Genomic DNA, 66198 nt, shown 5'->3' with positions numbered 1-66198 from the left:
TGAGACTGGATGGGCATACCAGGTCTGTGGAGGAAGAATGATGAAGAGATGTGCTTCTTATACGGTTATCTGGGTTTCTTTCTCACCGTCAGTAACAGACTGTTACTGACCACTCTTACTGGTGTCATCTTACCACCAGACACTTGAAACACTACGAATACCAACTGCACAGCAGTTGGAGAATCTCGCTGCTCCTTCACGGCAGCTAGAACCACTTACTTACTTACTTCTGGTAACTGGAATAGCTGCTACAGCTCCTCTTTGCTGTAGGTTGGATGGTACCTCCTGACTGCTTACTATGGATCAGCAATGCTGGGTAGTGGGCAGAGCGTTGAAACAGAGACGCTTTGTTATATACCGGGCAGCTGTGGAACGGATTAGAGTGTAAGCTCTTATCTGTTGGTTACAGGATACAGCAGGTAATAGGTATCAGGCAGAATATTCAACAGTCATGTTTATTGCTCAAGGGTCCTAGCAAGGACCTTTACACACTATTTTGAGGTACTAGTGATCTCCAGAAGTTCAGATGGTATAATACAGTTAAAATACAGAATACAGCTTTATATACTGTTTCTGACAGACATGTTGGCAGGAAGTAAACCAACCCCCTTTTCCCACCACAAAGTCTGAGATATTACATTAAATTTATAGCTTCAGGTTGTAATATGTTCTCTAAACTTATATTTAACACAATTTAAACTTAACAACATTCACATCAATCTGTGATTTCCTAAATTACTTGCTGTTACATTATTTAGATACAGGTTTCCTATCTCTCTAAGACACAGGATTAAAGGCTAACTACCCCCTCCTGTGCATTCAAGCTAAAATGATGTGCTGGTCACGCAGATAAAGAGGTCTAATTAGCATGGGACTTTCTTTACAAAAGTTACAAAAACAAATCTTCTACAACATGCCATTTTGTCTCAGAAATCAATACATCTCCAATACAAAAATTCAGTACATCTGCAATGACATATAATGACGCACTGCGCCACTATTTGAAATAAATTTATACAATAAGTTGTTTCTAAGTGATATAACCACAGTAAAGAATTTCTGCTTCAAAATTTTACTGCTGCCCAACAATGGACACAAATTGAGGCATAGAAAGCGGAGTAGTAATATTTGGATGAGGCAACAAAATTAACATTGGTCTCCAATTACGTATATGAGGTGTCTACTGGTTCAACTCACAGATTGGATCATTAGGAGAACAATGTATTCAATCTCCTGAGATCCAGACAGTAGAACAGTACCTCTGTTTTTGGTGTTCACTCACTACAGCTACTACACAACTGCCATATTATGCAGAATAATTGGCTGATTTTAACGTAATTAAGTTTTTCTTTGTTCTCTATACTTTTTAAATAGCAGCACACCTCACTGAGCTTGCTCACGTGTATTTGCTTTCTAGCTGAAGTTGCTTAAAGCAGCAATCCCACATAGGCTTTTTTCCCTTTATATAGCAAGTTAGGTACATTTTAAGCACGCATCCGATTTTTCTTAGCTGTCATTCAACAAATCCCATGATGGGGCATTTGTATGAGTGGTGCTCTACTTTTACTCATATAATGGTTATGCAGTAACATATCCCTCAAATTGGGTGAACAGTTCCAGCTCATATGGGGGTTCAGTCCTAAGGGTAGATATTTGTCCAATAGGAGTATCTCCCAAGTTTTTAAATGATGTATTTTAACTCATTCCATTCACTGCAAAAATAAATTTCCAATGAATATTATCTTTTTACTTCTGTCTTCATTTTTGGAGGATAAGTGAGGGATGCCTACCTTTTCTTCTGCTTTCAATAGCCTGTTTGAACATTCAGATGCTCTTGTCAACTCCCTTTTTGATATATCTTTTATTATGAAGGGAAAGTGGAACTTTCTTTGTGTAGTATACTGTTAGTGACCGTATATCTTATAAAAATCAAACAGTTTCTAGGTTAACATTATATCAAATATTATTTAAAATTACTCACCCTTACCTACAAAGCCCTCAACAACAGTACCCCTGCATACATCTCAAATCTCATATCAAAATACTCTCTCCCACCCTCTTAGATCTATCTCTGATCTGCGCCTTGTCTCATCTCTGGTAAACATCTCTCATTCACACCTACAAGACTTCTCCAGACATCCAGACTCTCTCCCAGTTCTGTCAACTCCACCTTAAGAACATTGCCAGAATACACCCTTTTCTTACTCAACATGCTACCAAAACTCTTATCCATTCTGTCATCATCTCCTGTCTTGACTATTGCAACCTCCTGCTATCTGGCATTCCTGACACCCATATATCCAACTTTAATCCATCCTAAATGCTGCTGCAAGACTGATCTTTTTCTCTTATGGCTCCATATCCCCTGCACTACTTTGCAAATCAATACACTGACTCCTTGTGTCCTCCAGAATCAAATTCAAATTACTCACCCTTACGTACAAAGCCCTCAACATCAACACCCCCTGCATACATCTCAAAATACTCTCCCTCCTGTCCTCTTAGATCTACCTGACCTGCGCCTTCTCTTGTCTCTGATAACCATCTCTCACTCCCGCCTACAAGACTTCTCCTGTGCTGCTCCCCACTTATGGCATTCCCTACCATGCTCAATCAGACTTTTCCACAGCCTTAAAATCTTTAGACGATCTTTGAAAACCCATCCGTTTTTTAGAGGTGACCTAACCCCCGATTACACTATTCACACTGATGCGCCCTCACAACTATCCCAATGTCCACTCTGAGCGACACTCACTCCTCTTGTATCAGCTGTGCCCTTTTCCACTTAGGATGTAAACTCTCTAATGAGCAGAGACCTTCATACCCTTTGTTTCCATGTCTGTGTTTATTTTGTCTACCTTGTATGTCCCTGTTTTATGTATGTACTGTTTTTCCTACTGTATGGTGCTGCGGAGCACTGTGGCACCTTACAAATCTACATTACTATTATTATTAATAATAATAATAATAATAATAATAATAATAATAATAATCCCGTATAGAGATTTTAAGGTCAAGAAAATTTGCCTTATTCTGGCTCATTCAATGTTAATTTTAAATTTAAATAAGCGATGAATGAATTTTTCAAAGACTACCATCATTTCCTCCCATAAAATAGTGATGTCATCTATGAAACAAAGACAAAGTGCAAGGTATTTTGAAAACTCCTCATTGTCTTCTCATTAGAGCTTATTTCGCTCCCATCAACCCAAGTAGATAACTGCATGTGCTGGGGCACAATTAGCATCCATGGCTGTGCCCCTTATTTGCAGGAAGAATTTTTCGTATAAAAAAAAAAAAAATCTTTGTCGGCACAAATTCAAAAAGTTCCAAGAGGAAGTTGCCACGTTTGTGGTTAATCCCAAATCCAATGGGACTTCACAATGATTTCATTCAATCTTTGTAAGATATCTGTATTGTCCTTTATAGAGTATGGTAAACAGGTTATAAATGTACTCATGTAGGTAACTAGGAAGATGCTAGCTTTTCTTGGGGGTAATTTGTCATTTTTCCAGCTGTTTTTGTAATAATTCTCAAGTCATGTATTTTACCCATCCTCCCTCCTCGCTTCTCACTGAATGTGACGTCATCACGCCCGACATATTCAGTGAGAAGCGGCAGAACAGAGGAGGATGCTGGATCCCAGGTGCCGCCGGATAGATAAGAAAACAGAAGAAAAGATAGAAGAAAGAAGTCCAAGTATTGTAAGTAAAGGGGAGGGGAAATAGTGATAGGAAACAGCAATGGAGGGGCAAAAGAATGAAGGAGGGAGCAGAGTGAGGATGAAGGAGGGGGCAGAGTGAGGATGAAGGAGGGGGCAGAGTGAGGATGAAGGAGGGGGCAGTGTGAGGATGAAGGAGGGGGGCAGAGTGAGGATGAAGGAGGGGGGCAGAGTGAGGATGAAGGAGGGGGGCAGATTGAGGATGAAGAGTCTATTCAGGTGTCAAAACTCCATCCCAGGCTAGGCTATATCTCACAGCAGGGGCTCTTTAAAGCTGCCACAGGTGACACTCCTATCTTCTCACACTGGAATGGGCAGAGTCTTCAAATACAACAGACTTTCTGTCTTCACATTTTACACTTCAGTAGTTCAATTTATCAATGGATTCAATTAATATTCCATATTTACACTGCAGTTATGATTTAGGCCTTATCCCCCACAATTCTGATGGGTTAACACTTGTAAATTACTGTACGTTCTCTATGTTCACGACAGTATCCATTTATTTTTTTGTAACAAAGACATTCACTATTAGACATCAATAATGCTTTAATAAAGCTCTCTAATACAACAGAAACAACTCCCCATCTTTTGTACCAATAAAACCCCTATTGCTTAAACACACATACAACAGCATAATATATGCATGACCAATGAAGAAAGCACCAATCAGTGTTAGCTGAGCATTCGGGAACAGCAAATAACCAACGGTTCACTAAGTATGAAGGCCATCATCATCATCATCATCCGTTATTTGCAACTGTCCTGCATTTACACGCACCCTCTTTTCTGGGCATGCCCAGAGCGATTTCAAACTGGCATAGTACTCACTCTGCATCAACCCCATAGTATACCAATCCTGTTGGATTGAGCATGCTAAATTGTGACATTTCTAGAAGAGGCTTTCTGGTTATGCACAAGTGTATTGTGGAAAATTTTCATATGTTTTGCGAAATGTGCTCAGTAGTCTCTGCGAGCATGCTCCCTGCTTCTCTCTGAACTCACAGCTGTTAACTAGCTTGCTTGGGACCACAGTGAACTCCCTGCACCTTCATCTTGGCCTGCTCCTTATTGTGTTTTCCCTGCCTCCCTCTGGATTTGGTATATTTGGACTTAACTCCTGCATTACCTGCTGCTATCTTATGCCTGCCTGAGAAAGTTTGCAGCTATATATGTTCCCTGCCCAATAGACTTTATAACCTTGTTTCAGTTACTGTCTTCCGCCATACAAACTTGGCATTTACATTGTTTATTTGCATATCATGTCTCTAGTTCCATGGAAGTGGTTTAAATAGAGCTTCTGTGGAAATTGAGATTAGACATACTTTGATGGCTCATATCTGAAAATGTAAATTTTGGGGTTTAGTGGTCCATTAAAGAACAATACTCAAAACCTAAAATTTAATACCGAATGGTGTTAAACATGTAGGGCTCGATTCATTAAGGAAGGTAAGGCAAAAATGAGTACATTTTCTCCTGGACAAACCATGTTACAATGCAAGGGGTGCAAATTAGTTTATTATTTTGACATAAGGAAAATACTGGCTGCTTTTTCATGTAGCACACAAATACTTGATAGCTTTATTTTAACACTGAAATTTGAAGTTGATCTAGGACATGCCCTACCCCAACTATAAACCTGTCCCCACATTTTAAATTTACCTCCCCATCCAATGCAACATGGTTTTGCCAAAGTGTACAGTTACTCCTTTATTTTTTGCTTTACTCTCCCTAATGATGCAGGCCCTGTGACGCTTTTGAAGTATATCTAATGACTGATTGTTATTTTCTGTTGAATTCATGCATGACAATATATATTGTATGTAACCTTGTAATGTAATCTCAACGTGTGCTTTGCTAGATGACATGAGTTTGAACATATGCAAGTGTCATTAATCTGTTGAAAATAGCCAGACCACGGAGAGATAGGATCTTGGAGGAGTTTGAAGCCCCAAAGTTGTAAACCATCTAGCCACTCAAGCAGAAAGAGCTGAGGTGAGAATTCAGGTGCTGTGAGCATTCCCGATCTCAGGACATCTTTAGCTCACTTCAAAAAGCCCTGTGACATTCGGGAGATTAATCTGTCCTTATTGACAGATAAACTCCAAAGATGGGGGGTGAGAGCTCTGTGGAAAAAAGGTTTAAAATCTTTTGCCTTAGACAATAACGTGTGCATTTTCATGAGGGGTTCTATCAAGACTGAAATGTTCCATTTTCCTCAATTGTGATCTCTCACACACCAGATCTTAACAAGTAAGTAGTGATTTTATTTTCTGAAACTTATTTGTACAAACATATTGTATGTCTTGTTACTCATTTTTGTAACTAAGCCTTGAAACCATTTTTCAGATTAAATAAATTTAATCTAGTGTGTTCTCCTTGATTCTTTGTGAACTTACGAAGCCCAGGTAGACTCATGCTACATGTGTATGTGATTTAAGTGTGAAACATTAACAAGTGGTTTTGGTGAACATAAGGACACCATAATAAATAATTTGTGGTGGCAGAAAAGGTGTATTCATTGCTAAGTGACTAAGGTGATGCCAGTTACGGCCAGCTGTACAGGCTGGGCTTTCGTGACAAGCCCATTAATATAATATTTGAAGTGTAATATTAGGCTGAGCTGTTCTTCCTATCGGCTTGGGTCTGTGATGCCTTTAATTTTCCAGCTGTGTCTGTAACAGTGCTTGCAGGGCCCTCTTAAGAACATCTTGGGCCCGTCGGAGGCAGCAAAAAAAAACAAACAAAAAAAACCTGGAAAAAAAAAAAAGACAATACTTACCTTGCGGTCAGCTGGCGATCCGGCTCCCGACATGCCCGACGTGCACTGCGAGCGCCGTACGGAGTAGGAGACCATGGAGGGAGCCAGATCGCCAGCTGACCGCAAGGTAAGTATTGTCTTTTTTTTTTTTCCAGGTTTTTTTTTTGCCACCTCCGACGGGCCCCCCTGGGCTGCAGGGCCCCCGGGCACCTGCCCATTATGCCCAATGGGAAAGACGGCCCTGAGTGCTTGCCAGTTTCAGCCAGCAATGTTGGCAATGGACTACTCCTTTTTGTGTAAAATTTGCATGAATGGAAAACTTATGGTAGAGATCAACAACACAGCTGCCTGTTTGGAACAGAAACGTGGTATTAAGACTATTGCTGGACCGTTGAAAGCTTCAAAGGCCTTGTTGCATCAGGACTTGGGAAACATGGTGAACCACAGTAATGTTTTGGTCATAGGTTTCAAATGTTCTGATTTAGGCAGCCCCCGATTTAAGGGGATTTTCCAGTCAGTCGGTCCTATGGGATGTATGTCCCCACTCATCATGGTAATAAGGTATTGCACACACCTGCCACTGGTAAGTCAAGAGTGTTTTCAGGGAAGAGGTGGATGGGTTAGGGGCATCTTAGCTGGGATCTGTAGTGCACAAAGGTCCACGTGGACTTAGTAGATGGACACACAGTTTGTTCTCAGTAATGTCCTGGGAAATTACTTTCAAATGCTGAAAGTGATAGTTTATGATGTTGACAACCATTTTATGATATAGTTATAACAATCTAAGTTGATAAAATAAATGTTTCATTGTATGTTAAAGTTGAAACTAATCATTATTAATACTCTTAACTAATTTCATAACATCAGCATTACTTACAGTGTTTCTGCAGCTAGCATGTCTAGTTTAGCAGTGGCAACATTACAATACGATGCACCATAAAGTTATTACTGCGGCTGGAATACAGTCGCGCTAAAATTCCTATACGTAGCGGTAGGCTCAGTGCTAACCTCAACATGGTTATTATAATAAGCTCTGCTCACATGTAACGGAATTAGGACACAATAGTAAAGAGTTCTGTGATTTGCCCCACACCGGGGAATTTCCACAACAATCTACAATTCCCATTGTGTTGATTATACCACAAAGTTATGAGAGTTTCATTTTTTTTTTATTTTTTTTAAAAAGTCCGGGGGTTGCCGAATAGCACTATGGTTAATGTAGTTTTCAACCTTCATTCTCCGCTTGAATACTAGTTAGTTTTACGCACAACATGACTACATTTCCCATACATCCCTGTTATCTGCTCTAGGTTCACACGATAGTGCTTGAAGGTTGTTTTTGGAAAACGGAAGTAAGTAACATACAGCAATGTACACATTTAATTCGCTTAAAGCATTTGCTATAAATGAGTATACGTGAATAATTGTTTGTGGGTTAATACACTGACCATATATTTTTGTCATGGCACATAATTGTGTAAACATTTTAATGCATTTATAATTTTTGTTTACCATATCTGTTTATTTTGTACACTTTTCAATACCATCGTTGTTATTATTTGGTTATAAATTATTGTTCACTTTTATTAATTTAGATAACTAAACTAGTGTATTGTAGTTTTTCCAAAGCTTGTAATAAATATATAAAAAAATTATGTATACAGTTATGGGTTTAATGGTTGCACTTCATTTGGTGTTTTTATTGACAAATATTATATAGTGTGGGTGTCCTTTTGAACTTGTGTGTATAAAACATGCAACAACAAAAACAGAAGCCAGTAGGACCTTTCGGGCTATGAAATTATGGGTGTTACTGTTAGCAGAACAGTTAACACATATTAAAAGCAAGTAGAAACATATATAGACTGTATTGTGTATAGTATGCTTTTGATATGCATTCTCAAATACATACAGTCAGGTTTTTTTAAACATGCGTCTGTAGCAGAATAGGAAGTTGTCACCTTGTTTAAACCAAACACATACACTATAATATAGTGTATAGTGACTATATGGACAAAAGTATTCAAAAGCTTGACCCAGACTCACCCATTTGACTGCCAAACAGAGAAGCGTGATTCGTCACTCCACAGAACACGTCTCCACTGCTCCACGGTCCAGTGTCGTGCTTTACACCACTCCATCTGACGCTTGACATTAGTCTTGGTGATGTGAGGCTTCCATGCAGCTGCTCAGTCATGGAAACCCATTTCATTAAGCTCCAGTTGCACAAATTTTTTGCTTATTTTAATGCCAGTGAAGTTCGGAACTCTTCAGCTATGGAATCAGCAGAGCATTGGCGACTTTTGCATACCATGCGCCTTAGCAGACATTGCCCCGCTCTGTGATTTTATGTGGTCTTTCACTTCGTGGCTGAGTTGCTGTTGTTACTAAACATTTCCATTTTCTAATAATATCACTTACAGTTGACCGTGGAATATCCAGCAGGGATGAAATTTCACGAGTTGTCTTATTGCAAAGCTGGCATCCTATCACAGTACCACACTTGAAGTCACAGAGCTCTTAATGAACCATTTTGTATCACAAATATTTGCAAATGGAGACTGCATGGTTAGGTGCTTGATTTTACACACAAACGGGTCTGATTGAAACACCTCAATTGAATAATTAACAGGTGTGGCCAAATACTTTTGTCAATAAAGTGTATGTAAGCGCTTCTTGCTTTCAACTGCTTTGCCATGTCAGATGCACTGAAATGGTTCAAGAAGTGGTCAAAATACACTGTGCACTCTCTCCTTCCTCTGTGTGGCCTCGTTGAAGGAGCGACCCTGTAGCTACTTCATGTTGCCTAATTATTGGTCTGGATTCCATTTCTATGTTTTTTAGATTTCACTTTTATGGACCTTAGTTCTTCTTAGGAATGGGTAAACACTACTGTGTTTTCAGCCGATTATTGGGCCAATCAGAGGATAAACGACTGATTGACCCAATATCACAGTAGTGTGTACCCTGGAACGATGAAGGGTTATCATTCCAAAGCACATCATATCTTTGATCGAGATTTTTTAAAGTGAACTAAAAATCTTGTTCAATGACGGTACAATGTGGTTACAATTCTGCAGTGTGTATGCACTCTGCAGAACTGGAATGACAGATGAAGGGGACGGACAGGCACACTTTCCTTGAGGAAGTGTCTCAAGCATCCTTTGTGGAGTGGAATGCTGGTTGAGAGCATAGGGGCTAATTTCTGCTGAGCAACGGTCTGACAGCCAGTCATTCGGATGCCTGGGCCACCTGCCAATCCCGGCATCCCGTCCAATCCCGTGTTTGCAATGCAAGGCTTCCATAGTCCACATAACCCGATGTAGGAAATGAAGGAGCAGGGACCTGCCATGTAGCACCTGTGCATACGCTCTCCTCCTACCACACCCTGCGTCCATCTATAGAGACCATAAAATAAAAATCTTTTATCCGTTCTTCCCCCGTATTTTAACAATGCAGTTGGGAACGCTCACAATGATGAGACTAGGCAGATAAATATGGTAATGCAATGTTAAAGTTATTTTTGCACCCAGTTTTTGCAATATGCCACATTGCCCATCATATACCTGTCCTATAACTGTTGTGCTGTATACAGCGATGATGAGCAGTTTGTGGCTATCTAGTGTTGTGGAACTATAAATCCCAGCACTCTTTGCCAGCCAGAAGTTGTCCGAGCATCCAGTAGCTCCACAAGAGTTAGACACATTTTGTTTATGTCTAGTACAGAGTGATATAATACATGACGTGGGACCGTGATGATAATAACAGGATTTTACAACATATAACATGCACACATGCTACTCTGGATGCAGTACTGCTGGGATGACAGGGCAGAGATTTGATTGATATCAGTGAGACGAAGCACCAGTATAATTGTGTTCTAATGGCAATGTATATGTTCGTTCCAGCAACTAGTAAATTGTGCAAGAGAAAATAGCAGATACCCGTAATATTCTAGATCGTCCATTGTAACCACTGTATTTTTCGCCACTGATTTCTATGGCCTATTCATTTGTATAGCCCATTAATTTCAATGGAGTTTTGAGTATTGAGCTAATTTAGAGGTGGGCGGTTATGCGCCCAAATGTATGGAGGAAAAGACTCGCGCAAGAAAAGCGTTCTTGCGTGCATATGTTGACTCGGCGTATCTCAAGACTTAAAATAATAAACCTGTGATGTAAATGATTTCACAGCTATCAACTGGAGAAGTCAGCACACAATCAGCTAATCAGAAACGATTAACTAGTGTTGATGAAAGTCGTTGCCATCATCGGAAATCTTTTTCCTGAAAGGTGTATCTGTGCATTCATCCACATCTAATTGTGTCACAGTTGCTTGAACACACTTTTATTTACTCAGCTATTGCTTTCCCTCTCCCATTCCACCTCTCCAGGCATATGGACATGCTGGTAAACATTTCACAAACATGTATTTATGAACATATGCTTACGCATTTTTTGGTGCACATGCACAGTACAGAAATGCTAAAAAAAAGTACTTCTACTTGTAAATGAGCCCCTAAATGTAAAAACTCCTTTAAAATTAATGTGCTATAGGAATGAATGGAGTTACACTGCACAAGGGGGTGAGACCGTTTGTTTTCCCTAAGCAATTTATCCTGAATATTATAATCCAAGGGTTTAAATTACCTCTGGTTATCTCTGATTTAATTGCTATTATATGATTTCTCTGTTTTGCTACATTGATAATGTTGTCTTTCCCATCTAATAAATTTATTTTTTATGTCTAATTTAATTTGAACCTAAAAAAGTAGGAATTTTTTTTTTTTTTTATTGAAAGCACGGAACATGCTTTTTTCACCCAAAAAAGTGTAAAACACAAAAACATGCGTAGGGGTATGGTTTCAGGCCCACCTCTATTGATCCCCGATCCCCTGGAGCCAAAAGGCTCCTTCGGTGAACATGGGTCGTCGTATCCCCTTTGCTGTAAGGCTAGGGGGCCCCCTTTTGCCTAGGGTTCTGCCAAAGCTTGCCCCATAGCACCAAATCTTGTGCCCCCCCCCCCCCCTCCCCTCAGAGGGTTCAGGGAAGTGGGACCCACTAGAACTACACCACCTCCCATAGATCATTGGCGATGGGACACATAAAAGCCGCTGCACCACCTCCAATCTGTGAAAACGACCTAAAAATAAGTGAGGTAAATAAACTAAATAAATAGTGAACTTGCAAGATGACCCCAGCCTTCTGGCTGAGATCGGAAAAAAATGTTCTGCCAAGCCAGAATGTCAAAGCAAGGGAGATGATGTGTAGCTTAAAAAGTGGTTAAAATTAGTTTCAAGTGAGGGTCACCACTCCCCAAGTGATTTCAGGTAACCCTGGGTCACTACTCCAGGGGCACTATGTCCCAGGCTTTCAAGGTACCGGCCTTCTGGTATCAGACCAAGGTTTCCCATGGCCCTTTCAGGGGGACTGGCAAACCCTTACACTAACAGGCAGTCACTTGATCTTAGCCAAAAGGCCAAGATGAAAATAAATATTTTTTTTATTGAAAGCACGGTAACAGTGCCGAAAAAAGGTGTAAAAACCAAAAACGTGCACAAAGAGTGAGGAGCTGGTCCTTCTCTAAAGAGAAAAGGCCCTAATCTCTGACTCCTGGAACCAATAGGTCCCTTAGAGGGCAAGGGTCTTCAGACCCCCTTCGCTGCAAGGCTAGGGGGCCTCTTTTGCCCCTGGTATCCGCCGAAGCTGCACCCAGGGCACAACAAACTTGCCCATCCCCAAGAAGGAAGGGTATCGGTGGTTTCAGGGGGCCAGAACCTAAGGGCCACACAGACACCCTAGATCTTCGGTGACACACACCCCATAAGGTCCTACTCGCACCCCTAAAAATCCATGAAAGGAAAAAACATAAAAGTGAAGGTGACAGACAAAAGGTGTAACAAATAGAAAAATAAAAATATATTTTTGTCCATATAGTGCATATGGCCATTGTAGAGATTGGTATTGGACTTTATCCTAATTAGGCTATTTTTATTTTTATTACTTTTCCTAATTATTTTTATTAACCATGTATCTAATAGTATGAGCAGTGAGGAACAGATTTCCCCAGTGTCCAATATTGTCATCTACTCATAGACACTATCAGAAGCATTTAATAGTCTCCAGGGGTCTGAGAGATTGTGATAGTTTTTCAAAGGTAAGTATTTGTTTCTAGAGAGGATTGTATGATTTGGATTGAGTGGGGGATCTATTCAGAGTTAGGTTGTAAGATCTCCACCCACTATTAGAATATATTTGGACTAGAAGTGGCATCGCTCTGAAGAATTCTTGGAGAGAAGTATTAGAATGTTTAAAAAGGTGCACCTTTTATAGAAAATTAACATATCTAGAAGTGCATAACATCCCCCGAGATCAAGAATTATATGTGAGATTGTATACTGTATGTATCTACCCATACATATTGCCACTTAATGTGATTTCAGGTGAAATGGTACAGAAATGCATTCATTTAGCTATTTAGAAGAGGGGAATCATCCCCATCATTCCAGTGAGGAAGAAGATTATATCTACGTGCATTTTTTAATAGGTGACATATTTTCTTTAAATTAGAGTGTTTAGACCGCTACATTTGGAGAGGTTAGTGTGAAATGTGGGATGTTGTAGTTGGGGGACACTGTTAAGTGTGGTTGGATTCATGGCTAACCTACACCCACCATGGGATGTTTATAGAATGGATTTTCAGTCCGGCATTTGAGTTCTACTCTGCCCCAGTATCAGTGGGCCACTTCATTGAGAGGGTCTTTGCATGGTCTCCACCAAGTCAAATCTGTAACAAGTTGATTAAAACATACATATTAGTGAATACAAGTAAACAGTGGATATGAAACAGGTTGATATAAATATGTTTTAACCCTTTTTTCCCTAACTTTCCAACAGGTAGACAAAAGGCTGTGGACCAGGAAACCTTCTGGTGTGTATCTAAGATAAATAATTACTTTGCAGGCGAATTGTTTAAGTATGATTGGTGTTGATTGTAAAATTAGGGTCAATATATACACAGAGGTATAAAATTTAATCGAATATTGACCTCAAACTTTATTCTGAATTTAGTGGTTTGTGGGGTGGCTGGTGAGCTTATTTATTATCGTTTACATAGCGCTGATCATATTATGGAGCACTGTATAGAGAATATATAATCATTTACACCTGGCCCATTGAAGGTTACAGTATATGTCTACCACTTTAGCAGAAGCCAACTAACCTACCGGTATGTTTTTTTAATGGAAAGAAACCCACGCACACATGGGCAGACTGCAAACTCCACACAGATAGGGCTCTGCTCAGAATTAAAACCATGGTCCCATCACAGCAATACTAACTACTGTGCCACAGTGCAGACCATGTGGGAGATTATGTGTTAAACTGATCTCTAGCAGTGAGGAGGTCCGTGAAAATGAATGTTCACCCATTATCTGTTATCCTCAGTTTATTTAAGTAAAGTAGGTCAATGTATTCGTTATTACCAAATAGAAGTTGAGCAAACTCTGAATAATTATCTATTCCTTTTTGATACTACAATGAAGAAATCTTGAAATATAAGAATCTTTTGATCTTCGATGCAGAGTTGCTTGGACTTTTGTTTTGCATGTCAGAATTTGCCTGGCTGTCTGGCGTGGCTGCATTTCAGATAATGCAAGCATCAAGTTTTAGCACATAACAGAGTAGTGTAAATATTGTTAGCTTTGTATTGCATGTAAATCCATGTTTGGGAAACAGATATCATATCTTGATACTGAAAATAACTCAGACCTCAGGTAGCTGGCTTACCCTGTAAGGCTGTGTCCAAACTGTATAAAAGAGAGAATTTGTACACATTTGTGAAATGGGTCATTGTTCTTGTTCCATCTGACCTGATCACTGGTACCTTCAATCAGTGTGACTGCAAATAAACATCACTTGCTTCAAAGACCTGCATGAAAATGTCTTCCATGCTGAAAATCGTGTGACCTACCGATTAGACTCAAAATGTAATCCGTTTCCGGCTGTCTGAGGTTTGGACCCAGCTTCCCAGCACCACTGCTCTGCCCGCTACCCAGCAGCTCTGGCCAGTGTAATATGCCAGGGGGGATCAATCTACAGCAACCCTGATGCATAGTAAGCGGTCAGGGGTACCAGCCCAGGTACATCAGCAAGGGGGTACCCTAGCAGTGACAGTTACCCAGAAGGAACCCGGTACTGGGTGCAGATCAGGAGTCCAGTGGTGGCAGCATTTGTAAGCCCCTCCTACTGCGGTTAGAGGGTGCATTTGGGATAACGAAAGGGAACGGTGGCAAAGTAAGCCCAGCCAGTTCCCAGCAACAACAAATAGGGTGGCATAGGCGGTCAATCCTGTCACATTTGGCATTGAGTGGTTGGAGTCCGTCTGTAAGTCCCCCTGATGAACTCTTGTGGAGATGAAACGTGCTGGCACACTATGAGGGCCTTCTAAAAACATTCAAATTGCAGATAAGCCTGTTCTATATTATTTGACATACGTGTTTTATTTACTGCGATTATTAAAGTGCTTAAAAAGTTTTATACTATCTGCAATCCTTTTCTCTTTTATGTTTGGAGTATTCAAATGGTATTGAATGGCACTGGAGTGATCTCTCTTTTGAAGTGGAGATCTGCAGGCCCAAAGCCTTAATTTCTTGATTATTTGATACACACCTTAATAATCCTGTGCACAGTGGTGATCTAAGAGAAACGTATTAACCTATCTGTGTTCCTTTTTCTTTGTAGTTGATTTATTCTTGCTGACTTCAATAGTGGAGGTGTACGATAAAACTTTACCTTATAAACATTGCCAGAATACGCCCTTTTCTTACTCAACATACTACTAAAACTCATCCATTCTCTCAACATCTCCTGTCTTGACTGTTGCAACCTCTTGCTATCTGCCATTCCTGACATCCACTCTTTAATCCAGCCTAAATGCTGCTGCAAGACTGATCTTCCTCTCTCACAGCTCCTCATCTGCTGCACCACTTTGTAAATGCCTACACTGGCTCCCTGTGTCCTCCAGAATCAAATTTAAATTACTTACCTTTACCTACAAAGCCCTCAACAACAACAACACCCCTGCATACATCTCAAATCTCATATCAAAATACTCTTCCTTCCGAACTCTTAGATCTACCTCTGACCTGTGCCTTGTCTCGTCTCTGATAACCACCTCTCACTTCCACCTACAAGACTTCTCCTGCGCTGCATCCCACTCATGGAATTCCCTACCACGCTCAATCAGTCTTTCCCACAGCCTTCAAATCTTTAGATTCTCTTTGGAAACCCATCTCTTTTTTAGAGGTGACCTTATCCTCGTTAATACTATTCACACTAACGCACTCTCACAACCATCCCAATCTCCACTCTGAGCCACACTCGTTCCTTTTGTTTCAGCTGTGCCCTCTTCCCCTTAGAATGTAAGCTCTCTAATGAGCAGGGTCCCCCATACCCTTTGCTTTCATGTCTCCATTCATTTTGTCTGCCTTGTCTGTTCTTGTTTTACACATGTCCTGTTTTATGTATGTCCTTGTCTTCCCTAATGTATGGTGCTGCGGAGCACTGTGGCATCTTACAAATCTACGATAATAATAAGGACTGTGGTGCAGATTTTTCAAGTGCAGGGTGAAGCTCCATTACATGCATAATTTTTATATTACATTTGTTTAATAAGTAGGGGTCTTAGGGGCCCCTTACTATTATACTTGGACCACTGGAGTGAGAAAGTTACCATTCCAGGGTCCCCAATTCTTCTGCCTTAATATCCTGATACACAGCTTAAATGTGCTGGGAATAGTTCATTACTTTTCCCCGTGGGTGTGGTAGTCTTTTGGAGGGATGCTATTGTTTGGGTCACCCCTCTACCGATACCCATAGAGGCTTCAGCCCTGCACTAACCACGTTGGTGCTGGTTCACACTATGTCAGGCCTGTCTAGGTTGACTCCTAGTTCACAGGCCTGCTTGGAATACTTATGTTAATGAAGTTTTAGAATTGCATTGGTATGTGATTACAGATGCAAATAACAAAACTGTTTGTTTGTGCAGGTGGACAGAGGCTGTAATAGCAGAATTGTTGTTTGCACATCCCACCAAGAAAACCTGCATCTGTGTTATCTTGTACTTAAAGACTAGCAAGCAGTACATACACATGTTTGATTGTCAGACGTCGGTAATAGGTCAGTGTTTCATTCAGCATAAATAACCTTTCAAAATGATGACATGGAGATCAAATAATTGTTCCCTGCGTTTTCTTTATGTGTCTGCAGTTGTATTTGTTTGTCTATAAAATGCGTAGACAAGAAGATTTAAAGATTTACGTTTTTTTTATCTGTTCTGCTTCAGTAGCGATTACCTGGAAGTGGTTGCAGCAACAGAAAAAAATCCTATTGACTAATGGACAGCTTGCCCACAAGCATTTACTATAAAACTATGAAATCCAGCCATACCATTAGTAAAGTAAAAGGCCACAATACATTTTGTCAGTGTACTTATAATGTATTAATACCTTTAAAACGCAGAGTCTAACCTCTCAATCTGAAATGAACATTTTCGGTGAGTTAAACGGAGATGATGTCGCACAACTGCTTTAATCACTTAAAATATTGTTTTTAAACGCCCACCCTGACAGTGTTTTAAGCGTTCTTTCTCAGCTGTGCTGAACATGCTAGATTAGACATGGGCACTTCTAAAGCATAAAAGTACTAGTGTGACACTACCATTAAAGTGTGTAACAAAAATAAGCACATCTTTTAGTTTATTTTTCATGTATCAAGTATTTTAATTTTGGTAAATGAAATTCACATTGTTCCTTTGCTAGATGCGCTGTGTAAATTTCAAATGAATAAACAATATTTCATTGCTTATCAGCCTGGAATTCTAAGTAAGAGAACAATAAAAAAAAAGTGTCTCAATTCTTTGCATCTAGTGAAGATGAAGGCTCTTTGTTGATAAAATAAAATGTGAGAATATTGGGAGTTTGTCCTATGACACTGATATGTTTCAAAATAAATAGTAGTGGGCTGATAAAGGGGGGAGATGTTATTTTTTTTATTCATGGAAAGATGTTCTTGGCTTGGTACAAATAAGAATTATGCTGACATTGGCTTCTTAAAGGGAGGTATTGTCCTGACCTTTACTGGGATTGGGCACTTCCAGATGGGAACAGCTGCTTTCATTTGTGTATGAACTATTTTCTAAATCAATTTCTACATGTCTGGCAAGTAATGCATTTGCCTAAACTGTCCTAATTATGATTTTCACTGGTCCTGAAACCTCCATGTATCTCACATAGTTTCTTAAGGATAAAATTGTGCTTTTCCTGACTTAATGGATTTTGAGTCTATGGAACTTTCAGACAGAAGATGTGGTTGGAACTAGTATAACTTGTCCATCATTCATAAAGCTTTCCCTCTCCAAAGGAACTCTCTATCTGTCTTCTTTACCTTCCTTGTTAGAATTATCTCCCAGTAACTGAAACCGCTCCGCGCCTGTAAATGTCTTTCCCTAGTTCCAAGCTACTTCTGTTGGAACTTATCATGATTATTCATAACAAAAATGCCTTGGGAGTTGAGAAGAGGAAACTATGTAATCAGGAAAAACAACATGCAGATAGGTGCATCCCCAACATTCTTTACAATCACTTTACATGTAATCAGTACAACAATTTGCACAAATATTAATGGATTTATTTTAAATATTATATTTAATGGAATTGTAGTTTTTTACTGTATCTGTATTCTTGTTTTAGGTATCTTTCCAGTTGTAGTAATTTGGTGCAGAAGATGTTTAGTGCTGCTGTGAGGCTTCCTTCCAGGTCTTTTTATATCAGGCTGTGCTCATCCTATGTTAAGCAAACACGGTAAGTCAGCTTGCATGGTGTTTATACGCACTGATTTCTTAAGAATTCCTTTTGGAACTCTAATAAATAAGTTGCCCTTTATTTTCTCAGGGCCTAAGACTCGTTTTATATATCTAGGTTGTTTTTGGATGAGCCATATATGAGCATTTTGTGTGGCAAATAGAATATGTAATATACACAGTAAATATCAATTATAGGAAAGGAAATGATCTCCCTCCAACTTAAAGGAACAGTCAATTAGTTTAAGCTTATGCACTCATTGGCTACGTTATTAGATACACCTGCTCGTTAATGCAAATATGTAATCGGCTAATCATGTGGCAGCAACTTGGTGCATAAAAAAAGTATGCAGACATGGTCAAGAGGATCAGTTGTTGTTAACCAAACACCAGAATTGGCAAGAAATGTGATTTAAGTGACTTTGACTGTTAGTGCACGAGGGAGTGGTTTAAGTATCTCAGAAATTGCTGTTTTCCTGTCATTTTCATGCACAACAGTCTTTACAGAGAATGGTGCACAAACCAAAAAACATTCAGTGAGCGGCAGTTCGGTGAGTGTAAACGCCTTGTTAATGAGGGAGGTTGGAGGAGAATGACTAGACTGGTTCACGCTGACGGGAAGGTGACAAATAATCATGGGATACAACAGTGTTACGCAGCAGAGCATCTCTGAACGCACAACACATTTAACCTCGAAGTGGATGGGCTACAGCAGCAGCAGACCACGTCTAGTTCCATTCCTGCCAGCTAAGAACAGAAAACAGGCTACGGTGGGCACAGGCTCACCAAAACTGTACAGATGAAGATTGGGAAAATGTCACCTTTTCACACTAATCTTGATTTCTGCTGCCACATCCATATTGTAGGGTCAGAATTTGGCGTAAATGGCACGGATCCATCCTACCCTGTGGTAATTGTGCAGGCTGGTGATGTAAGGGTGGGGAATGCTTTCTTAGAACACACTAGGCCCTTTAATATCAATTGAGCATTGTTTAAATGCCACAGCCTATGCGAGTATTATTGCTGACCATGTGCATCACTTTATGGTACACAGTCTTCCCATGTTCTAATGGCTACTTCCATCAGGATAACGCTCCATGTCACAAAGCACACTTCATGTCAAGCTGGTTCCACGAACATAGCAATAAGTATAGTGTACTCCAATAGGCTCCACAGTCATCACATCTCAATCCAATAGAGCACAATTGGGATATGGCAAATGTGTGATGCTAATGATGATGTCAACATGGAACAGAATCTCTTCCAGCACCTTATTGAATCCATGTCATGAAGAAACACAGCCTGTTTTGTGGGTAAAGGGCCTAATAAAGAGACCACTAAGTGTTTAGGATGTGAGATTTGTTATATAAATCATTTTCCTAGTTGGTCTTTTTTAATAATAAAAAAAATAAAAATAAATAGAGAGTGAAAAAAAGCCACTCCAGCAATTAAAGAGTTATTTTTTTTGGAGGGGAGGGGGGTAATCCATCACCCTTTCCTCCTTCCCTCTCCATTCTCCGGTTCCTCTTCTTGCAGCTAAGGCATCAGACATAAATGTACAAAAACTGAAAATAATCCACCCTTCCCCCATAAAGATATGTGATTCTTTTTTTTTTTCTTTTACAAGGTCATAAAGGTTTAAGTTCAATTGAGCAAAAGGGAAATGCACAAAACACAGATGCTCTGCTTAAAAATGTGCCTACACATCAGAGGGAAGAGAACCATCTAAATAAAAGAGTGTTAAAGGGTTTTATTTTAAACCTCCCCTACTATCTAAAGTAATGACATTTTCATTCACCACTAACTCCTCTCTATAGAGTTCAGGGCGGAGACACTAACCACAGAGCCGCAGACGAGGGATTCTCCTTTCCTGAAACTGCCCCACCCCCCTCCCCCCCTGGGGCCGGCCAGCCCTGTGCTGAATTGCTCTGGCACCTCTGGTGCAGTGGGAGGCATTTTAATAGTTTAAGTAAAAATAGATTAAATGATATTGTAGAACTACAAGTCTCATCAAGCCCTGGATAGATTGCTTGGGCAGGCAGGCCCTTGTAAAACTACAAGCCCAAGCATGCCCATGACTGCCAGGGTATGCTGGAGCGTGTGTAACTCCATAGAGTGTAGTTCCAGAACAGTATCTAATAGAAAATATTTTAATTACAATAGAAACCCTACCAAATATATCATTTATAGTGCGGATAATATCCGTCTTTCTGCAGTGACCTTTTCCTCAGCACGGTCACACTGCTGTCCTCTATGATAGCAATGTCCGTGCACATTGATCAATCAAGGAATGTAGAAGCTGATACGTGCCATATTTTGCGTAAAATCGCATCGCGCATGCCCAGAACCGGACCATACACTAGTGAATGCAACAGCATCCAATTCTTCTTCAACACAAAGAACCCTTACTACAACTTACAATATCAGGGCGTAACGGGGATGAGAACGGGCGTATGCATGTAGTCACTGTACAGTAACGGCGTGCCAATCTCTGGCGCACAGAGTAGGATCCGAATCAAGCTTTGGACATCTGTATGGTACATGTTCTTCTGTGGTATCACTTGCACCAGCTACAGGTCTGGTGTAAGTGCCAATTACTAGTGATGACTGCTGTGTATGCCGTAAGCTAGAACATGTGTTTGCAATCAGGAGTAACTGTAACAATGCATGTTATGTACAGTAGACATTCATAACACCCTGATAAATGTATGCTATGTAAAGAAAAACAAGACTTTATTATCAACAGGTTACATTAATTTAATTTTGTTTTTCTGTGCGTTCATTACATACGTTTTGCGTTCCTTGATGAATGAGGCCCTGAATGTATGTCACCTTGAGAATGAGCATTCTCAATTCAGCTCTTCTGTCAAAATCTCTATCAATCAAATATTCAATCAATGTCTTTATTCATCCAGTCAAACACCACTGAGCAAACTTGTTTATAAGAAGGACCTGCGTTACACAAGTTACGTAACAATACATTTATATACATTCAAAAAGACAGTACATGCTAAAGTCCCCCACTGCAACTAGACCTGCTGTGGACAGGAAAAATAAAAGTACACTTGGGTTCATCTACATGAGATCAGGTTAAGACACAGAGTTCAGGAATTCTGACAGAATTAGACATTTCTGAAATACTAGAGGAAACAGATATGCTTAGCAGTTTAACATGAACAATAATGGTTCCATATATTTTTTAGAATTGTGTCATGGTTTATGTATCTTTAAGTAAATTATGCCACTGTTTTATCCATAAGGGAACACCCATTCACCATTTAATACTCAGGAATTTCACAGTGCATCTTGTTCTGGGCAAGATCATATGATGCTTTTTCCAGCAGTGAAATAACGTGGCTTAGAAATCTGGTGAAATTCAGCTATTTTTGACAAATTATCTGGTATTTTAAAACATAATTACAGTGTGTATGGGAGTGGCAGAAAATTACAATATGTAAATGACAACATCATTTCCTTTTCTCCTGTAAACTGAGCTTCGTGTGCAGCAACAGGCTGTGCAGTGCTCATTTTCTTACATCAGCATAAAATACGCACCACAACTAGTGTTATACTGGGGGGGGATATACAGACATGTCCTCCTTTGTACCTTCATCCCAACATAACTTAGAGCAGTGTTGAATAATGTGCTCACTGAAAAATAACACCTTACATTAAGGTATCACTGGCTAGTATTCTTTGCATTCAATAAGACTGATGCATGAGCTGTGTACTGCTGCTTGTCAGATAGATCATGCCATAGCATGAGAACGTGTCAATCTCTGTCTCATATAATAGAACTGGTAGATGTCAGTGCATTTAAGTGCAAAGAACGTAAGTGGTGGTATAAAGATATACAGATAAATATTACTCATAAATTCACTTAAACTGCACACTAGTTCATAGATGGGTATTATTTCTCAGCAAATGATTGCTAAAGTACAAATATCTGAGCAGAGTTTGAGATATAGGACGTTACTGAGTGAAGGACTTGTGCCTTCCCTGCTGCTCTACTTTAGTTTTATAGCCTTTGATTGGAAAGCACAGCGGAAATGAATCCAGGAATTAAGTGGTTGGATGCAGTGTTTTCTGGCAGGCGCTGTGGAGAGGTTATTTTGGGTACTTTCAGCTTCCTGTATAGTTTTCTTACAAGATGTACTATGTTGGTGCTATCTATATTATAAAGTATAATAGTGGGAAAACTCTAACAAACATCAGAGGGATAAGAAACAAGGTTCTCTTCAACTAATGTTATTGTTTCAAATCTGTTTTTCTTTTGCTGCATTGGATTGTGGATAGTATTGCTTTATAAATAATTGCAAACATGGGCAATATGTAAATCCGATGGGATATGCCTTGGCTGCGTTGATATGGATAAAAAATTGAAGCCCATTAGGAGTTTTTTATGTTAGAATATAAGCAATGCTTCTCAATTCTAGAAGATGCAGTTTTTTTCTGGTGCGGTTACACAGTTTTCATTGTTGTAAAATACAGCAACTGTTATATCAGGATTGTTATATCAGTCAGGTATTCACAAGAATCCCTGTAAACTGTATTTATTTGATAGAACTTTAGGATAAATGGTTTTGTAGTGAAGGCCTACAAAGTGCTCTGATTATAATAGGATAAGAATAATAAATACCAGTATCATACATCCTAACATTCCAATTTTTCTAAATCAAGACACAGTGAAAGGGGAGTGTGGCCACCTTCCTATGGGTGTGGGCATGGCCATGACCACAGGGGTGTCTCTAGTGACTCTCCGTCACTAGGCCACTACCTGCCCTCCTCCCTTCACCTGAAAACACCCTTACACTGCCATGTGCACCAATGCCAGGTCCATGCGACACTTGTTCACCACTGTGAGTGGATCAAGCCTTCCAACCTGTTCACAAATGACTGTTGGGAAGACAGAACAGTCACCCGTCTGTCTCCCATAGATCTGGGCAGCTGGGAAGTATACAATATGACATATTCCTATATTAATGCTGTTTACAAATCAAATACTTAGATGCATGTTTATATAAGTGAGAGTGAAACATTCTAAAAATAGAGCACATTTCTATAAATGATTGAAATCTTTCCAGCTGATTTAAAATGTTATAGGTTTAGGATTTGCAAAAAATAATCCACCCTTCATTTATAAAATGATCTTGTTTCTATTCTCAAACCATTTGTTTAATAATGTGACAGATGTACACAAAAGCAATACACCTTAGAGCATTATTGTGATCTGATGTCGTATAGAAAACAATTTTGGTAATTCTCTCACTGAAAAAAATAAGTAAAGTATTTCAAAATGTTTTACAAGAAAAAATGATCATATAAGTTTCACTCATACCCCAGAAGAATGTTTTGTATTGTGTGTGCACCTTTATCACATAAGACAATATATTGTTTATCTGATACATACAATTGGGGCTATTTATTGAAGTAGTTAGCACACGGGTAGGAAATGGATTAAAATTAGAATAATCCTAAGAAAAAATAATTGTGTACTAAGCACCGTTAGCAAGGTATATCTCAGGGGAGTAACGGTGGCAACTATCTCCTTAATCCATAGGTCATCTTCTGTCTACGTTCTTAAATATGTCCCATAGGGATTATGTAGGGAAATAAAGGATCAGCCTATCAGAGCGGATTGCATCCCATTGGCTGTTCACGTATGGAACCCTCAAGGCCAATTAATTTGTGGAACACCTCAAAAAGAACCATTGTTTTGTTATGCATTTTTATTTTTAATTCCAATGGACTACTTGGGGATTGATAGTAATAACCAGCACAGGTTATAGGTGCTCTCTATTTATTTTAGGGGACGAGGAACCATCTGTTTAAAAAAAAAAAAAAAAAAAGATTTGTTTATTTATTTACATTTCTTATACATCAATAAAGATAGAACAGTAACTATCATCAAGTTGCTGACGATGTCTGCTGTATGTTTACTCGGCCGCATCAGGATATGCTCAGAATAAATTTTGATGAGGCAGTCTTTTGAGTTGCACGAATTCTGAAGAAAGAAGAGTACTATGGATTTTAGATTTAAATCATTCACCCTAAGTAATTGTATGGAACTACATGTTCCAGTAAACCCTGGCTGCCAGGGCATACTGGTGCTTGTGGTTCCACTATACTACTTAATATATTTTTCACATTCTACTATTACCCTGGCCCCCACTGCCCAATGTGTGACAGGATGAATACTAGTTTTATTTAGCACGAGACTAGTTATTCCTGGGGATGTCAGCCCTGTTCTGACCTGGCTACTGCTGGTTCTGCATTATAACGGGCAGACCCCATGCTGTGGGTGTGTCATACTGTGAGAGCCCAATCTGACATTTCCTGGTGCTAGTTGCCACTTTTACAGGAGAACACCACGCTTCTTGTCCCCTGGCTTTAGCGGTAACCAGAATATAGCACTGGTGCTGACTATTTATTTCAGGGGATGAGGAGAAGGGAACACCAGTTTAAAAAAAAAAAAAAAAAAGAGTATTTATTTATACATCAGTGACTGTCATCAAGTTGATGATGACTGCTGTATCTTTACTTTGGTCACATCAATGCTCAGAGCGAGTCTTTCTGTGGCCCCATATATACACAGTATTTTGAGTTGCACAAATCTTAAGATGTGTACAATTCAAAATATACATGTTAAGCTGCAATTTTGCTACCGTATATTCAAGCTTACATCAGGGTTGCAAAATCGCGCACTACTATAATTCAGGTCCACAACACCTCTCAAGTTACCTGTTTTTTTCTATAGACTAAATGACTCAAGCTTAACACAATATATATATATATATACACAAGTTAACCCGTGCATGATACTCATGCATTCTAGTCAAATCAAGCTACTTAAGGTGTTAAAAAGGTTCTTGTCATGCATTTGGGCCATAGCCCAGGCCTCAACCACCAACCACTCCCCACTGTCACCCCCGGCAACCACCAACCACTCCCAACTGTAACTTCTCCTTCAAGAAATATATATATATTTTTTTTAAATCTTTATAAACACTTTTAACAATTAACAAATTAAATTAACAAATTAAAAACATCTTAGTATACCAAATTTCAGCCCTTTCTGAATTTTTTTTTCCACACACACTAAGAATTTAGTAGGTCAGTGTATAACTCCGCCCAGCAGGTGGCGCTGCAGCTTGGTTTTATTTTTTCCACACACACACAGACAGACTAACACACGCCACTAGACATTTATATTATAGATATATATAAAATCTTATAGCCTATGTCTAAGATAGCATTGACAGAAAAAAAACCCGTAAATGATTACAAATCATAACATCAATTATAATAACTGAGAGAGCCACACTTCATTGACCAAATAAAATTTAAGTGTAAGTTTAATATATAATTGTTATGTTTATTCTCAGCTTTCTGTTTGAATTGAAGGAAAATGATGATGCTTGTCGCCAAGCTCTGCAATCAGGATCTTTTTATCTATTTCACAAGCTTTCACCGCTTGTTCGGAAATCCAGCAGCTGCTACTATTCACCAGCAATTAACCACACAGGTAAGTTACATCTCAGTGATATCAAACAATATACTGTCCTCAAAAATGTACATTATATGATACTTCCATGTGATGCCTGGCATTTCAAATAATTTCAAAGGGACACTTAATTGCTTAATGTAACTAATATTTCCAAACTTTACATTTGGTGGTTGTGAATGACAGCAACCGTTTTGTCCCTCGCCCATGTTCTGTACAAGCAACATTTAAAATTGAATCATGGGTACAATGCAGTAGCATTGAAGTATAGATGAGTAGTATATGTACGCCTGACAGAAGCGTAGGATATACATGTAAGCCTACGTGTATGTTCTCAATGCCAAAGTGGCATTATCCAACTTGTACAGAATCTAATAATGTAATGTACACGTGTTAATACTGTACATTGTTATGTTGTGTAGAAATAGGGTTATATACAGATAAACCGGAGAATAATGTCTTAGTGATAAAACTTAAAGCCACATTCACTGTATATATATATATATATATGTGTGTGTGTGTGTGTGTGTGTACACATACATACACACACTCACACATAATATGTAAATGTATATATATATATATATATATATATATATAAGCACACAAATATATATATATATATATATATATATATATATATATATATATTTGTGTGCTTATATATATATATATATATATATATATATATATATATATATATATACATTTACATATTATGTGTGAGTGTGTGTATGTATGTGTACACACACACACATATATATATATATATATATATATATATATATATATATATATATACATATACACCTCCACCTCCACATCTGTTGTTAAGCCCATTGAAAATATAGTGGAAATCATCTTTACAGCAGTCTATATGGAAATGATAATTAAGAGTAATGTTAATAGACAGCTGCTAATTAAATAAATATTGCTGTGATGCTAATGAATGAAGTACTAACAGCTGGCAGTCAATGTGCAAACAACCAATCAGAAGCTACTAGACAGAACTATTGGTAGTCATTATAATTGCGTATATTTACACCAGCCCTCAAGTACTTGCACAAATTGGTGCTCTATGTGGACAGCTTTTATCACTAGCATATTCAGTATGAAAATGCGTATCTTACTTAAAAAAAGACGTACATCCAACTCTAAATGAGCCCCATAGTTATTGATCGTATACAACAGGGAACAACAAGGTGCACACATTTCAGGGTAAGTTGCTGGCAAAAGTATTTTTCATGATTTTTGTCTTGTTTTCCCCATTATAAAGAATGTATAAATAATTACTTATTTCAATGTGTTCCCAAATATAACAAAACATATGTATGTCCCAGAAACTGAAAATGGGTCTGGTCATAGTAGTGTTTAAACCACCTCTGGGGCAAAATGCATCAAGCTGCGAAAATTTTTCCCTCCCAACACACCGGGTTTGCCTGCCAGAAAAATCGTCAACATTGCAGTATAATACATTTTGTCTCTGGTCTTAAAGGGTTAAAGGACAAATAACATTTTCATACATAAGTAAAAATTCAGCTCCAAGTAAAATGTTTTAGTGTTTTTATACAGTATTTATTGCCTCACAAACTGCAACATACATGTTCCACAAGCAAGAGGGCAATGACTAAAAAGCTGATGAGTCAAAATATTGACATAAAAAAGCAGGTCGTGGAATTATTTGCATTCACTTTATTCATTGTTTCTTTAATGTTATTCTATGTTTAAATCTTATTCATGTTGCCTAGGAGACTGCAACTGTTTTAGCTTTAAGTAACAAAATGCTTTTGTTCTGTGAATAGCCAAGTTTCTTTGAGGAGCCGGTCTTTTTATCCACATTATGATTGTAGTTACTATATGAATTCTTTGAATTAAACATCTGTACTGACCCTGTCTTCTCCCTCTCCTTCAGGCAGAATTGCTCACACACTGTTATACAGAATACAGATAAGAAAATATAATAAAAAGTGCTCTACAATAGAGGGGGGAGATCTTTGACTAAATCAATTTCTACATAATAAATGAGAAAACAATGATATAAAAATAATTGCTTTTTAAAAGTACCCTAATCCATTAATGGAATCATATATTTCCAGTGAAGAAATCCAGTGTAAAATGAAAGTGCTTTTAAAGACCATTAATTTTAATATCTTAATATTTTTTTGCTTATCTCATTTAAAGAGTACTATAGCAACTACTGAGTTGTGATCCCCCTGCTCGCTGTTCCCTGACATTATATTATTAAATATTTAACTTGTTTAGAAAAATCCTGCAGAATATCAATGCAATCATTTTAACTCTTTCCTTTGTGGGTTGCACAGATTAGTGGGCACATTGCACTGGTGTGCTCTAATATTTCAGTAAGGGGCCCATGTTATGCTGTAATATTTGTGAATTGAATTAAACATACTGCTAAAGCACACATCTGGGCGGTGAACAACCTTGTTAAACAATAAGAAATGCTGTAAAGCTCTTCTATAAGAAAACATTGTATCAGAACAAGCAATTTAAAAATTCATTACTGTTACATTGCTGGAGTATAGACTTACTGAAAATCCTCAGTAATTACGGAGAGGACAAGTTAAACTTGGAAGACTCGGTGTTGGTTGGCTGCTCGAATTCGTGCATCGCAGAGTTTGCCTTGGATCTTGGTAAGTGTACTATATATATATATATATATATATATATATATATATATATATATATATTTGTATCTGATGCAGTGTTATGAAAAAATTAATATTGATAATGAAAAGATCAACCACTGACATGTGATGTTTGTAGCACACATATACATTACAAGTTAACCCGTGCATGATACTCATGCATTCTAGTCAAATCAAGCTACTTAAGGTGTAAAAAGGGTTCTTGTCATGCATTTGGGCTTAGCCCAGGCCTCCTCAGGGGAAGAGCGTTACTTCCCGACGCAAGCGCCCTTTTTTAACGTGGTTTTGTCCACATGTCACCACCTCATAATTTTTCTCCATCACCTCATCCTTCATCTTCATCGCCACATCCTTCATCAAGCTACTTAAGGTGTTAAAAACTCCCCACTGTCACCCCCGGCAACCACCAACCACTCCCAACTGTCACTTCTCCTTCAAGAAATATATAGGTCAGTGTATAACTCTGCCCAGCAGGTGGTGCTGCAGCTTGGTTTTTTTTTTTTTCCCACACACGCCACTAGGCATTTATATAGTAGATAATACAAACTTGCTCATTTGCCCTATTGCACATTATTGGCTCCCTCATTGGTTTAGCTTATTTTGTTTTTCTTAAAAAAATGTTTACCTCAAATTTATAGTATAGGTATAAATTCATCTGTGTTTTTCATGGACATGCCTTGCTCTGTTAGTGAGGACAAGTTTGAAATCAAGTATAGAAACATTTACTCCTTGATGTACTAATGTGTTGTGGTACACACATAAGACGAAGCATCCTTGCTGTTTGACGCCTCCTTTAGCAGTGGTGTGGGCTACGTTTCACTCCTAGGGGTATATTTTGAAAAGTCGAGATATTGCCTATAGCAACCAATCAAATTATAGTTGTCGTTTTGTAGAATGTACTAAATAAATGATAGTAGTAAAAATCAGGACATTTAGCGCATACAGGTACTCATAAGTAACATACAATATCAAACATGTCCATAGTACAAGTCCACTCTTATAAATTGTGGAGGATAACTTGTTCCATAACGCAAATATCGTCCTTCAAAGTGTTATACACCTTCCCATCACCTCCGTAGTAAAAGTGGATTCCTACCAGAATTCTTGATTATATGGGCATATAAGGTATCAGAAGGACTCCTCTCGATATCAGGGCTTCCAGAGTTACTCCCACCTCAATATTGTCCTCTCCAACCGCGACATCCACATCCAATGATAATAATAAAAGGAAAGTAGACAGAATCTAGCGTGATACCGTTTTAAAAACTTCAAACCTCTAATAAAATTCCAAATACAATAAAATGGAGTGTGATTGCTCCTACCAGAAATCAAGTTCTTAGCGCATGTACAGAAATCAGATGTTAATAGTCCCGGGAAGATCTTTCCGTTTTAATGCCTTCAAACAGATAAATGATATAGCGCTCACCACACTCCCAATCACCAGTCTTATCACCCCAGCGCGTTTCGACCGTCTGTCGGTCTTTGTCAAGGAGATAAGACTGGTTCCAAATCCCCAGCTATTTATACTGGATATAGCCAATCCGCGGTGATATTATTAAAAATTCCATAAAAATAACATCCCAATATGAACGCTTCAATATAACCCATAGGGACCATACAGAAAGTAAACATATACTCAAAATCGTCTATATAAATATAATGCAGATAATTCCACGATCGCTCAACCGGAAGTGACATATCGCCACAGGGCAAAGAAGGAAGTAATATGCATCAGGCATAGCATGCTGTGGAACGCAAGGTCAATAAAACTACCGGATATGACATATCGCTAATGGATAGACAGTACATACCGCGGTGAAGTTAAACATGTCAATAAATACTTTCACAGTATAATAAAATCAATTGAACAATCCTCTGACTCTCTTATAGCACATAATATCCCAGAACAGCATCTTCAAAGGAAACATTTTATTTCAAAATCCTTGTTGAGCCCATAGGGGATGAGGCTATTAAGCTGGAATATCCACCTCATCTCCATCTGGGACAACAAGATATCTGTATTTTTATGTCTCCAGGTAGGTTGAATTGAATCTAAACCTAGAAAATAAGTAATATCAGTTTCTTTACAAGAATTGTGTGTTTTGAAATGGGCTGATACCGAATGGGTTTCTAAACCTTTCTTGGTATTATAAAGGTGTTCACTCATTCTCTCTCCCATTCCCTCTCATGCCTACCGCTCGGAGGAAAAAGTACATTGAGAATTAAGCTGTAGATAGAGGAGATCGTGCCCCTACCCAAGGGTGAGGAGAGACATAGAGATTCAAAGGGAGACCTAAGAGGGGGGAGAGGAGCCCCCCCGAGGAGAGAACTGGAAATACTCATAGAATTTAGGATGGAGACTTGATATTTAGAGCGTAGACCATCCCAGGAGATAAAGTCCCCCTGAAATAATAGGTCTCCGACAAATCGAACTCCTGCGGTGACTCAAGGACCATAGAAGGCAGAGGAGAGCCCAGGAGGAAAGGCAGGGTTACCCCAAAGAGGTAGGACAGTAAGAGAGGACACCGGTATCTTGAGATGGGGTCGGCAGGTCTCCCATATTGCAGCTGAGAATAATAGGGTATGGCATTGAGAGGTGAGGGGAGATCTAGTCTGTTTTGAGAGACCACATATACAGGACAAAATTGGAAAATTAAGATAAGCGGATTCAATGTCAACCCACGACAGTGCTAAACAATCTTTTTTAAGGCTTATCTTACAAATGTTTTCCCATTGCTGGAGATGTGCCTTTCATTGCCTTCTTATGGTGGTGTTAATATCTGTGAGTTGTTTTGTTTTTTTAACAGGTGAGCAAAGCATAAAAAAGGAGTAACTTTGCACCTTTGAAAACCATGTTGCATTGGAGGGAGAGGTACATTTAAAATGTGGGGACAGATTTATACTTGGTGTAGGGCATGTCCTAGATCGACTTTAAATTTCAGTGTACAAATAAAGCTATGAAGTATTTTTATGCTACATGAAACAGCAGCCAGTATTTTCTTATGTGCAAAATAATAAACTAATTTGCACCCCTTGCATTGTAACATGGTTTTTCCAGGAACAAACTAACTCCTTTGTTTTCCTTTGCTCTCCTTAATGACTCGGGCCCTAAATGTTCACCTAGACAACTATAGTGACAGCTTGACCACAAAAGACATAGACTATGTGGATAACTTTATACATCTGAAATTATTTTTTAAATGAAAGTTGGTACATAAGATGTAATGCATTGATAATACTTTATTTTTATTTCCTATTTTTTTCCTAGGAACTTTGGAACAATCTAATTTGGAGAAAGAATTTTCAGGAAAATTTACTGATCTACCCAAGGCTGTTGTCAAAATAGATGGGAAAGATGGAGCTGTGTTATCCCGGGTATTAACACTTCGATGCATGCTACCTTTATTTATAAAACACTGTATTCGCTATGTGTATGTCAGGACTCCTACTCTCAATGTTATATAATCATATACTCACATAATATATATATCAAGATGATAAAACAATTACACAGTTTTAAAAGAAAATCACTAAAGATGTAGGTTTTATACAAATTAAAGGGAATCTTGTTTGTTTTGTAATTTGGGAGTCTAAATTGCTTGTAGAAAGAAGTATGTGGTTGTATAAACCAGTGTAGAATATTTACAGATCTTTTATATAGTTGGCCTGAGCTGTCCATGATTTGCTATGTTGAATGTTATATAGAAGAAGCAATATATGTTTAGAATCCACACACAGCCGGTTCAGTTGTGTTATCATTCCAGAATGGTTTTGGGTATATAAATTTAACTCCTCCAGACAATATGATGTTTCTAAGAGGGCAGTCTGGTGGCAGCAGTGAAGCCATGAACTGTGTCATTCAGTTGCTGACCATGATGTGATCTTTGCACACAGACTTCAATGAATGGCATTATCTGTGGTCTTCTCTAGACCCTGTGCTGTCGGGATTCGCTAGTGTATAGATTCTTGGCCAGTATACAAATTGCCCCTGAAATAGTAAGGTAAAATACACCACAATACATATATATACAGTATGTATATATATGTGTGTATATATATATATATATATATATATATATATATAAAACAGAAGAATTGAAGGAAAGACAAGGAACATGAAACAAGAGAATGTTGAATAAAAGTGTTTTTTAAAAAGGGGAGGGAGGTGTTTTTGATGTTTTCATTAATAGCAGAAGCTTTTTTTTGTTTACTTTGATTTTGCGCTTTTATGTAATGGGCAAGGGCTAGTTATAGTGTGGTCATTCTGGCCTTTCTGACCCCATCCTCGTTACACAGGGAGTGAGGCATATAAGTAAAGTCTCTCCCCTTCTCATTGGTGCTTGCTGTGTTTAACAGAAAAGGGGACACTTTTTCTTTAATCTGTCTGGCACTCTTCAAAAAGCAGCTACTGCCACGCTGACTTGCACTGAAGTTGGTTAATATAAATAAGGGAGATGGCACATGGTGGATCTCCTGAAATCATGATCGTTAGTCCAGTATGATTATGAAAGTAGTAGGAAGGGCCAAATAGCCTTCATTAGCTGCAGTGGAATCTTTACTGTTTGTCAAATGATGAACTAGATATTTATATATGTTATGCTGTCTGTGAAGGAAACCAGTTCTGTGGAATTTTAGTACTTAAGGAAGTTCGCTCCAGTCACACAGTAATCTAGACAAATATCTATTTGACAATTTGAAGATACCAGTCCACTTTTTCATTCGTTTGGCGAGTTTCTTTCTCTATGGTGTCTTACTCCACCACATTTGTAGTATTTGTCTATAATTTGAGTCCCTCTCATTGTATAATTTGTGTGTTACACCACTGAATGAAGTCATTTTAAAACTTATTTGGTTATTTACGGTCTAGCAGAATCATTCTCTAGGTTAGCATATCTTTATGATTTCTATGCAAGTCCCAACGAAGGGGACAGTTACGTGCCTCTAGGGGGGTTATACCAGTGTCTTAAATGTGTCATTCTTTACTTCGGTATAGAGGCTTGCTGTAACAGAAACACAGGACTGCCGGGAGCAGATATTTTTTTAATAGCTTATAGAAGGGAGTAGCTGGCCTAGCTTTGTCTTGCCCAGACTTGTTACAGTGTAGTTGCTGCCTTTTTGACTATAATGACCATGATGTGGTTTGACAGTGATCATCCATAATGTAAAGTATATTGCCAACGGCTGTCAAAAAAAGTTATTCCATTTAAAAAAAAAAAAGTACTATGCAAAATGTTTCAAAGTGTTTGCATCAGACATCTGCTTTCAGTGGAGCAGTGAATGACTTAAATGTAACGTGCAGTGTTCTTAGACTACCCCTGTTAGAAAAGGGTTTGGTCCTTTCTATAAGTTTGTGGGAATAAGGACAAGAGTAAAATCCGTCATGCTGTCATTGGCAAATATAAAAGGATCTACCTTTAATATAAATATTAAAGGCAGACAACTTATAGGTTTGCAAACCAATACATAGGCAACCTCTGGCCATAAGGTAATACTAGTACCCAACTCCAGCAGTCATTGTAACTATAGTGGCTTTTTAAACTCTACGTCAATAGTGCTATTTACATATCAGAGAACAGAACTTATTGAAAAGTTACCTCAATGACTCAGAAAAGGTACCACGCTCATGTGGGGACCCATGATCACATGCTGAAACCCCAGGGAGTAAATGTATTAACTGCCGATGTTTTTCAACTCTCTGCTATTCGGCGAGTTTGCAGTGAAAATTTAAAGCTACAGTGGCTTTAAAGGCATTGTTTCGCCTTTAAAGCCATTGCCACTTTAAATTTTCACTGCAAACTCGCCGAATAGCAGAGAGTTGAAAAACATCGGCAGTTAATACATTTATCCCCCAGATCTCCCAGAAGAACATATTCTCAAAAGCAGCACATGGGGGAAGAATGATTGCACAATAAACAAAAGCACCTCTTAAATTCACTGGATAAATAATAAAAAAAACAACCTTTAAATTCAGAATTTCTATTTCCCAACAGCTCCTTAACTAGTTGTAAGTGCAGAAATATTTTCCTTAATACACCGCAGTAACAAAAGGCAGTCTGAAAAAAGAACTTGCATTAATCTACTGATTGTTTACCTAAAGCGTTTCTTTTAAATAGGCGCAAGCCCTTCTGCGCTGGCATCAGACCAACCAGTACTGCAGCAATTCGGGACAGCTCACCCAGAAAAACCTGTCTGGGAGCAAGCGAGTGTGCCGTTCTAATGGAATGATCTACTACCCACAGGTTAGTTAGAGGAACTGGAACGCCAAAAATGTTATAAGATTAATTGTGCCTAGGACAGGAAAATATAAATGCTAGGAATATTTTGATGCTACTCTTCTGGACAGACTACGAGCAAATGTAGGAACTTGCCACCTCTGTTCACAAGATATCTCACCGTTGTAAAGTTGGGTCATATACAAATAATACATATTTTATCCAGTTATACCTTATTTCTCTATTTGTATGTAATTATTGCATATGTTTAAACAATGCTTCTGCATACTTTTAGATGATCTATGCCTTGTAATAAATATTGTTTTGTTTTATGGTGGAAAGTAGATAATGGTGGGGTTATCCTGAAAGGAGCAAATACAGAGAAAAATCCCCCAGCACACTGCTGTTAACCAGTAAGAGAGCTGCTATTTCTACTTGTACATAGAAATGCAGAATTCTCAGTTACACACATTTTCAAATGCATGATAAGCCACCCGCCATGTCACGGTGCTTGTGCTGATATGGTGGTCCTAACTCTAAACAGTGAAAGTCCCTATTTTTGGGTCATACATTTGTTTTTAAATTGAGAGCTAACTTGCCAAGAGGCACCCCAAGAGCCTCCAAATGGTTAGCTACTGATACCTAATGATGATGATGATGCCTCTCAAACAAACAATACAGAAAGGAAAGTTGCTCAATCAATTTACAGGTTAGCAGCAGGTACTTGAAAGGGTGGGGTTATCTGAAAGGAGCAAATACAGAGTTAACCAGTAAGAGCGCTGCTATTTCTGCTTGTACATAAAAATGCAGAATTCTTAGTTATGTATGACACTTCATTTGGGGTCTTTGCTCTAATAACACCGGTGATTACAATGCCTGGGACAAAACATCACTCAGACATGCAACATATTTGCAGAATAATAACATTTAGTTTGTGAACCGACTCCTATAAGATTTCTGGAACTGGCACCATTTGTAAAGCAGTTCACTAGTGAACCTCTCACCCAGCAGTTGGATTGAACTATACTTTCAGCACTTGGTGACTAGAGATTATCTGACTTTCCTGCATTTGGCTGCTGTCCCACAAGCCACAGTGCAGGACACTGATAGCATCGTGGTCTGTTCTTTACATTGTTTGTTGAATGTTTGCAATATAAAGATTTATAAAGAGATATTTGAACAATTGAAATATGAAATAAAGTGCTGTTTTCTTAGCAGTAAAGCATACCTTGTCTGTATATTATCTTTTCATATATCTGGTTTGTGTGTGAGTTATAGGCAATAGGTCCACTTTAATAAACAGCTCTTTCTGATCCTAACCATATATTTTGTAATGCACTAGATGACGCCGGTGGTTATCACACTCGTGTCTAGTAGAAACCGTTGTTTGTTGGCCCACCAGGAGAGCTTCCCGGCTGGCATGTACACAGCACTAGCAGGTTTCTGTGAAATTGGTAAGGATTTGTTATATTTTGGACAAATTGCTTGGGTGATTATAAGACCAGGGAAATCATGACTTTAGTTATGCAGCAGATCATATATATTAATTTTGTAAAAGTCTGTTTTATTACTGAGGATACATAGATTAATTGACTTGGGAGAGAAAGCAGCAATCATTTGGGAAACTGTGGTCAAGTCCAATAACATTTATTGTATCAAAAACGCTTATAAGGACAGACAAGAATAAAATTCTTAACACTCACATAAGACACACTACAGCTGGCTGACGATTTATAAACTCTTATCATCATCGGCAACATTTATATAGCTTTCTCAATGCTATTGTACATAAAACAGACTACCTTTTGGGTCTTCATAACAAGGTATTTTATTAAAGATATAACTTAAAGGTAATGGAAACCTCTATTTATGGTGATTAGCAAGTGAGCTGAGCAGCAGCTGGGCGTTCCTGGATAAAGAGGGCAGCCCAGGAGTGGATGTGAGCTTCAGCCTGGGATACCCTCTTCGCCCAATTACCTCAAGCAGCTGACAGCCAATATTGATAATTAGTGTGATGTGGCCCAACCTATCAGTCTACTTTAATTGCTTCTTGCTTGTGACTTTGTCTGGAAACCAGCATTGCACTAAATCTTGCACCTCATAATCCATCAGTTTTATGTTTACTAGATATATTCTAACTTACTGCAGGTTTTACACTCTCTACACAAGATTTTGTCAATCAACTCTTACAAGGACATTTAATAAGGCTGTGTAAAGAGCAGCCTGTGGCTATTTTGCTTGTTGGGGGATCTCCTAAAAAGACTTTTGGCTTATGCTGCGTTGGGCGTACCCCTGGTGTATTCACGTACTTGTGAACTGAGGCAGACCCGCACAGAGATGCCAATATGCCAGTCACTAGCAGTATCACTTACAGGCACCTGAGGGCTGGCGCAAATACACAGTAATAATGATGATAATGGTCCCCAGCACTAGCTGGCTACTTCAATTGGCTGTTTGCGAATTCACCTCTGAAGTGGTCACTGCTCACTTCATTGGTCATTGTTGTATTTTAGGTTACATTTCTTGCCACTTGCATTCATATGTGAGAAGGAAGATTATACCTGGTGTATTATAGGTTTGTTTTTATTTTATTGAAATCAAACCTAATAGCGAATACGTTTTTCCAATTCAAAACAAATGTTAAAAAACTTTTCTTGTGCTTATGACCTGGTTGGGTGTAACTGATGTACACCTGACACAGACTTGGGCCAAGTAATTTTATGTGCAATTTTTGAGCTTTGGGTTTGTTTTTTTTTAAAGAATATGCATCGAACTCAGCATCGGCCCCTTTGTGGATGTGATAATTTTAGCATTTTTACAAAAATGTCACAAATAGCGATGCAATAACCATTACCGCTGAAAATGTCATAGTAAACACCTCAAGTAAGTGGAAGCGTTATTCAGTAGTAGGATACAAGTGCTGAAGATTCTGTCAAATTTATGCAGCTGCTTAACACGTTGTTACTGAAATGTGCTAGCTGTCCAGAGCAAATCTAAATTTTTTTTCACATAGCTTTTCCCATTGTCTTATTAATCCTGTTTTATAAGCCTGTTAATGTCTCTACATGGTCTTCAATATACTGTGTGTTAGAGACAAACTGTAAAATCCAGGCTTTACACAATGCGTAAGCAACATACAAATTCCTGGACGTTCAATAGAATGACAGGACTGTTTCTAATATGAAATATACATGGAAAAGAATATTCTGTTAACAACAGTTATACATGGATTTTCGCTTTTCGGACTTTTGTCTGTACATTATTTAGAATGTCTGCATTTTACACTTTACCTTTAACATGTAAATGTTTTGTCCAAGTTACCATAAATGCAATAGAAACAATTTTTGCAAATGCAACAGCTCACATGACACGAGCACACATGTGATACAATCTTATCTAGACAACTCATTGGGCTGCTACTGTATTTAAGCAGTCTAATTGAAAACAAAAAAATCATCTTACTGATTTCTATAAAATGTCACTCAATTTCTTTTGATTCTTGGCTAGGTATAGAAACCAAGGTTGACCTTCGTAATGAATTCACCAAAAATCTTTAGTCACCTCCTACTACTAGATGGGTGATATTAGGATACTTATATATTTGGGAACAAAATCAGAAATGTACATAATAACAAGGGAAGTGGGGGGGGAGACATCAGGGGGAGGGTACTTCAAGTCACTTTAAACAAGTACTTCAGACAATAGCAAACATTATTAATCAAAAACTAGTAGTGTTGTTTTGCTTTTGGTTTCATATACTTTTGACGTCTAAGATATTTATGCTATTGACACACTAATGCTGAATGCTCCATCCAATGTTGAAATGGCGCGAAGTGAAGCAAACGCTTGACAAACTGCAGAGGTGGGAATTTCCCTGCGTATCACAGAATGCCAGTTTGTTTTCCTACTCACATACTTATAATCTTGTAAAAATCATTGATTTCTAACTTCCTTACATTAAAGGTGAGACCGTGGAGGAGGCAGTGCGGAGGGAGGTAGCAGAAGAAGTTGGGTTGGTAGTCGATGCCCTCAGATATTCCGGATCGCAGCACTGGCCATTTCCTAACAGCTCGCTAATGGTGGCATGTCAGGCCACAGTCAAGGCTGAAGAGGTGAGCACTACCTGCAACACAGAGATTGGTTTAGGATATGTGGTTAAAGTGGACCTGCCTCCTAAACAGTGTTTTTTGTCTCCATGTAGTAACGAGTTCATGGTGTGTAGGGACATTGTTTACTTTTTAGGAATAATGTTATAAAAATTAAACTTGCAGCTGTTTTTTTTCCCTTTGTACCTCTGTTTCTCTCAGAGCCCCAGGTGAACAATGGAGGAGGGGACCAAGAGGACCTATCATGAGCCTCCACGTTATCCCTCTCACACGCCCCCTCTGCTGCTGTTTAAAGACCCTGATATGGGGATGGGTCACATTAACAGTTATTTTATAGAAATGGATTTAACTTTTTTATTTAAAAATTTTTTTATTTATTTTTTTATAAATGCCTGTACGCAAAGCAGCAGCTATTATCTCCATAGAACTTCTCCCTTTGTCTGAATGTGTTCGTTTTTCCTTGGCCTGGACAACATTATCCATCTGTGTTCTCAGTAGTCCATAGTTTTTGCAAACACTATTTTCATTTGTACTGTCTCCTACAGGTTTGGTACTGTGGGTCCTTTTATGTTTAAGAAAAGATGATTTCCATCTAGCATAACCACAGCTCTATAGTCTAATTATCATGTTTCATCACTTGGTGATTTTTACAAAGCATCTAGCAGTAATTTCTTAATAAAATACTTTTATAAAGGGAAAACTCCACTTTACATAAAGTGAAAAGCAAAATGGTGTGAGTTGATACTGATCTGCACAAAATCCGAAATGGTTTATTTGCAAATTTGACCACACTTTGGTATTGCATAACCTCAAGTTTTGGAGATATTTATATACTGTATTTATATTTAAATGTAAAGAAGAACAAATTAACACTTTCTATCTGCTTCAATGAGTTTGCCCATTCATTTAACTGAGTTTTAAACCTGGATGTAATATTTGTTTATTGGCATGTATTCATAAGTTACCATTATGTTGAATTACCAGTATAATGTAATATTCCTCTGGGGATAAAAATAACCTTTAAACTGTTAAGAGTGATCATTTTACTATACAGAACACAATGTAGTACAACCTCTATGCCTCTGACTTGTGTTGAAGGTTTGTAAATTTCCCTAAGTGCTGACCATTGTCTCCTATGCAGCTCGTTATCAACAGAGCAGAGATAGAAGATGCCAGGTGGTTCAGCTTGGAAGAGGTGATTGAAGCTCTACAAGTGAAAATGATGCCATCTAATCTACCAGATGGCACTCTGCCGATTTGGGTACCTCCAAAGTTTGCGATAGCTCATCAGCTTATACAGGAATGGGTACAAGAGCAGAAGGCATTGTTGAAAGGAAGTTAATACTCAGGATAATCCCACACTCCACTTTTTCTATTTAGACTATCAAGTGCCTGGTTTTAAAAAGACAATATCCACCGCACCAGGCAATCACTCACCCTATATGTTGTATATTATATATAATTAAATTATAACATTCCAGCAGTTGCTTGGGTGGTGCTCCCCTACCATGCATAGCTCATCAAGTGCCTGGTTTGTAACAGTATTTCCTTGTCAGAATATCATACATAGACTTAATATGTATGATGTCATAAATGTGCAATTTATACATTTGGCCACAGATGTGCACACACACATCCACATCCATTGTTTGGCTAATCAAACAGGACAGGTTTCAGGACAGGTAGAGAGGTTTCACTCAGGACTCCCAGTTTAAATCCTTCAATTTAATTTTGCCATTGGAAATATGTTTTTATAATACCATATTAATTAAACTTCATTTTACCCATAAGGACCAGAGCTACGCTGTAGGTATCTCAAGGCAAGGCGCCCCCACTGAGTGGGCTTATCTATAAAGCCTAGAACAGTTAGTACCTAGAGGTACAAGCCATGTATGCCGAATGGTAATTTTGGCAATGCTTGTAACTTTTTTATCTGTAATGTAACTTTTTTAAATAACCGTTTACTAGACCACTATGACTTTAGGAACATGTTGGCCACATAAGCTGGTAATACCTCAATAATCTTGAATTTCGGAGCATTGACTCAAAGCTCCTTCCTCAGAGACAACGTATTTCTCTTTTATATAAAATAAAGATGGATGTATTTTATTACTCCTAGATTAATATGCAGGATTGTGTTACCACATGCATAATTTATGTCTTGTGGATATTGTGGAAATAAATGTAATTTGCTATTGCTATGCAATAAAATGAGTGAAAACAGTATTGCAACAACAAAAGCCTTTTTTTTGTCTTTTAATTTTCCTAAAAATCCAATAAGTCCTGTAGGGAGATATATATCGAAGGCATAGTAGAGCTGGAGATGTGCATTAATAATGTAACATATTATGTGGTTCTGCTTTGGGAGGTAAGATTTTTTCTGATAAGAGTACAAGTGTGTCACGGTCACAAACAGGAGTACAGCTAGGAGTCACGCATATGGTGAAAACACTCTGTTTATTTGCAGAAAGGTATAAATAGCAGGTAATTGAGAGCAGTAGTAAATACCAGGTGCAAGCAGATGCAGGAAATTATACCAATGTTCAGAAACCAGCAGGTAAGCAGCTAATGCAGGGAAGTATGAACAGGTTCCAAACAGGCATGAACCAGAGGAGCAAGGCAGGAGGAAGAATCCACAGGTTGCACAAGGATATGACATCACAGGATGGGACAACAATAACCAGCCATGTGTGCTGGGGGGGGGGGGCGGCAACAGGTTTAAATGGACCACACCCAGGTGCATGGAATGATTAATGAACAGGAAGGTTAACCCCTAATGCACACAATAAAGCACAATAGCAGCTCCTCTGGTGAGTGGAGGAACTGCCAATACAATACACTAATAGGACAAAAGGGCAGGAGCTGCCATGCAAAGCAGTATGTACTGCAAGGGGCTTGCAGGCAGACCCTGACAAAGTGGCTGCATAATAGAGAAATCGGGTAACTTCTTTTTGAAAATATATCATGGCTACATCATTGCATACGATTAAGGTATCTGTAAATCACAGAGGTTCATCATTTAAGTTATGTAGGGATCTATAAGCGATACCTTTGTCCTCCAGTATTCCTGCTATCTCTATGGTTTGTACACTTTTACCATCAACTAAACTTCTAAGACGTAAGAAAGCCTAAACTATATAATGAAGGGGAGGACTGTTAGAAATGTTTTCATTAAACTGCAACATTCAGTTTTATTTTTTATTCCAAAGCATATTACAATAAAATGTAGGTGATACCTCCCATGTGTGGTGTTCACAGTATTCATATGTGGTTCATATAGGAGATAGTTATTATAAAAGAAGGGACATTTCTGCCTCACAGCACTGGGGTCATGATTTCGATTCCTGACCATGGCCTTATCTGTGTGCAATTTGTATGTTCTCCCTGTGTTTGCGTGGGTTTCCTCCGGGTGCTCCGGTTTCCTCCCAGACTCCAAAAACATACTGGAAGGTTAATTGGCTGCTATCAAAATTGACCCTAGTCTCTCTCTCTCTGTCTGTCTCCCTCTCTGTCTGTCTGTGTCTGTGTGTGAGTGTGTGTCTATATTAGGGAATTTAGACTGTAAGCCCCAATGGGGCAGGGACTGATGTGAGTGAGTTCTCTGTACAGCGCTGCGGAATTAGTGGCACTATATAAATAAATGATTATGATGATTTATGTTGGGGCTTCTAGAAAAAGTTGCTAATAAGATAATTGGGTAATATTTTACAGCTTTTCATGTAAAAGGTAATAGCTGTCATTTCTGAAAGTGCGAAACTGTGTGCAGCACACATGATGATTGGTGACACCATGCATCTATCTTTGCTTGAATGTACCTAATATAAGGCAGCACATATGGAGTTTGTGCATTAAAATGTAAGTGTTTACAGGGATGTAAAATGTTGCATGTTCTAATGGGAAGAGCTGTGTGGATTGGGGCCCCAACCAGCAGGAGCGTGCCAGGAACAGGACACCGAGTTATGGGAGATACTGATTGGGAGGAGGAGGAGGGAAGTACTTAAGTGGCTCTTTATCGGTTTCTTAAATCTATATCTATTTTTTATTTGATTATTTTTGTAACTTAAAATGGTGGCACATAGGCCCCTTTCAGCAGTTCCTGTTGTAGTCTAATTTGTTCCTTACTATTCATAATTAGCTAGTACTTTGCATTTAAGTATTTGTTTTAGTTCAGAACCCAGCTAAGAACACAATTTATAGGTCCCAAACTGCACTGTACTTATTGTCTGTAAATGCCTTTTTTCCTGTTGTTTGTTATTTGCATTTAGACATAGACTGTCCTTACATGTTTCACCTGGCGAGGGCTTAAGTAGATTAATTGTGGATGTAGTCAACATGTTGTTGAGTCACAAAAGCTTCATTGGTGTTCTTGTGATTTAGGTGCTTGCCCTCTTTGTTCAAAAAATGCTGCCTGTCACTGACCTTTTTCATGTGCTAACCCTAACTATTTCTCTATTCTATTATTCCCTATTATTCTATTATTCCTGTTTACTAACTGAATTTAAAATGTACTATTTCATGTTTTTTACTTAGCGAAAGAAATACAGTACATGGCCAAAAGTATGTGGATACCCTGACATCACATCCGTATCTGCTGAGCCTGGTTCAAGTCTGACCGCAACTTGCACATAAGTTGCGTTTTAAAAAAGTGCATGTGAATTGACCGTACTGAAATCCAAGCGTATTTCAAGATACGTTTCCATTTGAATCTGGGTGCAAGTGCGCTCTGCCTAAACTGTACTTGTTGTATATAGACAGAAAGAACAGACTACGGTATATGCACATGCATATGTGCACTATAAGGTCACATCAGAACACATAACAAATATATATATTATAAAATAAATGACCAACTCATGACAGTATAATCTTTAATAACAATATGGATTTTTTATTTTTTTTAACATTAAATACATAAAGATGATTTTAATGCATACTGTATATACAATGCATTTTTATAGTCTATCTTGCTTTCATGCGCACGTTCTGTGCTAGCTAGTGGCTTGCATATGTGCAGTTTTTCAAACAAAGACTATGCTGTGTCAGTTAGCACTGTCAGTCGGCACTTACACCTGCCCTGTAGCTGTTGCAAATAATATGACTGAAACCAAGTGTACTTGTGAGAAACCCAAGACTTGAATCGTCCACATCTGCGTCAGAACACCCTCATGCCCTGCCTACGTTACTCTGCCTCTTCCTTCATCCGTTCCACCTCTCAAGTGGCAGGCAATTGTAAGTGTCATTTGCATTCGGACATGAATTGAAAGCAACTGCGTTCATTGGTGTAAGGTCCGTTTCTGAACATGCACAGAGCTATTTCACAAAATGCACTACACAAATGGAGGTACAGCGGGTGAAATAAGTATTGAACACATCAACGTTTTTCTCAGTAAATATATAATTAATGTGACTATTGTAATGAAATTTACACCAAATGTCAGCTACAACCCTTGCAATCCACACATACAAAGACATCAAACCATAGATGTCCATAAATTAAGTTTTGTGTAATAACGTGAAATGACACAGGGAAAAAGTATTCAACATGTTTCATGAAATTTATTTAATACTTTGTACAAAGCCTTTGTTGGTAATGACAGCTTCAGGACGCCTCCTGTATGGAGAAACTAGTCGCATGCATTGCTTAGGTGTGATTCTTCAACGCAAATAGTCTTCGAATATTGAAGGTTCCGTGGGCTTCTTCTATAAACTCTGATCTTTAGTTCTTTCCATAAATTTTCAAATTGAATTCAAGTTAGGTGATTGGCTGGGCCATTCTAGCAGCTTTATTTTCTTTCTCTGAAAACAATTGAGTGTGTCCTTGGCTGCGTGTTTAGGATCATTGTCTTGCTGAAATGTCCACCCTTGTTTCATCTACAGCATCCTGGTAGATGGCAGCAGATTTTTATCAAGAATGTCTCGGTTCATCCTTCCTTCAATTATATGCAGTATGCCAGTACCGTATGCAGAAAAACAGCCCCACACCATGATGTTCCCACCTCCAAACTTCACTGTTGGTATGGTGTTTTTGGGGTGATGTTCAGTGCCATTTCTCCTCCAAACATGATGTGTACTATGGTATCCAAAGAGTTCAATTTTGCTCATATCTGACCACACTATATTCTCACATTTTTTCACAGGCTTGTCCAAATGTTGTGCAGCAAACTTTAAGTGGGCTTCAACATGTTTTTTCTTCAGCAAAGGAGTCTTGCGTGGTGAACGTGCATACAGGCCCTGGCGATTGAGTGCATTACTTGTTTTCTTTGAAACAATTGTACCTGCTAATTCCAGTTCAGTTCCTTCTGACCTTTTCAGTTGTCCGCAGGGTGTCCTGATCTGTTCCAGTTGATACTACCTCACCTTTGCAAGACTCAGATAATGGACTCATGCCAACTGTTTAATTACCTGAGTCAGTGTTTTTCCATTTCGTATGACCTTTCTTGTGTGTATTCACATGCTATTAGCCAGTTTAGAGTGTGCGCCTGTAGGTCCAGATGTGAATATTGCCCACAGTAAGACCACTCTTAGATTTGAATGATTGCATGCTAAGAGTGGGGTCTGTAATACTGTATTGATACACGTTTATATTTATCATGGTTCATATGTACAATTGTTACATGGTTATATGCAAACCCTTGTTATCGTTGTTGTGAGCTAATACAAGTTCTCGCAATATTTATGCTTATCATTGCCCTATCTCAATAATGAGCGTTATATAACAGTCATTATTGTACATCATACAACTGTTCTTATCTTCATGTTAAACTTGTGTAACAAATCCATATCATTGTTATTCCGAGCACAACTTCTATTGTACTGTTGCAGTCACTTAAGCTACTTTACATTAATCGTGGGGGCAAGTTCTTTTTCTGTTTGTTATCCATTGCTTTACCGGCCTTCTAGTTGCCAGGCCAATTAATAAATGTGCCAAGTGGCTTATCCCTTTTTACCTGGTGTGTGTTTCAGTAACCCCCAGTCATTTACTCTGAATCGGACATAGGTAGTAGACCTTGTCAAGAGGTGATCATTTCCTAGTGTCTGCACAGGGATCTAGTATCTACTATTCTGTTTGTATCGCCATCCCTAAATAGAAACCTAGGGCAACTGAGTATCGTGAGCGCATGGTGCTCTATGGGAAATAAACGGCTGCTATAGGTGAAGATCAGATGCGGTTCAATCATTTTTTTTGTGGGATAAATTACACATCTTAAGACATTGTAGTGTCTAGTAATTACTGCATTAATAAACGGCCTAAGTGACACGTAATACATACAGTCCTGATGCCCCCACCCCACTCTCATGATCATTAGATCTTTGTTTAACACAAGACAAGCAGTTCGGCTCATTTGTACAAAATGAAATGCTCTGTATGTCTGCGTATTTTGCAGTTCATAAATTGCCTTTAACATCTTCCGTTGTTTTGGACCCGAATTTCCCCTTAAACACCTTATTGAATAAGACTTTGAATTTCATAGGACAGAATGTACTTTATTAGATCATCAGAGGTGCATAAAATCCAGCTGATGTTTTGAATCTGAGTTTTATACAGCATAGTTGCCAATTTATTGTTATATAATAAGTCAGGAACTGAACAATGATCTGTCAGAGGATATTTATTATTGGCAGAAAACCAACTCATACACATCTACAGTATTTAACCCCAGTGCATTTTTTGTAATGTAAGCAAGTTAAGTTTAAATAAATCATTCCAACAAACTGTTGAACAGAGGTAGTTTCTTTTCTTTTTTTCATAGTAAGACTACATATCCACAGCACTTTGTATAGGGCTGTTACAAGATTAGTCTGAACTGAATTCAGCCACGTCGCAATTAATATGGAATAGAATAAGTGATCTTTAAGCAGTATACATACCATTTATATTGAAGCCTAGATCACTCCAATAAAATACAGCAAGTAGCGTTATACGTTCAGCACTCAATGTGAATACCATGTATAATTTTCTACAGAGATCAATCATCATCTATTTATATAGCGCCACACAGAGAACTCACTCACATCAGTCCCTGCCCATCAATGATCACTATTCATCACAATGTTCATTCTATGTACTATGGCTGACCATAAAACGCCAGTATACTCTGCCTTAAAGGGGTATTTTAATATAGTAGGGATCTTCTCATTAATTGCCATTGTTTGACTTCAAATTATTTAAGCCTAATACAAATAGGCAGAGTCGTAACTAAGAATTCTAGCACCTGGGGTGAGAAAGACAAATGCCGCCCCCGAGTCATTCAATTTTAACCAAATGAACCTAAAATATTCCTAAATTGCGCCCCCCTTCAGAGTTGCGCCCTGGGCGATCGCCCGTCGCACAGCCCTAGTTACAGCACTGCAAATAGGCATGTACACGCAGACATTGAAGCACAGTGCTAGTTAAAGCATGGCAATTTGTCCTTGATTAATGTTTTTTTAAGCCTGAACCTCATGTCATTTGAAAGATAACAGTCACATAGGTGACTTGTTGCAATGTTCTATGCATCCACAAAAGTGTTGTATGAGCATTTCTTCTTAGTACTACCAAGGAAATAAAGATAATATTGCACATAAATAGCTTATACATACAATTAGGTTTACTTAGTTTGGTTTTCCATAAAGAGTGTTCAAAATGCAGTTTACAATCATAAATTCCTAATACCAGATGAGATCCCTCATGACCAAATTAGGGGTGTCAGGACCTTGAAAATATGGGCTTGATTTGCTGGACACCCCTTCTCATACAATTTGTGTTTAATATTGCTTTGCTTTAATTTTTTTAACATCCAAAATGTCCTGGTCTGTGAACTCCTCCCACTTACTCCTCAAGTGTACCAGGGGACAGTGTGGGTAGGCCAGAACAAGATTGCTATAGAATTGCCTGAATTCCTCTGTGATTTATTTAGGGTCATGTGTGGTTTTACCTAATTTAGATTTAATGGTGAGCATGTTGAGAGTTTTGATTGGTGGGTGTACCTTATTAATAGGAAACATTTATTTACTTTTAAGTGACTGCGTTAGGGCCCACGATCACCTAGATGAGCATTTAGAATAGAGATCTTCACCTTTAGCAGCCGCTTTCCCCGTAGAGCTTTATGTGCTCACAGGTACTCAGATGCCCCCAGGTCTTAGGCTCAGAGTAGTAAAAGCTCATCAAATATGGCCCTAGCGCAGACGGAACCGGGGGCGCTAGCCCAGACTGGAGCAGGTAGTCAGTAGCAGGCCGCGGTCAGGGGTCTGAAGCAAACAGGTAAATCGATAATCAGATACACAATTTATTAAGTACTATTTGCACTGTAAATCCTTTTCATTCATGCATTGTCTGCATTTTTGGTTTTTACTGGAAAACCTTTTGGATCTATATATGAACCATAGCTGCATGTTTTTTGTTTATCTTGTATTACAAAGTGTATTACTATAACCGTAAAACAAGAACCACTTCTTGCGCCACCTAGGTGTGTGTCTAGCACTACATTAATGTCATTTATTCCCTACCTCCCAATCTCCCCCTATATCATCATCATCCCCCATCAATCCCCCCTCTCTCACTTACCTATGACCTGGCCAGCCGATGCCTGCTCTCTCCTGCCTCCTCTGCAACTTCCTTCAGCACAGTTCTCTTCCCCTCTGAGTAAATTTGAATTGTGGAACCCTAGAACGCTTCTCACTAAGCTGTGCCTCTTCAGGTGTTGTGAAACTACCCAGCATGCTTTGTCAGTAGATAGCCAGCTAATAGCTGGCAGGGCATGCTGGGACTTGTAGGTTCACAACACCTGAAGAGGCACAGGTTGGAATATATTCAAATCTTTTAAGACCTGCCCATCGGGAGGATATCTGAAGATTCACAATGTAGAATCCTTACGGCTAGATATACATGGAGAAAGAGACATCTGTAAAGTACTGATTGGGGTTTGTACAATCCAGCTAGCATCAATGATTGTACTGAAATGTAATTATCATTACAAATCAAATTGACCTTAAAGAAAATGTAGTCCTTCTCACGGCTGAAATTCTGAAATATAAATTTGAACAATAAAATTAATATTCTGTCAAAGGAAACTGACTAATAGAACAAATATTACATGTAATGTACAAGTGAAGGAAGCATTTGGGAAGTTGTGATCAGATTTGACTTGTGTTTAAATAAAGCATTTTGTAAGGTAAATTGTTACAAATGATGTAAACAAGAACTATGAATTTTAAAAGGGCAATGTTGAACCAGCTCTGGGACACTTTCAGAGTCCTTTTAGAGAAAAGCACAGATAACTTTTTAAAAAATATTTGAAATAAATACTGTAGCAAGTACATATCATATGGCAACGGAGGTAAAAGACCTGAGATCATTTAGGCTCCTATGTATCAAAAACATATTGCGTCGTTGGGTCAGTCTCTGTGGATTTGCACATGCATGCAAGTAAAATGCAATAGTGTGTTCCCAGCTCAAGATGCATTTCCTGTTGGCATGTACACACCCATAATGTACTACACTTACATGTGAGCGTCCCGGCCTTCCTCTACACAGGAAAGGAGCCACAAGAGCTATTTACACGCAAGGGTTTTAAGTTTGGTTAAATTAACAGAATGTCAAAGCAACACAAATGGATTTACATCCAACTCTTAATCAGGCCCTAGGTATGCAAATGTAGATGAATTCATGAGGTTATTTACAACAATATTCTTCTTCTACTTCTCTTTGACTTGTCTTTTCTATGTGTAAAATAACTATCAGCAATTTTGGGGCTCAATCCAGTTTCTCTTACCTTTATGACTTTAGGCCTATGAAAGGACCAAGATTTTAGCTGAACTAATTTGGGTACAAGACTACAAATATTTTCCTGGACAACAGACAGCACAGTTTGAAACATATAGTCTGTGGAACAGTGTTATGTGTTGAAAAGGAAGGGCCAGTGTTTAGTTCAGTATGACCTGGCAAAAAAGTAGGACGAAAAGAAACTTAAGTGATTGCTTGTGATTTGCACAAGAGTGTGACTGCCACAACTGTTTGGATTACTGGTTCTTGGGAGGACTGTTTTCAACATTCACTAGAAAGTGCAAAGTGTTTTAGTAAACTATGGTGAATAAACAGAAAGTGCGCACCTGGGAGAGGAGTTCTGAGGGACTGACTTATAATGAGTTGAAATTGAGGTCACAAAGAGCAACAAAAATAAAACTGCTAAAACAGTTTAAAAAAGCAGCTTAGGATGCATGTCTTGTAAACGGTTCATTAGGAAGTGTCAATGCAGTGGAGAATGAAGATGCTGAAGATGTAGGGTAATAGGAACTCACAGGAGAGTATTTGATGTTGTCCTCTTGTACTAGTGCTCCAGGTAGAACGACCACCCCTCCTCTGCACCTCCTGCATAACTCTTACTATAGTTCTTAACACACACTACAACTGCACTAAAATATATGGTATTTACTATTGAATGACAATCTGCATCTCCCATATTGTTTACAAACATAGGACTGCACAGTTTTGGAATAATGAATGAGTGTGAAATGATATTTTGCGGGGACTGCTTGTTGTAAGTCTTTGACAGCAGTTGAGGCAATTATTATCAGTAGTTGCTATGTTATGGAAATCAACTTTTTTTTTTTTTTACTGAATGCTTTATAGGTTTTTGACTCAACTGATTCTCTTTACACAGAAGGGGGAAAAAATCAGCACATCAGCAGCAACAAGACAAGTCTCCGTTAAGCTCCTAACACTATAATTAACAACAGTGCTGAAGCTACGTGACAAAAACCTACCAACTGTTACACATACTTGCCAACTCTCCTGGAATGTCCGGGAGACTCCCAAAATTCGGGTAGGTCTCCCAGACTACCCCGGGAGAGCAGGCAAATATCCCGCAAACGGCATCTTCCTGTCAAAATGACGCGATTCGCTGTGAAGCGCGTCATTTTGGCCCCGCCCCCCGCGACAAAAACAGCAAGTCTCATTTTATCACAAAGATAAAAAAAGATATTAAAGCTCTCACTATCTGTTAATATAGTAATTCATAAAAATACTTTTTTTTTCCACCGCCTATGAAACACCTATCAATATGTTACTGGTGTGTACTGTACATAAAATGCATTTTTAGTTGCTCTTGATTGCAAATATGTGTTCTAGCATACATACACGACTGTCATCGCTATTACTCGCCACTTACACCCGACCTGTGGCTAGTGTAAGTGTTACGGCTGAAAATTACGTACCTCAGAGATGCCCAGAGCTTGAATCTGACAGATACATGCGCTCAACCTTGGCACACGCTTACTATACATTGTCTATGGGCATTTGCACCTTCCTCCCCTATTCCACCCTTGAAATTGTAGGACGTTGGAAGTGACCTTTGCGTTTGAAGATGAACTGGGCGTACTTGCGCTCACTGGCGTATTGTCAGTTTCTGGGCATGTGCAGAGCAATTTTACACAAAATACGGCGTGTATCTGCCTTTACTGTATGTATCAGGCTCCTGTTCTTCACATCAATCAGAAATGAACAGTTCTTCCCAAGTGCATATAATGACATTTAGAATATTTAACACATCTTTTAAACATCAAAACGAACAACATTTTTGTTAATTACTCCTTGGAAGTTTATGCAAATGTACCGCAAAACCCAGCGAAGTACATCAACATTCTTTTTAATCTTAAGATTTTAGGTAAAATGAGAGGTATAATTTTTATACAAAGCTAATGTTCATTTTATGGGGACATCAGTGAACAGGATGTGGGTACACAGTGCATGGATTTGATTAAGTACACCAGGGATGTGTACAGAGGGTAGAGGTCTGTCATCCTGGCAGTCCCACTTGCAAACATATGCACTGGTAGAGCACACAGTTCTACAGACTGTATAAATCTGAAGTCATCACAATCAAGCCCACAGTAAATGACCTTATATGTATGAAAGTAAATTCCATTGTAAATGCCATATTTGACATAACCTAGCTGGAATAGCAAAATGTGCTATAACCCATAGGGTTAGTAGCTTAGAACTACAGCTGTCCAACTGAATCCTGCATATCAAACTTCAGCTGGGTGCCAGCGTCAATATAATGTATTGTATCCAAATTTGCAAAGTTCATTGCACAAAGGACTTATACGAAATGTGTATTTATTATATCAATGTTTTTGGGTACTTTTTTTTTTTAAGACTTACAAAGGAGTCATTTGCGCCCCAAAGTGTTCTTGTAGTAAAGACACATTTCACAAAAGTTCGATGCTAACTTTTCAAGCTTGATTAGGATTAGGTTTGAGCTGTCTCTGTACATTGTGACCAATGAAAGCAATTTAGAGATGTGTTGCTATGGCCTATAGAATATTTGTGCTATTTGACCCATCTTATTATTTAATTCTTTAGACATATCTTTAAATATTTTCTCCTGATCCCCCCCCTCCTCTCTCATGTATCTGACTGTCTTTTTGCCATCTCCTCTTGGATGTCTTCACGTTTTCTCAAAACGAACATTGATAAAACCGAGCTCATTGTCTTTCCTCCTTTCACACCCTCATCCCATCTTGATCTCTCTGTTAACAACACTACCATCTATCCATTTCTCAACTCCGCTGCCTGGGATTCACCCTTGACTCTTCTCTCTCTCCTTTGCTCCCCACATTCAATCTCTTGCCAAATTCTGTCACTTTCAACTCCGTAACATCGCCCGCATCTGGCCCTTCTTTTTCTCAGGATGCCACGAAAACCATCATCCATGCTCTCATTATTTTCCTGTCTTGATTACTGCAACCTTCTCGTCACCAGCCTCCCCCTCAGGTCTATACTCAATGCGGCTGCGAGACTCCCCCTACACTGGCTCACCTTCCCCTACAGAATCCTTTTCAGACTGCTTACCCTGACCTACAAGGTCCTCTCCCTCTCCACTGCCCCATACATCTCCAACCTCCACTCCATACCATTCCCTGCGTTCGGCCAATGGCAGTTGCCTCTCCTCTACTCTGACTACCTCATCCCACTCCAGAATCCAAGATTTCTCCCGGGCTGCCCCCTCAAATGGAACGACCTCCCACGCTCCATCCGACCAATTTGTGCACCTTCAAAGGAGTACTTAAAACGTCTCTGTTCCTCAAAGCATACCACCCTTACTCCTGCTCTCCTCCCCTCTCATCCCTTGTCCCACTACTCGGTCCTCTGACTCCCCATTGTGCCTGCTGTCTGTTTAACCTCACTTTAGGATGTAAGCTCTTATGAGCAGGGCCCTCTATCCTCCTGTCTCTATACCATTTCTTCTGCTCCAACTCCACTATGCTAGCTATGTTTGAAGCTATTGAAGTACTGGTATTTTTGTACACTGTTCTGTAATGTATTACCCTGTATGGTCCACTGTCTGCTTTCTGTACGGTGCTGCGGAAATTTTGTTGCGCCCTGTAAATAATAATAAACAGAAAATACAGTTGCTGGGAGATATACAACTTTAGTTACCAGGAAGGAGGTGGGGCTAAAATCAAGAACAAAACTTAAAAATTCAAAATACTCATTATAAAATGAGTCTTTGAAAGTATCCACATAGCATTAAAGGTCTGTAAGAAATGTGCAACCTGCAAGAACTTAATTCTGTGGCAGTTTGTGGACATGTTTACCTATATGATGTGTCTTTCAGTGATGAGTACAGAGCACTTAGGCTGAGTACACACTGCAGAAAATTCACCCTGATGCGATATCGTGAACGATTTTACCAACAACTGAAAGTCCCGATCAGCAGCCGATTCATGTGTACACACATACACGGTTTATATGATTTACCTTCAGCTCTGTGCTCTTTATCTGTCATAAACATCAGCTGCAAAGATTGTGACTCTACAGATATCTGCCTACACTGCTGGTGGTGAATGCATACACACCTCAACATTTGCCCGACATCGTTTATACATATTTTTAGTCAGTTTATAACACCAAACGATAAGATGTACTTTGATATGATAAAACATGATCGTTGGAGCGTACAAATTAACACGATATTGTTTTATCGTGTGATTGGCAATCAGGTGTAGTGTCTACCCAGCCTAACTGTACATACATTTCCTGTATTTATTAAAGAAAAAACAATGCACTCCAGAGTAAACAAAGTAAATGTCACTATTTAGATCTCTTACTTTTTCCTGAAGTAGTGCACTATCTATTATATAAGGCAGAAAGGAAACAGGTACTTTTAGCTCAAGTTGCAGATTTTATTAGCTTTGTTATAAAAATATTTAAAAACAGAAAATGTACATTAAACCCTCTATACATTATTTACCTTTGACAAAATAGAACAAGATTCAAATGGAGCAAACTTCATAAATATGAATTTCCCATCATCTAATTAGGACTCAGGAAACATCTTCATTAATAATATTGCAATCACAGTCCATAACCTTCCTTCTTATATGTATTAGCATCTGCTAGGCCTGATTACTGTTCAAAAATGCTAATAAACTGTATGATTCAAGGGTATTTGCGCTTTTCTTCCCCACCATCCAATATATTTTATTAATTATACTTGCCTGTCCGGCAATTAAAACACTGACGGCACTGTCTATACCGTTCAGCACAAATACTCACCCCCTGTGGGGTTTACAGAGCTGTATCTTTAAGTGCTTGACTCCACTAAGTGCTGTACAATATAGTACATTATAACGAAGCCTGGCAGACAAGTCCCATAGTTTCATGTAGTCCTACATCCATGTACATGTATTTTTACAGGTCGAATATATAACACATTTCAGTGGTGCTCATCTGCATCAGACTGTGTACACAATGATCTGCCAACCCCTATAAATGGTTGCTGTACTCCAGGAAATAAACAATAAGCAGAGTCTCCAGCAAGTAATGGAGAACCTGTGTAAGATGTATACAGTCTGTAGAAAATACGTGAATGGTGACCATACTATGATTTTGCACATCTGGTGTTGGCTTGGTTGACATACCTGTCATATTGAAGGCTATTCGACTTTTTGTTTGAAGTCATGTGACAAATAAAAAAATGTTGCATAATGTTTACAGGAAGCATTGTACATCCTGCTTTAATCCTTGTGGATACCATGAATAACTTGCTGTACATGATGAAAGGGTTCTGCATGGAGGAAGCTAGCTTCTATTCACATACTCTTTAGCATTAGTCCCTTAAGCAGTTGGCAGAAATTATTCCAGGGTCCTAAAACGCTTCCACTAGGTTATTGATACGTTATATAAAACATTTACATAATCATTATGAATGCGCTATAATTGTAGGGCTGAAAAAAAATCATACAAATATAGAGAAACTGGCAGTTTAGTGACCCACTCCTCACATATAGAGAACAGACCATAGATACAAACTAGAAAGAGGCAATAGTTCTCATTTGGCCTTACAGAAGAGTGGGTTCTGGGGAGAGGAACCTTGGCATAGTGAGCTGGGTGCCTCTGGGCTGATGTCAGTGCTTAGAAGTATTATCAAATGTCTCCTGGTCAGTGTTGTCAGGAAGGTGTACTCCCATACTCTGTAATAAATTAGAAGCTGGTCCAGCAAGTCCAGATTGAGAACTGTATGATTCAAGGATATTTGTCACTAGATTTAAGTCCACATCCACAGGGGCCAGGCCTGACACGTCAGCACTGATCTCTTCTTCAGAGCTAGAGTCGTCAGCTTCAGAGGGCACGGGATTGGCTGCTGCTCCCTGCTTAGAAAGAAAGGAACATTTGGTATAATCTGCATTGGTGACCTGCTCACATTCTTCTCAGAAATCATAGGAGTGGACATCCACATAATAAGTAGCCCCAGCTTTACATTAACATCCTGCGTTCCCATCAAGTAAATGTAGTTTTGTCTGTTATTCACTTGCTGCAATAACCATATTTTGCTTTTACTTTTACTTACGACACAACAATATTATGTCTTACCACATTTTTTTTCTTGGTGAAACTTTTCCCAATGTTTGTTTGAGCTAATTCTCTGTCCATGACATCCATGTAAGAGCGCAGGCTTCCCAGTGCATCTGCACTCAGCGGTGTGGCCTGATCGCCATCTAGATCTTCATCGCTATCTAACAGTTCAAAGTCTTCCTCAGAGTCTAGATCATCTGAATCCAGTTCTTCTAGACTTGGACCTGTGCAATCAAATCCACAGAGACGTTTAAGTCATCTTCCTAAATTACCAGAAAACATTGAAAATATTAATTCGAATTAGAATGGCTTAAGTCACAGAACTCTCCCTGTTTATCTATATGCTGTAATCAATATGCGATCACCAAAATACTTTTTTGCCCGGCTGCTCAGTTGCTGTAGATGTCTCTGAGCAGCTTCGAAAACAGGGTGCTCACTCTGCATCAAATCAGACTTAGGGGGCTCAGCTTGCTAGGAGCATTCCAATTGTCTTCCTGCACTCTAAAGTACAGAAAGCTCTTAACTGTTGTGTGGAGTAGAGGTGTAGTCACCCGTTTAACACCTGCCTGCCAATATTTCTTGCTTAGATTCTGGTCCTGACCACTGCTTGGATTTATATTATTCTCTAGAATGTTGCCTGCCATGACCTTTGACTGACAACTCTCTGGAACAATGCCTGTCCTGATCCTTGTTTTGGACCGGATTATACACTGGAAAGCTGTCTGCCCTGAGCTCTGGTTTAGACTTTGACCACAACTTGGAGGCTGTCATCCACGCAGACATTACACCGGTCCTGCGCAAGTACCTGCATTACTTGTCCACAATACAGTAGCACCTGACCTGTGTCTTCTATATATCTAGCACCAGGGTCAGTTCTGGAATAACCCCCTACTAGTATGTGCCTCAATCCTGGGGCAAGCAATCTACCTATAGGAACTTTACGCTCTAATGGTTAGGGGCCTGCCAAAGGCAATGATTCTAGGGGTTCATTCCAGGTACTTGACATCTGGCCTCACAGAAGCTTAGCCTGTTTGGACATACAGTTATGGCCAACAGTTTTGAGAATGACACAAATATTATTTTTCACAAAGTCTGCTAGCTCAGTTTTTGTTGATGCCAATTTGCATATACTCCAGAATGTCATGGAGAGTGAATAGATGAATTGCAAATGATTTCAAAGTCCCTCTTTGCAATGACAATGCACTTTATCCCAAAAACAACATTTCCACTGCTTTTCAGCCCTGCCACAAAAGGACCAGCTGTTATCAGGTCAGTGATTCTCTCATTAACACAGGTGAGAGTGTTGACGAGGACAAGGCTGGAGATCACTCTGTCATGCCGATTGATTTAGAATAACAGACTGGAAGCTTTAAAAGGAGGGTGGTGCTTGAAATCATTGTTCTTCCTCTGTTAACCATGGTTATCTGCAAGGAGACACGTGCAGTAATCATTGCTGTGCACAAAAAGGGATTCACAGGCAAGGATATTGCTGCTAGTAAGATTGCACCTAAATCAACCATTTATCGGATCATCAAGAACTTCAAGGAGAGAGGTTCAATAGTTGTGAAGAAGACTTCAGGACAATCTCCTAAAGTTGATTCAGCTGCGGGATCGGGGCACCATCAGTGCAGAACTTGCTCAGGAATGGCAGCAGGCAGGTGTGAGTGCATCTGCACGCACAGTGAGGCGAAGAATTTTGGTGGATGGCCTGGTGTCAAGAAGGTCAGCAAAGAAGCCAATTGTCTTCAGGAAAAACATCAGGGACAGACTGATATTCTGCAAAAAGTATAGGGATTGGACTGCTGAGAACTGGGGTAAAGTAATTTTCTCTGATGAATCCCCTTTTAGATTGTTTGGGGCATCTGGAAAAACGCTTGTCGGGAGAAGGAAAGGTGAGCGCATTCTGAGACCATTTATGTATAGGGTTGCTTTAAAAAGAAGGGTCAACACTGCAAATATTGACTCTTTGTATAAACTTAATGTAATTGTCAATAAAAGCCTTTGACGCTTATGAAATGCTTGAAATTTTACTTCAGTATACCATAGCAACATCTGACAAAAAGGTCTAAAAACACTGAAGCAGCAAACTTTGTGAAAACCAATACTTGTGTCATTCTCAAAACTTTTGGCCATGACTGTACAGCCTTCAGGAAATATTCCCAACTCAATGAACATTTTTTGTGTTACTGTAGTTGTGTAACAGCTTCTTATAGACAACAGGTGGTGGCAGTGTTGAAAATGTAAGAAACATGCCCCCTACTCTAACACCTTACGCATTATAACGTAGAATTTATAGCTATAGGTAAAACCAAAAAAAGAAGGAGTGCGGAAAACTTATGTGCCACTGGTGGCTCAAACAATTGTACCATAATTTGAAAAAAACAGATTATGCCACTGCTGAAAACAAGTTTGAATCTATACTGAAGTTCATAACAATGTGCAAATCACTCACATTAAATAATAAACTCAATTAAAACTACAGTTGTAGTGATGACATCCCCAGTACTCTAATGACAAGACTATAGGGGTCCTTTTCTCCCCTGGAGAAGTTTAAAGAAATACAGTGCGGTCCTGTATTATTTTCATAATAGTGATTGTTACTGACACTGTGCACTAAGCGCTGTATTGATCTAAGCAGTTCAGGTACCTTTCCATTCCAGGAGTGAGGACAGTTACGAGTTACTCTGGAACTGCAGGGTCCATTATGTGGGACCCCCACACATGGGGAGCAGGTTCACCATTACAACAGGTTTAACTGGAGATCTTTAAAATAGGCACATAAATACAATTAAAAAACATTTAAAAAAACAAAAACCACTCACCAAGAATTTTTTCCAAAGCACTCGTGAAAGAATCAACATCGAATGTAATTGGTGCTTCAGGTGGATACCTGGATATACCATAAAAACACAAGTACTGGTAAGAGTGGCTATTCTACATCCTAAACTTTCCATATCCCAAGAACAGTGAAAGGATTAAACTGTGCAGTTATCAAATGAACAATTTTCTGCATTGTTCTTTACGGTGTTATATTTGTGGCCTGTGTTCTCTTGCAAATCCAACACATCTGGTCCATCACTTTCACAAATCATTACATAGATGGAATAGACCACAACGCACTTTAACAGCTAGGAGAACAGGATGATCTTCATTGATGTGGACAGTCATTACCATAACTTTTACTAGTAAATGTCTTATATGTTCACAATCTGGAGGCATGTTTATAATGTGTTCCAGTCACACTGACAGACTGATCAATGCTGCTTTTTAAAAATCAATTTTAGCTACATGTATAATTAAAAAAAAGTTAAGCCTTTTGCTACGAAAATAAACTACAATTAGTATGTAAATGATAATTAGGTCCACAAATCATGATTACCCAGTGGATTAATAGAACAAACTATTTGTTTTCTTCTCTTATTACAAGGCTAAAATAAGCTGGTAGTTCTGAAATCCAGATAACTGTGACCAATAACATCCTAGAGAAGAATGACATGCATAGTGATTCCACGCCTACCAGGGCACCTCTGCTCCTTCATGTGATGACACCTTTGATATAAATGCCTTCATGCTGTCTGTCACTTCTGACAAGTTGTATTTCTCCTCGCCGTCAGAGGATGGTGGGGGAGCAGCTTCCTTTGGACCTGCAGCGTCCTGTAAGATCTGCTCCAGCTTTTCTGCCGATATGTCCAACCAGCTGTCATCTTCAACCAAAGAAGTGCATTAGAGCATGTGGTATAACAGGAGAGAGATCTATCCTACCAACCTTACTAATGAACAACAATACTGTGTACTATGCTTGAAATACCTTTAAATAAACACATTTGCAGCAGTTATAAATAATACTAATTTAGGGTCATTTTCAAATGTGGAAAAGTGCGATCCATACAGCAAGTGGCCTTTTGTGATGGGTCTTTTTTTTCTCAAATACATCTGTTTTTTAAGGGTTGGTGTGTGCACTTACAGGCCCAGATGAGGAAATAATGTGCACAGTCCTATTGGAGGAGTTGGACGTTATTTGCCAAGTGCAGTTTCGGCGACACAGTGTACCTAGTTTTGCACTTAAGTAGAAGAACAAGATTTAATGATTTACAATCTGGAAATTGACTTCAATTCTCCGGATGGTCAGAGGGGCAAGTAACACAAAAACTTGTCACAATATTTTTAGTGGGACACAGTCTGCATCTTCCAGTAGCGGATTTTGTAAGTGCGACCAATGGAAGAAAAACATTCAAACACACATAAAAGTTACATGTAATAAAGAGTCACAATATCCCCTCGCTCAGGATTAATGGAAGCCATGAATGGGGCTGCAGAGAGCAGTATTTTAGGAGAAAAACTAAGAAAGATTAAATTAATGAAGGGGCTGGTTCTACAGTGGCAATATACTGAACCTCGATATGACTTTACCATATCCACCGTGTGCATAGTCCAGAGCTGGCCTGTCCAACCTGTGGCTCTCCAGGTGATGTGAAACTACAAATCCCAGCTTGCCTTTCCTGCTATTGACTGGCCATCTACTGGCAAAGCATGCTGGTGCATGCAGTTTCACAGCACCTGGATAGCCACAGGTTGGCCAGGTCTGGTCCAGAGAATCTGCAAATGGGGTCGTTTCTAGGAACCAGGAAACAGGCTAAGTGGACAAGTAGATTCTCTGGCATATAAAAAAAAAATGCACACACTGCAGGGCTCTATTTTTCAAACTTGTTAATAAGCTAAAGTTTTCTGCTTCAATTTTAAAGAAATTTACAGCAATACAGATGATAAGAATCTCCTTGCAGTTAAAGTGCTAATTGTTTTCAAATGTTAATAGGTTTAATTACACCTGACACAGTCCTTTAGCTATGGCACTATGAACATGCTGCGCTCCCTCGGATGGTGAAGGATGTGAAGAGTTTGTCTGTAATCCATTTACCTTCATCTGCAGGAAGATGAGCCTCTTCTTTCTTTAGCTCCTCCAGGTTAACAGACAGAGTGCTAAGCAATTTCAAGACTTCTTCACCAGGGCTCAGCGTTACTGAACTAAGATAATCAATAATCCAGGGTGAAAATACACTCAAAACATCCCCTATTATTTATATGTAATGTGTTGTTTTGTGGATTGACAATTCTGTCTCTAATGGGGGGCTCTCAGCGCGGATACACCCAGTTCTATATGGGAGACCAGTTATGATGAAGTGGTCTCTGATGGTAAATAATCCTTTTCATTAAAGTATATAGATGTACTATAGCTTTACATAGACTGCTCCTATTTGTCATTTAAGTTATTGTCCATAGCTTACCTGTCTGGCTTATATACTGACTGCTGAAAGTAAATCTCTGCTTTCTTCAGAAGCTCACAATACCGCACAGATCCCTCCATTTCACCCTAAAAGTAAATGTAAGTCACTGTTAAGGTATTTAGACAAATGTCCTGCTCTAAGGTACCACTATAATAACAGAATGTTAGACTTTTACTAGTGTTAAACAACTGGGACAGAGTGGACGTGTCGTACAGACCCACTCTTTTTGGTCTCATATCCAACTTGTACAAACCAAACTTTAAACAGAGCTTATTCAGTAGTGCACCCAGTAGTGTGGTGATATACTCTCTCTTCACAAAGACTATGAAGAGGCCCTGGAATTTCCCACCATGCACTACACCAAAGTCAGGTGTTTCTGAGAACAAGTCCTTTGTTTATAAACTCAAGAGGACATAAATGTATGCCCTTATGCACTGTGCACTCATGTACCAGGTAGTACAATTACGTCATGGTGTAATCCAGGAAGTGGGATGCTGACAGTGCTGGCTCCTGTGCGACAGCCAGTGGTTGCCGGCTGTTAGCTCCTGCATAAAGCTTCAGCTACTGTTCTCTACTGATAATCCTGTGGGCAGCCCGGTGGCTTAGTGGTTAGCACTTCTGCCTCGCAGAGCTGGTGTCATAAGTTTAATTCCTGACCATGGCCTTATCTGTGTGGAGTTTGTATGTTCTCCACGTGTTAGCGTGGATTTCCTCCGGGTGCTCCGGTTTCTTCCCACACTCCAAAAACATACTGGTAGGTTAATTGGCTGCTAACAAATTGTCCAAATTGTCTCTCTGTCTGAGTGTGTGTGTGTGTGTGTGTTAGGGAATTTAGACTGTAAGCTCCAATGGGTCAGGGACTTATGTGAATGAGTTCTCTATACAGCGCTGCAGAATTAGTGGCGCCATATAAAATGCTGCTGCTGATGAGTTACCACTTAAGTGTGCATTTGAACAACTTTTATATGGATATCTTTTGGATATATATGCATTGCTACTATTCATATGAAGTGTTTGAAAAATAAAACAAAGGACATTTCAATAAAAAAAATTCAATAACCTCCCCGCAACCAAAAATACATACAATTTTTATTTATTTTTTTAACTGACTAACCTGGCAATATCTATATAAATATATAAAGTTCATGGTGCTGAAGCAGCTGACAATTTTCTGCAATGATATTTGCACATAAGACGATTTCTGTTTAAACTGACAGGTTATAATCAATGCAAATTTAGATTTTCCCCAATGCACTGGATTACAATAAGCATTGGTAACATATAGAGCAATTTTCTCAGTTCTGTTAGTAAAATAATAATAAAAAAGATAGAGAAGACTGCATCTAAATTAAATAGTACCTGAAAGAAATCATTTTTTTTCAAGGTGTCTAAAAATCCAGTCCACAGCGGGCTCTGTAAGGGTCGCTTTGTGGCTTCTGTGGCAGATCCAGCACATTTGGAACACAGAATCTCGAAGCCATGTGCCTAAAGGAGAAGAGGGTAGATGATGAAAGGTTATATAGTATCCGCCAAGCTACAACAGCACAGAATGGAAATATAGAAACCCACATCCTGCATCTTCTCTGGCCTTTTCATTATAATGAACTTGCCATCTACACACAATGTAGGCAGTAAAGATATTACAGGATACCAATAGACTAGTAAGTTTCTTGGCATCACACTCCTTAGTGAACACACATTTTAATAACAAGATTAATTCACTAGAAATTCTCATGTATTCCGCCACAAAATAGCTGCCTCTACTGCTAAAAGGTTACTGGTTACTGCTGTACTTTAAAGACAGACAGAGACAACTGTTTTACAACAATATAAACTAATGATGATTCTACAGCCATAATTCTTAGATTGTAACATCTATATTTGTACAAAAGATAGCTCAGCAATATGACGGGTGGATAAAACGTACCAGCTTCATTCCCAGCTCATGTGCTTTGTACTTGGGATGTGAGAGGGGAGGAAGGACGAATCCACTGCGCTTGTCAGGATGAAACCTCTGCTGGCTGAGTTGAGCATATAAACATTTGGTAAAGGTCACCTGAGAAAGAGGATGAGAGACATTTAGGGGGTATATAGCAAACATATCTAAAGCTCATTAATAAAAACATATCAAAGTCGTTATAGAGACATGAAGGATAAAGCTGGATGAGGATAGCGAATTATATAATTAATGATTATATAAGGAGAGTTCTTACTGATGTGAAGACACGTGTTTCAGGTAGGAAATGATGAAAAGTGCGACAAGATTTTAGGTCAATGGGATCCCGGAGATAAAATGCTTCTACGGCTGCCGATACCAACTGCGGCCGCTCCTTCACTACAGCTGCAATCGCAGCAGGAACAAAGCAATGGGCTCGATGGAGAGACTCCTTAATCTTTTCAGGGTACCTAAAGAACATTTGAAAGGGGATTAGTTACTGAAAACAGGAAAATAATACATTTTTGTTATGTTTTACTAATATTTACCAAAAATCAGAGGATTAAGACATTTTTTTTTTTATAATCGTTAAAACCTTAATTAAACAGAGCCTTATTTTTTCTAAATATTTTTACAAATGCATATTTGCATCATAACTGGATGATTTTATACACCAGCTTAATATTACACTTACCTGTGCCCCTCTGTGCCAACATACCCCAGGGTTTCATATAGTGTTAGCAGTAAATCCAGCTAGAAGGTACAATTTTTCACCTTGTTAAAACCATGGTGTGATGCAGGCGTGGTGGTGTGTGTGTGTGTGTGTGGGGGGGGGGGGGGCGCGGGGGCACAATTTAAATGCACATACTGGTTTAGAGTTTGGAGGCAGAAGAGTCCTAGCTTAACTCTAAATAGAGTGAAAGCTGCTCAGTATTTACATGCTACGTGCAAAAACAAACATTCGAAAATAAAATGACACAGTCACACCTTGCAGCACAGCATGGTCTGTCCAGCTGCACCATTTAGCTTGATCTGATGTAAACTTTACATGAGGCCCACAGTGTTCCACAATTTAGACATTAAGTGAAGCCATTATTAGCAAACTGATGCTGATTAGGACAAGTAAACTGAGATAAGGACCTATATTGTTTGAGGGGGTTGAGACTAATTAAAATAAATAAAAAAATGTTTCAATTCATTTGTTAAATACCAAAACGATCTTCCCAGATTTCCAGGCATTTTTAGAAATCAACAGTTTGTGATAAAAGTTTCCCTTTCTGTGCATTAGAAGCATGAATAAACAGCAGGACATCAGAGACTGAGGGGAGGGATGAACATACCCTTTAAGTCGGCGTTTAATAGCTTTTGAGACAGATTCAGTTGCTGAAACGTTCTCTGGGTACGCGGAGAGCAGCCGCAGAGCTTGGGATATATTTATATTGGACGATTGGTCAGACAGATCTTCCTCCTTCTGCTGCAATGGGATGATACACAACCTTCCACAGTAAAAGAAAACCTGGGGAGTAAGAATCAAGTGTTGTCAGAAGCCACTATTTATTGTGCGCTACACATTATCTATATGGGCCAGCATCAGGTCAGATAAGATCAGCAGAATTAAGCGTTCAAACAGCCCTTAAACTATGGCTGACTAGTCATGCTGACGATACCTCATCATCCACTCAGAATTACAGTATTTAAAGAATAACATTACTGCTTTAGGTGTCCCATATAACATGGCACTGCCAGGTAAGGTGAATTTTTCACCCTACCCAGGGCGCCATTAGCCGGAGCGCCTTGGGGGCTGCTCCATGCTGCCATTTTATTCAGGGTTTCATGGTTCGTCTCACAGTCCCAACTGAAAATCAGGACAGTGTAACGCTGTGATAGATATGTGTGAGCAGGAGGATCATTCAAAAGCCATTACATGTGCAATATTTTAGAAACTGTGGATTCCCATTGGTCATCTTGCTCAAATTCCCCTCAGCAGCCATTTACAAGTGGTGAGCAGAAATATTTCCCACGATATCTGAGACTGCAGCTTTAACACCTCCGCCCCTCTTCAGAATGCAACAGCCATCGGGGGACCCACTGAGAAGGTGGATCGGGAAAGCAAAGGCAAAAACACTTTCTTATTTCTCTTACCTAACTCCACCCAGCACCACAGTGTTCGTTTTAGGTGGATTTTATTTAACTCATTAGATTGTAAATTTAGGTTTTTCGGTATCAGGAAGATACAGAAATGAAAAGAGATGGTCAGACTGGGGAAGTTGTGAATAGACTTAAGCAATTTTATTAATAGCCATGAAATACGAAGCAGAGGAAGTCATAAGCACTGTCATGTGACATGAACCATACCTGCACTAGTAGAAACTGGACTAATAGTAGAGAAATTATTTGGAGATTCATCTAATATCCGATCTCACATAATACAGACTCTAGACTAGGCTAATAAGTATCCTCTGTGGTTAGGACTAAGTAGCCCTGCTCAATACTGCACATATGACACTTAATGAGGGGCCAGAAGCCCAGGTCATATATCAGAGCACTATTGTTTACATTGTGTTGCTTCTTTGTATTTTAAGCAGGATGTTGACAACGGGAGGTGGCTTTGTAAATCATTTTGCTTCATTCTGACTGCGATCATTTAAATGCTAATTCTTCTATGTGTCAATGTCATGCTACTGTAATTTTAAATAAGAGCAGGGATCCTCCATTATCGTGCTCAAGTGGCTATGAAGACGTGGCCTGCTGCATACTAATTCCGTGATGGGATGCTCAGAGGGACATTGTGGGTTAGTGCAGTTTCTGCAACAGGACAAGATTAGAGCCAGCTATAGGTTTATTCAGAGCAAAGACTTCTGCCCATATTACTTTTATTACAGGATACTCCAGAAGATATGGAGTTGGTTCTCTCGGAGCCACAATATCGCCATCAGCATTTGGACAGATTCTGCTATGTTTTATGGAGCTTACTGGTGGACAGGTGCAGTCTATGTATCATTTTGATAAATATTTCCGCATGGTTGTTAACACCTGGACATACGGTAACAGTTACTAAATAGGTCATCCCATTCTTTCTGTGTAAATGTGGTTTGTAGGTTCGCTTCCCACTTGTTTTATGCTGAAAATTTAGTCAATGATGTTAATATAAAGCTATACCAAGATGTTATACCCCATCTATGAATTTGGGATAAAGATTTAGATAGTAACGGAGATGGGGAAAGTTTAATCTTTCTCACAAAAGAAATTAAAGTCGGAAGACATTGCAATGAGGTTCCCAACTGGCTGTTACGTAGTGATCTTTTCCCAATTCT

At 38.9% G+C, this 66198-nt stretch overlaps 2 protein-coding genes across 4 annotated transcripts in view; one reads left to right on the top strand and one right to left on the bottom strand.

Moving 5' to 3' along the window:
- The first annotated feature begins 7775 nt into the window (after nucleotides 1-7775).
- Nucleotides 7776-41069, top strand: NUDT13 (nudix hydrolase 13). Of its 2 annotated transcripts, XM_075216569.1 has the most exons (12): nucleotides 7776-7834; nucleotides 13379-13412; nucleotides 16530-16660; nucleotides 18232-18342; nucleotides 25727-25866; nucleotides 28389-28496; nucleotides 31780-31886; nucleotides 34625-34750; nucleotides 36066-36177; nucleotides 38687-38835; nucleotides 39971-40221; nucleotides 40358-41069. In XM_075216569.1, exons 4-11 carry the CDS (start codon nucleotides 18266-18268, stop codon nucleotides 40169-40171), a joined length of 1020 nt encoding a protein of 339 aa, XP_075072670.1. In that variant the 5' UTR covers nucleotides 7776-7834; nucleotides 13379-13412; nucleotides 16530-16660; nucleotides 18232-18265; the 3' UTR covers nucleotides 40172-40221; nucleotides 40358-41069. The 2 variants fall into 2 exon arrangements, with proteins under 2 accessions (XP_075072670.1, XP_075072672.1); XM_075216571.1 differs by lacking the exon at nucleotides 16530-16660.
- Nucleotides 41070-53973: 12904 nt separating this feature from the next.
- Nucleotides 53974-66198, bottom strand: part of ECD (ecdysoneless cell cycle regulator) — a 14549-nt gene continuing 2324 nt past the window's right edge. Inside the window, exons 5-14 of one of the 2 annotated variants that reach the window (XM_075216564.1) lie at nucleotides 64225-64400; nucleotides 63162-63354; nucleotides 62876-63004; nucleotides 62308-62433; nucleotides 60949-61034; nucleotides 60582-60688; nucleotides 59184-59370; nucleotides 58489-58556; nucleotides 55685-55890; nucleotides 53974-55464 (exon numbers count right to left, since the gene is read on the bottom strand). In XM_075216564.1, coding sequence (XP_075072665.1) covers nucleotides 55219-55464; nucleotides 55685-55890; nucleotides 58489-58556; nucleotides 59184-59370; nucleotides 60582-60688; nucleotides 60949-61034; nucleotides 62308-62433; nucleotides 62876-63004; nucleotides 63162-63354; nucleotides 64225-64400 — 1524 coding nt within the window. In that variant the 3' untranslated portion in view covers nucleotides 53974-55218. The remainder of the gene's footprint in view (nucleotides 55465-55684; nucleotides 55891-58488; nucleotides 58557-59183; nucleotides 59371-60581; nucleotides 60689-60948; nucleotides 61035-62307; nucleotides 62434-62875; nucleotides 63005-63161; nucleotides 63355-64224; nucleotides 64401-66198) is intronic. The other variant, XM_075216565.1, reaches the window with a different exon arrangement.

This window comes from Mixophyes fleayi, chromosome 6 (genome assembly GCF_038048845.1).
Source record: "Mixophyes fleayi isolate aMixFle1 chromosome 6, aMixFle1.hap1, whole genome shotgun sequence".
NCBI classification, from domain to species: Eukaryota; Metazoa; Chordata; class Amphibia; order Anura; family Limnodynastidae; genus Mixophyes; species Mixophyes fleayi.
This window is presented reverse-complemented; position numbering and strand designations above follow the sequence as displayed.

Bases quoted from the DNA above. Each gene is read 5' to 3' on its own strand.
- NUDT13 (XM_075216571.1), top strand. From the start codon at position 18,266: ATGTTTAGTGCTGCTGTGAGGCTTCCTTCCAGGTCTTTTTATATCAGG. The intron at 25,867-28,388 runs GTAAGTTACATC...GCTGGAGTATAG, and splicing joins ACCAGCAATTAACCACACAG to ACTTACTGAAAATCCTCAGT. The intron at 31,887-34,624 runs GTATTAACACTT...TCTTTTAAATAG, and splicing joins ATGGAGCTGTGTTATCCCGG to GCGCAAGCCCTTCTGCGCTG.